Source organism: Lampetra fluviatilis, chromosome 5, assembly GCF_964198595.1.
Source record: "Lampetra fluviatilis chromosome 5, kcLamFluv1.1, whole genome shotgun sequence".
Classification (NCBI taxonomy): Eukaryota; Metazoa; Chordata; class Hyperoartia; order Petromyzontiformes; family Petromyzontidae; genus Lampetra; species Lampetra fluviatilis.
In genome coordinates, this window is record NC_136279.1 from 14555556 (window position 1) to 14615752 (window position 60197).

The 60197-nt window shown below is 45.6% G+C and overlaps 2 protein-coding genes across 2 annotated transcripts; one reads left to right on the top strand and one right to left on the bottom strand.

The window, feature by feature from the left end:
* The first annotated feature begins 397 nt into the window (after positions 1-397).
* Positions 398-27138, top strand: LOC144932257 (macrophage colony-stimulating factor 1 receptor 1-like). The gene is made up of 20 exons (XM_078856199.1): positions 398-506; positions 1273-1391; positions 2582-2717; positions 4138-4274; positions 5174-5336; positions 8533-8695; positions 10712-10827; positions 12799-12916; positions 13307-13485; positions 14244-14374; positions 15724-15853; positions 17866-17973; positions 19225-19335; positions 21109-21253; positions 21936-21994; positions 23120-23247; positions 24057-24179; positions 24746-24857; positions 25899-25998; positions 26959-27138. The coding sequence occupies exons 1-20, from the start codon at positions 398-400 to the stop codon at positions 27044-27046; spliced, it is 2475 nt and encodes an 824-aa protein (XP_078712325.1). The 3' UTR covers positions 27047-27138.
* Positions 27139-38586: 11448 nt separating this feature from the next.
* Positions 38587-42879, bottom strand: LOC144932629 (putative calcium-binding protein C50C3.5). The gene is made up of 4 exons (XM_078856879.1): positions 42727-42879; positions 41425-41475; positions 40484-40631; positions 38587-39081 (listed from the first exon to the last, which is right to left on the bottom strand). The coding sequence occupies exons 1-4, from the start codon at positions 42727-42729 to the stop codon at positions 39053-39055; spliced, it is 231 nt and encodes a 76-aa protein (XP_078713005.1). The 5' UTR covers positions 42730-42879; the 3' UTR covers positions 38587-39052.
* Between the last annotated feature and the right edge of the window lie 17318 nt (positions 42880-60197).

Genomic DNA, 60197 nt, shown 5'->3' on the forward strand with positions numbered 1-60197 from the left:
GGATAATTGTGTTGGGGGAGGTAAAGGAGAAATTAGGGACTGAGGGGAGGGGACATGGGCACAGAAGGTCAAAGGCAGTTAGGGTGATTGGCAGAGGTGGGACAAAGTCATTGTTATGCAAGTCCAAGTCGAGTCGCAAGTCATCAAATTCATGACTCGAGTCTGACTCGAGTCCAAGTCACATGACTCGAGTCCACATCTCATAGGTGGGACAAAGTCATTGTTATGCAAGTCCAAGTCGAGTCGCAAGTCATCAAATTCATGACTCGAGTCTGACTCGAGTCCAAGTCACATGACTCGAGTCCACACCTCTGGTGATTGGGTGGAAGAGGGATATGCGGGGAGGGGCTGAAAGGCAGGATATGTTTAGGACGACAAAGGGGGAAGCATACCACTTATGGTCCATTCCAGTGAAGCAAGAATTCCAGATGAACGCTGCATTTTGGCCATTATGAATCCTGTGCTGGTGATCTGGCTCGTTCTGGCCGTGGCACTGGCTGCTATGGGTGAGTAGCTCTAAAGGCTGTCTGTTTTGTGTTGTTGTTGTTGTTTACTGATGTGTGGGTTTAGTCAAGGTAACTGAATTGTGAAGACTACAGCATTACACAATATATGCTTTTGTAAATATACACATGTATACGCAATGCACAGTAGCGTGCATAGCTATTCAAACTCAGATTTCGCTGTTTGTTGCTGGCTACTTTGTGTATTGGGCATTGGTTCCTGAGCTCAGCAACTGTTAATAAAAACACCCAAGATACCGTTGCATATACTTTACGTAAATGGGTGAAAGATTATCCCATCATGTCCTTGGTATCAATAAAATATAGACTAAACCATAGAAACGTGGAATTCCTACCATTGGCTTGGGAATGTAAACATGAGATGAACATTTATGAAGCACCCCTGTATATTGATTATATCATTGCTTTGCAGTGTACTTTACTGCCTAGCGCTGTATTCTGTTTTCATAATTGCCCAAGAAAGCTTCACCGAGTTTCATGACGTTTAAAGGAGGTTCCGAATATCTTGTTTGCCGCAGGGACTCATTATAATTGCTATAATCAGACTAAAGGGACCAGAGTGCAGTTCTCCAGGAACCGATGCACGTTTTTGCGTAATGCATAAGGGCACAGTCATTGCTTTTGTACGCATTTTTGCGTTTGATTTGCAGCTACATAATTGCTATGTAGATTCCAACTTAAAATATTTAGCTTAAACGGGTTGTTGATCTTGTTGTTAACGAGTGCATCCTTCCCCAACGCACCACAGAGGGCAGAATTACTGCGAATTCTCAACGACTGCTGAAACCAGAAGCAACCGACGTCAAATTACCGTGTCTCATCGTCGGTGGCTCCACTGGTCTGAGATTGGAGAAGCGTGACGAATTGGTGAGACAGTAAGCGTGCCTGCGTGTCTGTCGAGGCTCATGAATGATGCCAGTGGGTATATCGTAACTCCCACCACCAGAATCAGTGCAAAGCATGCAGGATGAATCAACGTTCATTTGTCTAGTTACACGGGGGGTCGGCTATCTACGGCCAGAGGTCGCAAACGGGTTTTGATTCCTTACCCGTACCCGGCCGCACCAGGGTCGCAAATGAGTACCCGTACCCGGCCGGGTACGGGTACTCGTTTGCAGTTTTGGGGCTATGTTTTCATTGGAGGTCACTTAGTTGGGCATCATCTTTAGTAACCACCCCTCCTCTTTGGGCCCAAACCCCTCCTCCTTAGGCTCCACCGCCTCTTATTTACGCCACATACTCTTACTTTTCACGTCCCACTCCTTACTCTAGACAGGGGCTTGAACGTGTTCTGGGTGTATTTCTACAGGCAGTGCTGCTTTTTTTCCCCCACGAGACATGGCAACTCGAAATTAAACGATGTTTTATTTTAGCAGGTAAGGCCCACTGAGCTATACAGCTCTTTGTCAGAAGCGACCTGGTCACAAATGATAGCTCAACGAAGGAGCTTATCACGTGGAAAGATATAACATCCAAATACTCTAAACTTATGTTTCTAAACGTGTAGGGGAAAAAACCAGAGGAATTGGAGAAAAGCCTACGCGACTACGGGGAGAACATGTAAACTCCAAATATGCAGGCGTCAGGGGTTGAGCTAAAGACAAGTTGATTTGAGTGAGGCAGCTTGAGTGTGTAACGGTGGCGGTTGTGGATGTGGGTGAGAGTGCGCAGAAATGGTAGTGGTGGGTAGGGTGGCTTTACGACGGCCAAAACCCCTCTTGGAGCAATATACCAGAGAGACGATAATGTTACATTGTATTATTGCGAGGTCAAAAAAAACCATGAGAGGCAAGACAATCCATGCATCATACGGAGCAGTGGTACAATTTCGTGAACTGCACTACAACCTAGACATCTGGTTACCCTTATATCTTAACTATACCCGTCGCCCAGGTTAACTCAGTCATGAGTTGCTGCTGTGTGTAGACATCATCACTGGGGATGAATACACAGGCAGCCAGCCATGGGTCTGGCGAGAACATGGACCCCTTCATTCACTAGACTTGCTCGCAACTCACTGCATAGAGGATTTTTGTTTCTGTGCGTGTATGCAGCAGAGCTACATTCCAACGGACAGCGATGGTTTTACGCTCCGTAATGTAACGCCAAACGACAGTGGCTGGTATGTCTGCAAGGCAGAATTTGGTGGGAGAACAAACACCTCTAAGCCAATTCGACTGGACATCTACAGAGGTGAGATGCGATCAACAATAAGATGAAGTGTCTCTCAGCCTCTGTGGCCTCCCAATGGCAGTGTTAGAGCTCTGAACCAGAACTGTAAAGATGCTGGGTTCGTGTCTGACCATTGAGAGCATCTCTCTCAGGGCCTCACAACGGCCCAATCGGGGAACTGAGCAAAAACTACGACAATATCATCAGCCATGAGCAGTCCACTGCTGAATGTAGATCTCACTAAGCCATGACTATATTTCATTATCCTGAAAGTAACAATCCACGTGGCACCTGCGCTTATATAGTTTCTCCCTCTCCCTGGTTGGGCACATTTCCTCCCTTGGCTGTCACTCCATCATTATGCCATCAGCCCTTCTAGCGACATGTTTTGCCCAGGCCCACATTTTAACATTAAAAAGCATGTCCTCACCATGCGTATATTTTTTAATCCATGTACTTCCCTTTGTCTGATTTCATAGCCCCCTCCATCCTTTCAGCGTCTCCTTAACTATGTAGGTATCGCTGGTGCACTTCTCTTGGTTCTGCTCGTACCCTCTAAATTCCCCTTCTACATTTCCATACAAAGACTATCTTCTCCTCTGTGCTATGGTGTCCATCATCAGCCTCCCGACGTTATAGCTCCTCTTTCTAGGTAATAGCATTTCCAGTTTAAATGTAAACCATCACTTCAAGGCCAACACCAAGTTCTATATCACCATTGCATCTACACAACTTCATTGTCTACTCTCCCACCTTAACTTGACACGGTCTCATCTTGGATTGGTTTTAACTTCCTCTCTATTAATGTTGCCAAAACTGTAATATTTGTAATCAGCAAAGAGTCTAAACTGGGTAACGACTACAGATTACACCGAAGTTAAAGTTTTTAATATTGGTGATCCTTCATGGGACCTCCTTTGCCAGTACCAAAATATGAGAAAAGGTTTTCCCCTTTTTTCTGGCAACAAAACAGGTGTTAAGATGTTAAAACACCAAACTGAAACCTTTTACAAGGAATCATGTCTGCATTAACCACAATACTTGTGGTCGGAATGAAAAAAATACTCTGATAATATATGCATTGCCTTTGAAACGAATTGGTCCACACCTGAGACAGCTTTCAAATACAATTTACATACTGTCAGAGCATGTTTTTTCGTTTGCATTTTCAGTATATGTGGTTAATGCAGACATGATTCCTTGCAAAGGTTTCAGTTTGGTGTTTTAACATCTTAACACTACTGTTTTATTGCCAGAAAGGGGAAACCCCTATTATATCATAATTTAATACTGTCAAAGAAGGTCAATGCATTGCCAGGGGCATCGTCACGCAAGTTCATCTTAACACCTGTTTTGTTGCCAGAAATAAAAGGGGAAAACCTATTCTCATTGGTGATCCTGTGGTTGGTGATGTTGATGGTGGTGTTTGTTGTATGTCCAGTGCCTCGCCATGCTCCAAAGGTCTTCGTGAAACTCAACTCTCCTTTCCGCTTGGTTGGGGAGCCCTTCTGGGCTGAGTGCATTGGCCGCAATGTAGACATGAAATTTAATGTCGAATGGAACATTTCAAACTCTGCGGTAAGAGTTTTTTTCATATATATTGTTTAAAAAATGTTAAGTTTGGAATTTCGCAAAATATTTAACATTTGTTCTGCGGACATCATGTCATAATTAGGAAGCTCCATCACGATGCTTAGGAAGCTGCTTTAATCACAGACGGCTGAAAACCTGAATTCAAACACAGGCTCTCAGTGATTCATTGCTGTGACCCTAAACTACCCAGCCACTTTTATTTTGGATTTTTTTAAATAGCCAAAGATACGAGTCCCACAATAGTATCAGGATTATAGCACCAAGGCAAAGAGATGAAACTACATGTGGCAACATTTCACGTTGTCGTGTCAGAGAATGGCCTCAAGTGGTTGGCCTGAAGAATTACATAGAACTTAATTAATCTACTATCCATTATACAAGTTTATCACGATATACAATTAAACTAAATTATACATACCTAATGCATTTTTTAAAGTAAATTGTAATGAATTTCAAAAAGTTTCAGAAGGTGGCTTTGTGGCTCAGGGGTAAGTTCAATGAGTCGTCAATGCTAACTGGGTATGAATCTGGGTTTGTGGGTTTAGCTTGCCCAATAAAATCGGCACAAATAGACAAAGCAAAATTGTCTATGACTTAATATTACTAAATTTCAGTCCGGAGAATTTAACGAATATTGGTTTGACTGTTTCCATAGAAGGGCATGTTGGAAGTGTGCCCTCATATGGGAGGTGTATATAAATAAAAAATATTTTTTTATTGGAAGGCATTTCAGTAGTATTTCTGCAATATCTGCTTCCGCAGGCCATTCTAAAATACACATTTTGATGCACTGCTTTGCAAGAGTTCTGAATGAATACATTTCATGACGTTACCCCAAAAACACAATTGTAATTTGAGAAAATGTGTTTTGTGTGTGTGTGCAGCTCTTTGTCCACACCTATTCTTCCGATGTCGATACAACGGACGCCATCAAGACGCTGCGTGTCTCGGCTGCGCAAACTGAGCTGAGACAGGCTGGCAATTTCACCTGCATCGCATCAAGCCACTTGGGCAAGGCCCAGTTTGGAGCAACGCTCACAGTCCTGGGTAATGCCCAGTGCCAGTCATGGCCAATGCACCAAATGGCAATCCCAAGGGAACGGTTGCTCGACGAGCTTGTGATGGTCACATCTGAGCACTGAGCTCAGCACCACCGTTTTTCTAATTGGGGCAACAATGTAAGATTGAAGCAGGTTCCTATGTGCATCCAGAGTAGTGGTATCCAATTGATGATCCAGCACTCACTGATTCCTTCCATTCATAAACTCACTAATCGTCAAACGCCCCCTCCTCATTGTTCTATCGCTACCACGAAGACCAGTGGGGTGGGGGGGTAATGTATCAACATACACAATGTATGTGCACCACGTATGCGCATTATGCCTGTACATGATGTATATACGTTCTGACGTTTTTGGGTGAGAAAAATCGGCTGCTCACAGTTAATCGCCGTCGACGTATGAATAGGCATGCAGTTAAACAGAATATTCTTTGATAATACGCTTTCAAGCAATTATAATACGCTTATGGAAGCGTATTATAATGTACACGTGCATGCATAATGTGCATCCGTTATGTACATACATTGCCTATGTTGCGTAACTGTTAATAACCCAATGCATTAACCCCCCCCCACCCCCCCGGTCTTCGCACCTGATTGGCTTACAAGTGACGACACCCTCGATTTAAGACCGAATCAGGAGAATTTCTCCACAACTCTGGCTGTCGCCTGATGAGGCTGGTTGTAATTATTCTAATTGTAAATGTTCGTGGGTTTACTCTCCAACACACCGGTGTGCTGAACTAGTAACAAATTGGTATGTTTTGTTTACGTGACAAACCTTACTAACTGGCTGTGTCTTGTGGTGGTGGTGGGTTTAACGACACATTTATATTTACGAGATCTAACCGAAAAAAACCCCTCTTATGGATATGGGTCGCGAAAGCCGACGTGTTAAACATACTTTTCCTTTATTGTCCCGTCTTAATGATCTAATGACGTAGTATGCTGCAGGATCAGTGTCGCAGGGATTGCTTTCATGAGGTCCCTCGTTGTCTTCGAGATGGCCCCCGAGGAGGACTCAGAGGACAGAGGTCCCCCTCGTTCGGCCTCGCTCCCGATCCTTTGTCTTGGCCCGTACTCAGACCATTCTGATCCTGGGAGTCTCGGTCAATGTCATGCTGTTTGGCCACATAGTCGCTGACTTAGCTCACGCACTTGCAGTGGAGTAGCTAGGCTTGGCCTCGCCGGCAATTTCTTCTTCTTGGAGTGACTGACTCCTTGAACGTGAGTGCAGTCCTTCAGCAACTGTAGCAGCATTTCCCGTGTTTGCTCGGTTTAACGGCTCAGCTGGCGAGTGGTTGCAGCCATTGGCTGGAGAACTCGTTTTCAGAACGACCACCACGCGGTTCTGCTCCAGCGTGGTGGTTGTTTCTCCTCTCTCCCTCTCACGCGCCTCATCCTCTAACGTCTCTTCTCCCGCTCACGTGCCTGACCCTCACCTTTCACCAAATGTCCCATTTGTAGTTCCAGCATTGGCGTGGTTAACCCACGCCCCCTGCAGGATTTATATTATGTATCCAGACAGTCATCGACTTACGATCATCGACTTACGAACACCCTGGCATACAAACCAGCTTCCATGAAATAAATATGTATTTAACAGATTGACATAAAACGCGAACTCGCACTTCCACAGCGATCCTCTACGAGATTGTAATGAGTCAGCCTCGCGCTGGGAGTGAGTGTCTGTGTGTGTGTGGGGAGCGGTGGTGGAGCGGTTAGCGTGCTGCGCTACGAACCTGGTGACCCAAGTTCGATTTCCGCTGACGGCCAACACCCAGTAACGATTATCTGAACTGGACCTAGGAATCACCCTAGGTCGACTGAGCCTCAAATGAGTACCTGGTGTGGTGCGTCAATTTCACCAATGGGGAGACAAAGGCGGCCGGGCGTGGTGCTGCCCACCCACCCCTTCATGTGCCGTGCCGGCCTTCATTTGTGCTCGCAAACAGCACTTGCCCCTACAGTTTGTTAAGGCTATATGGGGGATCTTTGTCTTGTGTGTGTGAAAGTGTGTGTGCGTATGTGTGTGTGGGGGAGCGGTAGTACAATAGTTAGCACACTCTGCTACGAACTTGGCGACCCGAGTTTGATTCAAGACCAACACCATTTACCATTATCTGAATGGATCCTGGGCCTCCCCTTGGTCGACTCAGCCTCAAATGAGTATTTTATGCGGTGTGTAAACATCGCCACTGGGGAGACAAAGGCGGCCGGGCTTGTTGCTGCCCACCCACCCCTTCGTGTTCCGTGCCGGCCTTCATAGGTGCACGCTAACAGCACTTGCCCCAACAGTCTGTTAAGGCTACGCGGGGGATCTTTGTCGTCAGTGTGTGCCCCGTGTGTGTCTGTCTTCATGTCTTTTATATAATACTGTATACAGTTATTATAGTGTTACATGCAAATCTACAATGTTTCTTCTTATTTATTAGTTTTAAAATGCTTCCCTTTTTTGTTGATCCGTAACATATTTCATAACACTGACCGCATGGGCATTTAAATTCAATAAATTGTTCTTACGACCCGTTTGACTTAAGAACGGGTCTCTTGAAGATAATTGTGTTCGTAAGTCGAGGACGGTGGTTATAGGCTCGCTCCGTCACCACACTGACACGCTTGTCTCATCTGTACTGTGTTCAACCACCACATTGCCAGTCAAAACACCTATTTTACATTGTAATCAATGCACATTTGTTTTGTTACGAAATACCACGTTAATGTGTTACTGTCAGTCATATTATAAGTGTACCAATTCAAACCAAAGCCCCTCCCCAGGCAATTTTATTATTACTCTTTGGTTCTTTCGGTAAAGTCACGGGGGTAGAGAAAATAACATGAAACAAAACACGACGTTTCCGGCGCAACACAAGCGTCCGTCATCAGGCTGGGACAACAACAGCGAAAACAATTGCTGAAGTATTTTCTCTACCTACGTGACTTTACCGAAATAACCAAAGAGTATGGATCCTTGCAGTCACGAAAACTTCAAGTCTAGAATATTTTTTTTATTAGTTAATAAATGACAATTTTGGTGACCCAGGTTCTTCTCACAAATGAACCAATCCTTGTCTCTTGAATTCTCACCTGGTTCAACAAACTTAACTTAACACTTGAAACGTATTAAACTTACTGCACACGTGAGCGGGATGCTGCTGCTGTGGCCTCTGGTGGCGTTTTCAGAGAAAGGCTTTCTGAGACTGTCGCAATTGGGTCAAGACCACAAGACGGAGGTGGCGCCTGGAGAGGACGTCTCTCTGGCGGTGCAGATGGACGCGTACCCCACTCCCACGTCCTGTGCTTGGAGGCACATGAATCGGACACTGAGCGAGGATTGCGGGGACGGGTAACCTAACCACGACTGCCACACCTGTCTGCGTCGCCCCCATGTGACTTGCATTAGAATCATCTACATCAGCGCTACAACCTTTGCATTAATCTTCATCAACATGTTGGCGATGACAATGATGGTGGTAGTGATGATTATAGCACTGGTGATGATGGTGATAACGATGATTGTGAAAATGGTGGTAATGGTGGTGACTGGCAGAGCCAGACTGAACCCCCCTCTCGGGGTTCCTCCAGGAACAGGAGACTACTGCGATTAACCACGTGGAATGTTCGGATTCTCATTGCGGATTAGAGGCTGCCACTCCTCTGTTGGGAGATGGATTGGTACCGCCTGGATTTCTGTATAATACAGGAGGTCCTTTTGACCGGTTCTGGCTCCAGCCCAAGCAGCTTCTGTTTGGCTGGATAGAGGGGGCTAAACGGGTACGACACGAGCTGGAGAAAAGATGGACTAATGCGGTATGGAAGGATGTGGAGCTGAGTGGACTTGCCGAAGACTGGTACTAGCGGTATCAATATCAGTCTCATGGAGGAGGCTCGTAAAGGATGCTACTGGTCAGTTTGAGGCAGTCGCCCTCCAACAACAACGAAGGGCAAAGGAGCGATGCTCAAAATTAGAAGAACGCCAGATGGATAAAATGCAGCAAGTTGGCACAGTAGGGGGCACAGGGGGTTCATCTGCCAGTCATCTCAGTCATTCAACCCATGGCACCTGGGTCTGTCCCGTGACCTGTCAACGAGCCATCTACACTTCACGTGGCCTCAGTGCACCTGGTCTGACCTGGTCTGGCACAGGCGCCCTGCCCTGGTGATGTCACCGCCACTTAGTGGCGAATGGCGGGTGTTTTTGTTGATGGTGGTGATTGTGATCATGGTAGTAATGATGATTGTGAAAGCAATGTTTATCGTGGTAATGGTAATGGTTTGGGTTGTGATGGTGATATTTAAGGCTGTTCCCGGTGAATATGGTAATGTGATTTTAATGGCAGTGTAATTACGGTGTATGGTAGTGAATAGGAAAGGAGCGAATCCGAATCTGGATTCCGATCCATTTGCTTTCGTCCAATGCTTTTTCACAGTCTATGAAGGCTTGGCACAATGTTATTTGAAAATCTTTGGTAATTTCCAGAATCTGATTAATAGTTTCCGGTTGATGGGAGAGAAACATTTCCTAAACCCTGCTTGCCAACGGAGTGTATTTTCAACGACATTTTTGTTATTATCTGCCAATGATCTTCGTGAACAATGTGTACATGTGCAATAAGAGCCTAATAGGCCTGCAGTTCTAGTCAGGTGTATCATTCTTGTTGAATAGAATAATAATTGATGCATGATTTAATTATTGTGATCTTTCATTAATGTTTAAACATTTAATAAATGTCTGCTAATTTAGTCCAGGTCCACAGTTTTGCTATTTAGTTCAGGAGCTGTTCGCTTTACAACTGTGTTTCCAAACAATTTCGAACAATTGAACAGCTGTACTAATATTGCATGAAGGATGTATCAAAATACATATTACATGGGGAGTCAGATAAGATATTTTCTTAAAATTGTATTGGAAAAATAAAGGCATAAATGTGAATGGAGAAAACATTCCCATGATTATAGCACATGATGTTAGCGATGATGATGATGATGGTAGTCATCTTCTTGGTTCTTTCGGTAAAGTCACGTAGAAGGGAAGTAATAAAATAATAAAAAATAAAACATATTAAAATCATTCTCACGACGTTTCGGCCACAACGCAAGCAGCCGTCCTCAGGTGAAGACCAGGTCTGTCGGGGAGACAGCGTCTGAATGTCACCTGAGGACGGCTGCTTGCGTTGTGGCCGAAACGTCGTGAGAATTATTTTATTATGTTTTATTTTTATTATTTTATTACTTCCCTTCTACGTGACTTTACCGAAAGAACCAAGAAGATGAATCCCTGCAGTCACAAAAGCTTTAAATCGATGATGGTAGTGTCGATGAGGATGCTGATGTTCATCATGATTCTTATGATTACACACAGGCGCTTGGTGTCTCTGCTGGTGCGGGACGTCAGAGGGGCCCAGTCTGGAATCTACTCGTTCTATGCCAGTCACCGCTACGAGCACGCCAACATCTCCTTCCCAATACTTGTCACCGGTAATACCAGTGGCCATTACCACCACCATGAACATCAACACCAATATTGTCAGGAGAACAGACATCATCGTGACTACCTACACTATTCTCTTTGCTATCATTATCACCACCATCTTGGTCATCGTAACCATTATTTTCATCGTAATTTTAATCTCATAGCAACACCATTAGAAAAAAAACGAATTTCAATTACCACAGTTGTCACATCATCAGAATATCATTGACATATACTGTACCGTGCAACATCATCATCACTAGCACCACCATCACAATCAATGTCAGCTCAGCAAGTCCAGGTTTAATGCCCATGCTTGACTTTATTTCTTCTGTTAAGTGTCTGCATATCATGTTTTTTTTATTTACACTGGCTTACCCAGAAAAGTCTCACCGAATCTCGTGACAAATTTTCAGGAAGACCCTGCCAATTGTTCCCAGTAGGGGGGGCGCAATGATTGTTATGTCGATTCCAGTTGCGTAATCTGAAAATATTCTTTGAAAAGTTCCTACACCGAAGCCTCCTCAATGTGCATGCCCTCCTATTTGTCTAGCATCTTGAAATGTAGTTGCATTCAGATACATTATCTAATTTTCGTCCATCTGAGTGAGACACTCAGAGATAACTTTAGGGATCAAAACACAGCCGTCACTGCTGTGAGATGCTGGGTTTAAGTTTGGGTTTCAGCTGCCTGTGATTAAGCCAGGTTCTCAAGTGTAATTAGTGTTTGTTCCAACCCTGGTCACCAAAAAGTTAACCAAACCCCTATGATGAAAAAAAAAATTCGGCTTTGCCCTTTCCAGCTGGAATACAGATATTAAGATGCTCAAACACCAAATAGACAATCTTAATTTAGGAGCTTTCGTGACTGCAGGAATTATTCTTTGGTTTTTTTTCGGTTAAGTCACGTCTAAAAATAAAATAATAAATTAAAATAACATATTACGACGTTTCGATTGCAACACAAGCAATCATCATCAGGTATAAAAGAAATAGCAACAAAAATCTAACTAGAAAACTATTTAAGGGACCGTCACAGAAACGACCCCTCTCTTTGTGCCGATTTGTGTCCTCTCTCTGTGTGCCGTTGTGATGTCTGTCTGCTTGTATGTCTGTCTATAGTTTTCTAGTTAGATTTTTGTTGCTATTTCTTTTATACCTGATGATGATTGCTTGTGTTGCAATCGAAACGTCGTAATATGTTATTTTAATTTATTATTTTATTTTTAGACGTGACTTAACCGAAAAGAACCAAATAGACACCCATCACAAGGCAAGTCTGCATTAAGCACACATGCTCGTGGTAAAACATGCCAACATGGTTTGATAATGTACGCGTTGTTCTTGACACTGAAACAACACCATCATATTTTGTTTCTCACTTTGGCCAAAGTTGTGGGAATATTTTGTTTACTTAACTGCGATGAATATGTCTCTATAGCAGAGTATGGAAAAACAACCCCCGCAGTGTGTGCAGAGAAAAATGTCGCTTGACTGGATCTTTCAAATAGTTGTGGGATATCTGTTTGTGTGTGCCATTCTCTAAATACAGAATAATGCATTGTTCTGCATGAGTTGTGGATGGAAAATTCATCTCATGGTAATAGGAAACAATATTTAACTTAGGAATTCAGTTGATGCGGGCTGAGTGCTCAGACCCAATTTCTCAAGGCAGCAATGTTGCTGTTTATGTGGCTGTCTGCGTTGTGTTTGTGTCATGAATTTTAAAAGCAGTGAGCAGCAGTGCAGTGGAATGTATACTGCCTCACGGTCTCAGAGAACCAAGTTCACGTCCTCGCCCTGATACACAAAGCCGGTAGAAACCGGTACTTGAACCTTGCCTGAGCATCCCTTAGGTCAGCTCAGCCTCAAATGAGTACTCTGTATGATGTGTGCCATATAAGCACCAAGCAAAAGGCACCTGGATATGGTGGTTTATTTCACTAAAGGAGAGTGTTTTTTGGTGTCTGTGACAGAGCGTCCTCGTGATGTGAGTCTCAAGGTGGTCGGGGAGAACACTGCCGAGTGTACGGCATGGGGTCATCCACTCCCCAACATCTCCTGGGTCATCTGTGAGGGCCTGCATAATAATGGGTGGGTCCATAAACAACACCATGATTAATAACAATGTCATCATCACCTCCACAACATCAACTGGATCATATATGATAGGGGTCGCCAACCTGTAACAGACCAAGGGCCAAAAAGTACCGATGAGTTCTGCAAAGAGCCAAGTGTTTTCGGTACAACACGGGAGACATTCATTATTGTTTGCTACTGTGATAGTATGGCCCCTTCAATAGAGCCGTATGTGGTGGATTAAAGAGCCGCACGCAGCTCGGGATACACCAGTTGGCCACCGGTAATCTATGATGATTGCCCTAAAATTGTCCTATGTGTATTATGGTTTTCGTGCGAAACAGGGGGGAAGTTGAGTTGTTTATTCAGTGTGTGTGTGTGCGTGAATGCACACGTGGTGTGCAGGTGTTCAGGCAGAACCGGTCCCTCTCCACTGGAAGCAGATGTGAGGCACGAGCGTGCAGGCCTCACCGTGGCTCGTTCGCAAGTGACTCTACCTTCTTTGTCGGGCAACCTTACACTTATGTGCCACGCGCACAACCAGCTGGGCGAGGCCAACGCGTCGCTACCCGTGGCTCTGCATGGTACGGAGTCGTGACACTGGTGATGATTATAGGCGCTCAACAATACAGTTTAAGAGCGTGAGGCGTGCGTCAAGTTACGCGAATATGAATTGCACAAATGGAAAGTAAAAACTCTGGTCACCCAGAACAGACCATGGGACATTTAACAACTCGATGCCTAACTCACAAATGTTAAGGAGGCATCATTATAGCGATGCACTCCGCTGATGCAATCATCTGGCTCAACCATCTGAATGTAAAATTCTAGTTGTTGCTTTACATCAATATCAGCCGTACAAAATTTGATTCATATAATTGGTTCAGATAACCCCTCTACAAGCCAATGGCACTGCTTCATTCACCACAGTGCCTCAGTGGTGTAAGTTGTTTTCTTTTGCTTATTGTCATTTTGGTGACTCTTGCAAATGAGACTGTGGTGGGCTGTTGAGTTCACACTTGGTTAAACAAAATCTAATTCTGAGTAGGAGTGACTCACAATCAGAAGGTTGCGAGTTCTAATCCCGGTTGGGGTTGTTGAAATGAGTATCACTTTGTGGCAATCCCCCTTGTCCTTCTGTTTCATCTGAACCCACACACTCTTACCATATGGACTCCATCCCCTTGTCCTCGATATTTTCCGTTACCACCACTGTCTGGGCCCGTGTGTTCCCCTGGAGTTTCCCTTCTCTATGGTTCTCTAGTCCCATCCTTTTTGAACCCTCCCTGTGCCCCACCCTCTATGCCATGGATTACCCTGTCGATGCCCTTCTCTCGATCAGTGGGGAGATTTCAGGGAGTTGTGGCACCAGCTGCGGCAGGAATGCGCTCAGTGCTGGAGTTGTCGATCGCCTCGGGCCTAGCTGTGGTGCTGCTGGTCGCGTCTGCTCTGATCGCCTTCAAATACAGACAGGTGGACATGTATATATGTGCATACATATATGAGCACGCATGGCTATACATCGTCATAATTAATAGCCACAATAAATTAATCCCTCATGTTCTTGTGAGGCCATGATCCATTTTTTTTCCTGCACATCAGCTAAGCTCATCAATCCATCACTGTGGTGGTTGTCTCCCAAGTGTGTTCGCTGTGTTAGTTGATATTCCACTGCCGCTATTTATATGCCCTGTTCAAGGCCCATGAATTTAAGTCAATGTCTCGAATTTGCTTTTGATTTCCGAACCACGTGATCCTTTGTATATCTCTCTAGATAATTCCCAGAATGTATCTCTCCACACTTTGCACACTTTTCAGTTGTGCAAAGAAGCATGGATATGGTCCTTAATGTTAGAAAATATTTTACAAAGCCAATTAGCCTAATATACAGGTGCATCCACACACACACTTACATATAATCACATAAACACACATACCCCATATGCACTCTTAAGTGTGCACGTAAATATTTTCAAAACCAATATCTCTAATTGCTTTCAGAGATCAGGTTTTGGGATCAAAGTTTAAACTGAAACCAGACTTTGGTGCTGAGTGCAAATATCTATCTTATAACTCAGCCTAAACATATTTCAGTTTTGCTGCTTCAACAAACATCCTCGTTGCTTTGCGAGCTAGTTGAGCATGACCTTTCTCTTGTTCCTCTTTACCCTGAGCCCAATGTGCAGTATTTTGTCCAGTTCTTCTAACATTTGCTGTCGGTCCTTTCCCTTTATGATGATTCCATCGATAGCAAAAGTTAGATGGTGAATGTTTTCCCCATTAAAATGCATCTTTTGTTTCTTCAATTTCGACTTTGGAAGAAACATTGTCTAATGTCACTGTGAATCAATTGACGAAGAGAATGTTACCTTGCATGTCTCCCTGTTTCACAGTTTGTCATAACTGGCTGTTAGCAGTTATTTTCGACTCTCTGATTTAACATTAACAGGTTCACACTAACAAAGCCGCCGTTTACATTGCCATGCTAATCTCTTACGTTGACACACTTTAACATCACTAGCCCCGCCCACTGCGTTTATGACCCTTGGGCTACACCCATTTAAAACCTTTAAAATAGCCTGCCTCAGCAGCTTTCCCCCCTCTAGTTTCACCTGATGACGATTGCTTGTGTTGCGATCAAAACGTCGTGATATTTTTATTATTTTGTATTCACTTTATTTCCATTTTTATTATTGTATTATTTTATTGTTCCATCTACGTGACTTTACCGAAAGACCCAAAGAATATAAATGCAGGAAAAGTGATCTTGTCTTCTACCGCCTGAGAAATGCTGGTTGTGAAAATTGCGCGATATTTTCCAGCGGCCGAGATACGAGATCCGCTGGAAGATTGTGGATGGGAGTACGGAAGGAAATCCTTACACCTTTCTGGACCCAGCCCAGCTGTCGTACGACCCCCGCTGGGAGCTTCCCAGAGATGCGCTCCAGTTTGGTGTGTGCCAGCGTACCACGTGACATACCCACGATGGCTAAGAAGTTCTTTTTCAGGGGGGGTGGGGGGTAAAAGGATATAGAAATATGAAATATTTAAATCCGAAAATGTAAGTGAACAAGTCGAAAAAGAAAATCCACCACAACAGCAGCAGCATCTTACAACTGTAGTGACGCAGATTGGAGACATTAATACTTGGAGGCACTTCTTTATTAACCAAGCACCATCGGGATATATACACACCCTACATGGGTGCACACTATTATAATTAAGACCGTCTATTGTCGGCGGCACTACTTAGTAAGAACAGTTGGTAGCCTGTCTGAATAACAGCACCGCGGGATGGTGAAGACGGAGACGACAACGAGATGGTGACGACAATGATCTTGAACAGCACGACGGGGATTTCACTTCCCGCAACAGCCCCGTTATCCCGCTCAGGGTCCCCTCTTATACTCCCAGCGTGGCCTTGCTCCGCCCCGGCCACGCCCCCCTTCTGGAACCTACTAGTGGGTTCCCAGGGATTCCCGATGGGCCCCTTCTGTGACCTTTCCCCTAGATGTTCCCCTCTCGTATATATCGTGGCCTGCTGACGTGTACTGCCGTACACCGCAGTTACCCTTTTCCGCCAGCAGCCAGCACTATACCACTACACAACTTTGAGGCGGCCGTTAAGAGAATATTGAACGGTGAATAAATATACTCGATGGGCAACATGCGAGCAGCTATGAAACCTGTAGCACCTTAAAGCTTAATACGGCTGTGAGAAAAACATTAAGGTGGTTGAGTAGACTGTTAAAACATTTGTCTTGAACTGACTGGGTTATTGGCTGCAATGGAGCACGTCAAGGTCAGCATATATACAGTCACAAAAATGGTCATCAGCTTTTTGTGGGAAACGTGTGTTGTAATGTTGTTACTTCTGCAATGTTTTTCTTGGACAAATTAATAAGTTAATTGGACAGTTCATTTTTCATTACGGTGAGTGGATGGGTGGGTTGCCAGGGAAAAAAAACTGTTTATATAGGGGGGTAGTTCAGTGACCATACCAGGGCCACCCCTAGGTTGATGATGATGTACTTGAGTACCGAGTTATTGCTATTTACTGTTGGTTGTATTATGCGTTCTTGGTAAATGGAGCGTGATACGAATCAGCGCTCTAGGAGATCATTATAACATGGTTCCAATGGAAATGCGTACCAAGAGCGCTATCTACCTATGGCCGATATGAGAGCTTCACTGGGGTAGTTATGTACTCACCAGTGCATTCGGTGAGAGCCTGTGTAAGATGACCCACCATCTGCCGTAAAACAAACGTTTCGTGGGAAGCTATATATACCAACGGGCTTAATCGACCCATGGTTCTGCAATTAATCTATCTAGTGATTAACTCTCGATGAATAAATACTCGAACTTAGCTGTCGGATCGATTATGAGCAGAGTCAATACAAAAGACACCTCGATTCAGGTTCCACAAGACCATATATGGGCAAAGACACACCCACTACAGGGAACACCACGCCTACTTCCTGCCATATATGCTGTAGCCACACAGGACAAAGGGAGTTATTAGGAAGCCGCGTTATAAGAGACAATCCTATAAAAGTAATGTCTGTATAAATTAGTATTGCACATTATAATATCTTTTATTGATGAGCATTTATAAGTTGAACAATAACGATTAGGAGTAGGAAGCTTTCATGCCATTCCTAATACAAATTATATTCTAATTATAATTTAGCACCTCATGTTAACTTATATACAAATGTTAAATTCAGGCTAAAGGAGAGACCACACCTGTAAAAACAAGGGTAGAAAAAAAAAACAAGTTGTATACTCACATACCTGATGATTAAGATGAAATGAAAGCAAATCTTGTGGAATCGGCTTGTGAACCTGAATGATTGACCATTCACGGAATGACAAAGGAGGAGGGGATAATCTTTACATTCCTATTGATATTAGTGACACGTTACTTCCTAATGCTGTCTGGTGATGTCTGTCATGAGTAGGTGTGACCCTGGGCTCGGGAGCATTTGGCCAGGTCGTAGAGGCCCACATTCACTGCCTGGAAGCGTCGGACGAGCAGCCCGTGAAGGTGGCCGTCAAGATGCTGAAAGGTGCCCTTGACAACTCCGACTAGCACGGTTGGCTACGTGCGGTGCGAAGGAAGTTCAACATGCATGCATACATACGACATTGGCCTTCCTGTCACAGCGGCTGGACGGATGTTTGTCCTCTCAATGTGGAAGATGTTCAGCATTCATTATAATTGGCTCTATACGCTCATGATAATTATTATAATTAGTATTATCGTGTATGTAAGAATCAATTATTTTCAATTTGTATGTATGTCCTGTATGCGATGGGTTCACGTGACCCCTAATGCGACTAGAGGCCACTGCGTTCATCACAATGGGGGGGGGGGGGGGACAGTAAATTATTTAATCCAATCTCAACTACGAATTATTGTAGTTCATGATCTGTTGAAGGGGAGGAGAGAATTATTCAAGCCCCAGTCAGCAACTAACGACGCATACATACATGTATTGCTAATTATAAGCAAAGTAAATGTTAGTGTGAGATTTAGGCTAATGGAGTGAACACAATGGTACAAATTAATACAGAAAATATCAGAAACAATAAAATAAGAATATATTCTTGAATCTTATAGTGATTTGTTAGTCGTGACGATGTATTACATTTCTGGGGAGTGAATTGTTCAATGCGAACAAGATGGGTTGTGCGTTGGTTTGAGCAGTGGGTGGTGTGAGATTGATCATCAATGGTGGGGGGGGACAAAGGAGGCGATTGATCGGAGTGGAAGGGAGTAGCCCTGCTGTGACGATGTTCCCTGGTGGTAGGAGACCAGCAAATCTCCACCAAACCTTGCTTTGACTGACACATTTGCAAGCGCCATGTGCACACCAGACGAGATACTCATATCCACCATTTCGTTTCCCAAACTGCCACTGAGACTCTCATCTATGCCTTCATCGCAACCCGACTCAACAATTGCAACTCTCTCCCCCGTCGCCTAAACAAATCCCCCCCCCCTACAAACTGGATGATCCAAGATGCCACGACCGGACCTCTCACTCACACCTATAAACAAGACAACTTCATCCCAATACCTAAATCTCTCCACTGTCTTCCAATCAAATCCCAGTTCAATTTCACCATTTAAAATATCCTCCATGGACCTTTTCCTGCCTGCCTCTCCCCGTCATCTCACAATGTCTCAAGCAGGTTACACAATCATTAAAGGTTTATTTGCTTATTGAAACATCCTCTTACAATGAACATTCTATTGGCATATATCACAAAAGTACAAGCGTACAAAACAAGTCACATACTACGTGTGCTGGCAGCCACAGCACATTCCTCAGAGACGGAGGCCCTGGTGTGCGAACTGAAGATCATGAGCCACCTGGGATATCACCTCAACGTCGTCAACCTCATCGGCGCGTGTACCATCGGAGGTGAGAACATGTGATTTTAAAATGTGCCTCTCTCCTGCATGCCATTGAGAATAATCGCCAAATGTTTCACAGCTATCTGCATGAAATCATTACAATGTGTGTAAACTATATTCCTCTATTGCAATATAGCTGGGCATCATTTTCCAGTAAATAACATTGTCTAATATATCACATTTCGTATTTTAAGCCATTGACAGAGTGGAGGCTAAGCAAAACATTTGTGACAGATCACCGAGAATCTCCAGCCCTCGGGAGCTCAATCACACTGCAGGAAATTGACAATTTAAAGTCAGAGTGTCTCCCTAAGTGCTACACCACCGATGGGGTGGCACTAATCTCGATTGCCATCTTAATCGAGTGGTGCAATAATAGCAGCGTATTTTATTTTGATACTCAGCAAAACCTCACTGAGGCACAAGACATTTTAAAGATTGATTTGGATGTGGGTGTGGAGGAATGTTGCAGTGGGTAAATGCATTGTACCTTGAAACCAGTGACCTGAGTTAGATTCCCAGCCATCACTAACATTGGTGAGTGATATCTGTGAACCGATCCTGGGCGCCACCTTCATCAACCCCCACTGACCAGCATGGTGAATTATGGATAAAATCACCTCTATGACTGACACAGCAGAGGGGAAGTCTTCATCCAGAACTGGATCAACAAAGGACCTGTAAATTGCATTGCAGTAAAACGTCTTCAAGCAGAACACCAAATAAGCCAGGATTCAGGGACCTATGGACAGGTTACCTTGAAAAAAAGAAATGTGCATCTTCTAAAAAATTCTCAACACGAACAAGAATAACGCTCGTGTGCCAACTAAGCTGGTGCATGTGGTCTCGGATGCAGCGTTTTGCATCAATCAGTTTGCATGCATCCGCATATCACGCGACGTCACAGTGGCTCTTTTGGACAGTAAATAAGTCAAATAATGTAAATGTTCTTTAAAAAAAATACGTACAACTAAAATCAAATGTGTTTAATTCAGTTAGAAAAGTGATGTTAAAAAATAAGAGCGTAAGGTCGCATCACCAGACCATGTGGTCGACTGGCAAATCGTTTGACCTGTGCCTTTGGATACCTTGGCTATCCACATGCTCTGGTTGTGCTCATACTTATTTAAATAAGTTTTACGTTTACCTCCTGGCAGACAATGGCTACATTAACACATTCCAATGTATTAGATCCAGGTACAACCTCCCAAATTATCAGTTCTATAAGTATCTCCAGATTCAAGACGTGATCACCAGAGCCAGAGAAAGAGATCTGCTAGCACCCCCACGTGCAATTATAAAATGGCTCCGGTCAGATAAAGCGAGATACAAACTATCTGAGGCATACCAGTTTCTGCTGTTAGGGACGATTAGTGGACGACTTCAGACCCTTGATTTTCAAAAAGTCCGAAGTAATCGTATTAGTCGTGCGGTGAGGCACTTAACAGGTGGGCCAGAGAAATCTACCATCTCCCAACCAATATGAAAAAAATACTGCAGTCGACTTTCATTGCATGTATGTATGTTGAACTTCTCCCGCACTGTACGTAGCCAACCGTGCTAATTGGAGGTGCTAATCATTGACCATTTAAAGAAAACGGTGCCGGATAAAGTTTTGTCGACTTATGTGATATACTCATTAAGGAACGAATAATAATATTGCCCTTCGTCCAGAAAATCTTCGACGAGTCTTGAGAATTTTCAGGCACATGCTACATTGGCCATTTCCTCTAATGGTAGCAGACTCTTTCCAGAATTGCTGTGACCTTATCTCCTACAGGGCCAGTTTTCATCGTCACAGAATACTGCCCCCATGGGGACCTCCTGAACTTTCTTCGCCGCAAGCGGGCAAGTTTTTCTATCCACAACGGCGAAGACACTGACAAGGACGAGCCCTACAAGAACATCAAGTCTATCACCAATGGGTAAAACAAAATAAAATAAAAACATGTTACATATGAGAACACATTTTTAGAGATATGTTGCAGTTTGGTGTTTTGTGTTTATGAATATCCCCTGTAAATATATCTGGAACACAGGCCAGTTTGTAAGGCAACGGTGCTCTATGTCTTTAGAACCCGATTTCAAATCCCCACCGCCAGGACCAATACATTATTGTTATCGTCACTATCTCTATGATCTGCATGATAAATAAGCATAGTTTAGAGAGGTTGCACCATGTGAGGAGACTGATAGTGGTGAAGAATTGCACAAATTCCATGCATGGTGTCTCGTATAACTTCAACTATTTATTTCGCTTAAATTACGATGTTAGTTGTGTTTAAGATAACATGTAAATGCATAATAGGCGGGCTGCGAGAAGGCCTCCGTCTTCACCATGATTTGCAAAAATTATAAATAACCGACTCTAATATGAAATGCCCGTTACGTAAGAATAATTTTAAATCGAGTTATGCATTGTTCCATGCCCAGCTTGACAGGAGAAACCCCTGCACGACATAATCAATCTCAAGGGACACTCACCTGGTTGAAGAAACAGACTAGTATCTACACATCCCAGGCTTCTCTTTTTGAAGAAACAGTCACTAATATCGAGCATTAATGTGGTTAAATAAAAGTTTCGATTGCTGTTTGGATTTTCTGCAGGAGCACAAAAGAGAGTGAATATTTGTCGGCTCGTGATCTGCCCAGGGCATTGGCTCAAGGTGAGTGCAACGCAAAAAGCTTCCCAGCCAATCACAGCCCAGGTGGCAGATTTAAAAACAACTTTAGAAATTTTGCTAAATTGAGAAACGAGCACAATACTGGTGGTAAGCGAGCTCTGCAAAGGCAGGGAGCATTGATGGCCTGCAGAGAATGATAAGTGATCAACATCATGAACGGTGGAGATTGGCCGTTGTTTGTCAATGCAAATCGAGATAATGTACAGGAGGTTAAGGACTGCAGACTCAGTAGTTATCAGATGTAAATAGGTCAACATCCAGGTCAGAGCATCCTTAAGTGGTTGAACAGGTAACAAGTGGAGCTGTTAATAAAGGGAATGGGTGAGGTGGCTGGATGGGAAAGGTATCAAAGTGTTAACCCAGCACCACTGAGATGCTCCGTTTATATCTGAATTTCTCAAGTTCAGTGAGAAAATGGTCTTGGCCTGGTTACCAATGACTGCACACCAAAAAAACATGACACTACATTTTGTGTATTACAGCTCTGAGACTTCAAATAATTGGTGTAATTAATGTGAAATGGGCATTGTTTTTGCATGCCATGTAAAGATGTGCCTCCAGTGTGAATGGAGAGGTCTTTTGAATTGATTTCAGAAGTAGTTACGTGACAAAATCTCCTTGGTGTGTTCTCTAACAGGGTGATGCACTGCTAACTGTAGAGCCTCAAATGTAACTTTGTCCGTGTCATGTCAATTTTAATATAACTGGGAAAGAAATATTTAAAAATGAAAGTGGATGGGTGACCTTTTAAGCAATGAAAGTTGTGAAAGAAGGCAACATGACGTTTGGTGAATCTAATCTCTATCAGCAACACAGGCCCGAACATTGTAACTGATCAATTGTATAATTGAACAACTGTGGGTTATAATCAGGTGTTAATACAAAAGTAGGTGATCAGTTCCCGAGAGCTGAGTCACCTGGAGGTGTAAAGCTGTGGCAGGTCGTCAAGGAAACTCAGTTTTGAAAGGCGATGTGAAGACTTGCAAGTAATAAGGGTAGGTCGACAGACGAGGAAGAATATAACAGGTTTCAGAAAACTGTACTGAACCATGGAATTATCCTTTGTGAGAGTTACGTGTGAGTTGCGTGCTGCGGGTGTTTCAACAGATAGCCTTATTGGTGGCGATGGCGGTGATGGTGATGACATTGAAGAGGATCGTTCCCTTGAGCTCAGAGATCTCAAGAGCTTTGCTCACCAAGTTTCACTGGGAATGGCCTTCCTCGCCTCAAGACACGTACGTTAATGCGTCGTTGTCTGCCCATCTTACTGTCAGTCCATAATAGAGGTTTTTGGGTTAGATCGTGTAAATATGTAAATGTGTCGTTAAAACCGGCCACCACCCGACACAGCCAACTAGTAAGGGTTGTCACGTAACAGAACATGCCAATTCGTCACTAGTACAGCACGTCGGTGTGTTGGAGAGCCAAGCCACAACAATCCACAAATGTTCCTTCAGTAAATAATACTGTCATTGGTTTTTTGGCTGATAATTATAAATACATAATCAAATTACAACAAATGGCCACAATGGTTAGCACAGTGAGACCTTCCTGAAAACACTATCTCTTCTCCATCATCTTCATCATCAGCAGTAGTCACGATGGTATCTGCAACATCGTCAATGTTCTAATCTTCAACAAATGCCATTATCATTGTACACCTCATCACTATTTTCATTAGCACAATTAGCATCACAAACGTCAAAGCAATATTCATTCTTTATCACTGTAATCATCATTTATCCTTACTATTATCGTCTTCTTCAATAATTGTAATTTTCCTCCTTTGTCTGCATATTCACTTTCATCTTCTCTTCATGTACATGAACCAGTATTTCTCTAATAATGCGTTTTATAAAAAAAAAATATCTTTCTAATAATGTTTTACTTCTCTGGTAATGTTCTCCAGTAATTCGCCCTCATAACGATCCCTCTAACAATGCCTTAAAATGACATATATAATAGATGTCATTTCGAGATAATGACCCTTCTTCATAGCACATAGAGAGTGATCATGTTGCTGTTCGGTTTCATGTATCTCCAGTGTGTGCACAGGGACCTGGCTGCCCGTAATGTCCTGGTGTCGACAGCTCACGTCGTCAAAATCTGCGACTTTGGTCTTGCACGTGACATCACTTGCGACGACAACTACATCACCCGAGGAAATGTGCGCTCACGCAACCAATGATCAAAACCATCTGTGTGGTTCTGCCTCTCCACATTCTGTTTGCGTCTCTCCCGTTGTCTCCTTGTGCCCCCGTGTTCCTTGCCCACTTCATACTGATGCTAGTTATATACTCATCATAAAAAAACCCGATGCATTAAGTTATGATTTTCTGTATCTGATTTTATATTCTGAGTCATGAAATGTCATAAACAGTGCAAACATTTTATCCACAAATTTAGGCGAGCCAAATATTTGTATTAGCACATTTCTAAATCAGATGTTAAAATGTAATACATTACAATGAAAAACCGTCGATTAAAACAACTTTTTTAGGCAGTTTAAAAATCAACATAAGTTCTAACATTTTATGGGCCAACATTTTAGTTGAGCCAAATTAAAAAAATATTGGTTTTAAGATTTGTATAGTTCTAAGCATAGACTCGCCTATATTTTAAGATGCTTCTCTCTTCTAAATTACCATTACAATTGACATCACTCACAATTGGCACTCTATGTACTAGATATGTATGCATGTGTATTTGTTCCCGTGTGTCCCTGTGTCTCAGACCCGCTTACCTGTGAAGTGGATGGCCCCAGAGAGCATCTTCCACAGTCTCTACACCTTCCAGAGTGATGTGTGGTCATATGGCGTTCTGTTGTGGGAGATCTTCTCTCTTGGTGAGCTACAGGGCAGGGGGGAGGCAATAAGCAAGACTAAATGCATTGATAATTTGTTTTTTACCCTTCTATCTGCCAACAAAAATGACACCTTTTTTACAAGGAGTCATGTTTACATAGACCACAATAACTGCAGTCATAATGCAAACAAAAAACATAACTCTGATAATGTGCACTGTCCTTGAAGTTTTTTTTTGTTTGCATTATGACTGCAGGTATTGTGGTCTATGTAAACATGACTCCTCGTAAAAAAAGGTGTCATTTTTGTTGCCAGATAGAAGGGTAAAAAACCAATTATCATATTTTTTACTGGCAAATGAGGTTCCAATGGACTAAATACATTGTTTCAGATGTTAAGACTCATTGAGTTAAACAGTTCTTTTACAAAGACGGCCAGCCAAAGACCCATTAGCAGTGGCGGCAGTTATAGGACTATGCAGGGTGGGAAGTTCAAGGACATTGCACTGTTGGAATATGCAAATTAACATGAGCAAAGACATATTTACACAAGTGAAAGACAGGTGCGTAAAGTTAGCTTTTCATAAATGTTGCGACTGTATGCCCTATTCCCTGTAAAAAAATATTAGTTTTGTAGTGGTTAAGAGGGAGGATCCCACTTCCAATAATCAAAGTTCTTCACAGAATTAATTTATGCAACATTCAGTGTATTGGCAGTAATATCACATCCATTCATCACCTTGAAAAGTAAAATCCATCTCATGTTGCGACAGATACTCAGATCTCACCATCATCTGAACTCACACACTGCATGTTCCCAGCCTACAGCCTTAATCACTGTATTCAGCTCAAAGGTTGAGTTTTTGTATTCATAATATCGCGTTTCTGTGTCACGTACCCCTGATCTTGAGATCTCTGGCACTGGTTTATGATCTTCTGTCAGTCTCTCTCCCTTCGTCCACTAACTTGTGATTACTGCTTACCAAATATATATAATCACCAACTGTACAAAATCACCCAATGCTCTTCCCCAACCTCATTACTGCTACTGCCATTGGTATACGTGTTTTTGTTGTTGTGCAGGTGAAAATCCTTACCCAGACATAGCTGTGGATTGGAAATTCTACAGGATGATTCGTGATGGATACCGCATGGATGCTCCCGAGTTCGCCCCATGCAATGTGTGAGTTAATCCCACATCTTTCACTCTGAAAATCAAGTAAACTGTGGTACTTTCCCGAGTATAACGTTATTGCATTCTACATATGTTGCATAACATCCTGTGTTAAGTCAAACAAATTCTCCAACACGATTTCGACTTAATTCAACATCAATTGTCGTCATTGAAATTGCTCCTAAATCCCCAAAAACCGAAGATCTTGCTACTTTCTTTAAACCAATTTTAAGTTTAATTCCATTCACCTATTATGGATATCAGAAACAACATAATTTGAACAAAAGGAGTGCTTCAAATACTTGGGTTTACTGATTGCTTAAAAACTTGCATTCAAACCCCATTTTGATCACATCTAAAAGTAATAAAATAAAAACTAAGTTTTTTTTTTATACAGAAACAAACATTGCTGATTGTGCCTGCAAATTTTCGAACCCATTGTTCTACCACTTTTTGACAACTGTGCCACTTCTTACAGATCAGCTACTAATGAAACACGAAACAGACAAAAACTGCTTTATCATTTTACTCGTCGATTTGCAGTGGATGTACAATACAGGACCCACCATTGTGACCTATACTTGAAATCCAATCTCATTACTTACTGCAAGAAGAAATCTACATTGGGCCCTGTTCATCGATAAAATCCTAATCCCCAAATCTGCGCTTTACCTAGCTAATTCATTCACCCCATTGTCAAACCCAAGAAACTACAATATTGTTTTTTTGTCCGAGTCAACTTTTGTTTTGAGATGTTTTATTCATTGAATTTTTATTTATTTTAATGCATTTGTCTTCTATTCCTCCTGTAATGCAGTTGTTTTTGCTGTGATTTATATTTGCTTAATTTTTTTTGCAAAAGTGACCTGGGTCAACAAAATTACAAAAGCAATAATGTCAAAACAAAGTACAACAAAGCATGACTGTGACTAAATGAGGGATCTTTAATTTTGTTTTATGTTCTGGCAGCTACCAAGTGATGCTGGACTGCTGGAGTGGTGACCATGAAAATAGACCCATGTTTAATCAGCTCGCACAGCTCATGAGCGAGCTGTAGTCAAGTCCAAGATGCTTCAGGCATGAAGTCACACTGTGTCTATCGCCTCTCTGTGAAGTGTATTCATGAGCACTTAACCATAGCCCTTTCGCTCCCGGCCTTGTAAACGTCTACCCCTTATGCCCCCCCAACCCCCCCACCCCCCCGTTAACACGCACGTGCTTACGCTTTTAAGGCATTGTAGGGCTTATATTCCCAAAATGTAGTGGTTCTTGAATATTGTTTACTTCAGTATGTAATGATTGGATTTTATTTTAGTGTTTGATGTTCAAGACCAGTCCCTGGTCTCCAAGCTGGCGCCAGGACATTTTCTCAGGTCTTGTCCCTTTAATGCTTTTTTTAACCAGGAAAACCTCACTGAGTCTCATGCTTATTTTTCAGTAGGCTCCTGCAACATTCTCGCACTAGTGTGGTGGTTATTGGTTTGTAGATTCCAATTGAGTAATTGTTAATCTTTGGGAAATTTGGATCGTCGTACCTGCACAAAATGAATTTTTGTGTGCAAATTATGTCAGAGGATCTTACAAATCCATTGTGAAGCAGATAGTGTGTTTGTTCATGGTTAATACACCTCAGGGACGTGCGGTCAGGGGAGGCAGGGGAGGCAGAGCCTCACCTGTCATACTCCAAATAGCTGTTACAAAAAGTAACAAAAAAGAATAATCAAATAAAATAAATATTAAGATTTTCCCATTGATCTGCGTTATAAGTATAATTTATGTACGAATCCAATCATTTTTATAGTAAAAATCGCCAAATTTGCGCAGCTCCGCTACAAATACAGGAAGAGACGAGACGTGAGGCAGCGACGAGCTCAGCCTCCCCTCTGATTGCGCAACCCCTCAGTAACTGGATGGAGCGCGGGCAATAAGCGCGTGCCTGTTACTATCTCAGTATGTCACCAATGTAATGTTTGTAGACCCCTTCATTTCATGTCCTCGTCTTCCATACTCCAGGTAACTTATTTCACGTATGTGTATAAAGATATTTAGGCTCGCTGGTCTCGTCATGAAACTGCAATGAAAAAGCACCAGGGGAGGCAGCTATCACATCTGCCTCACTGAGGGGGACGTGTCTAACACGCCCCCTTCAGTGAGGACACGCCCCCCTCAGTGAGGACACGCCCTCTCAGTGAGGACACGCCCCCTTCAGTGAGGCCACGCCCCCCTCAGTGTGTGAATTTGGCTCTGACACTAGCCAGTGCCTCCCCAGCCATTAACCTCACCGCACGTCACTGATATACCTGCACTATTCATAAGGGCGGTCGCTGTGCCACGTCACCGTCCTTGATCTTAGCCTCAGAAGGTGTGGCCTTGACTGTCCTTGAAGGCTCTGACTACGTGGGTATTTCAAACTGGTCACATGTAACCAAGGTTGAGATCATTAGCATATTAGTACTAGGTAGTATATCAATGTATAGTGTTTCAATATGTATATCCCTCAAATGTACGGTGTTTTGGAGATGCATTCACCTTTAAATATTTTTCTATCCAAATTGTTTGGAAACTTTTTTTACTTCAGTATATCAAATCTGACATTGGACGATAACATTCGTTAGACATTGAAGCTGAATAATGAGAGCTGAAGCTTAACTGAAAATAATCAACCTCGAAAGCTGCAATAAACGCGCGTATCTGAAATATGAAACTGATATGAAAACCTGGTCGAAAAAATTGAATCTCAAAAAACATAGGGAAAAAACACAAATCGGTTGCAAAAACAAATGATAGTCATTGTCAACTGAAACTTTAGGTGCATCCACATATGGATAGGTTTCTGCTAAGGCTTGATCCACTTCAGGAAGGGATTTTGTGTGTACTGTCTGATTGCAGCAGTAAATTAAGATTGATGAATTACAGTAACTTAGTATTTCAATTTAAACCTTTCGTGACTGCAGGGATTCATATTCCTTTGTACGTGACTTTACCGTAAGAACCAAGAATATAGTAACTTAATAATTAATCATTGATAATACAATAGTCGAGGTGCACGGCATCCAACGTATTACTGCAGAAATTGCAGCTACCATGCTCAGTGTGTCATGATTCTTATACACGACCTGTTCAGGCCTTCAGTGTCTTGCAAAGCTTTATTTCCCCAAAATAAATTGTGCCTTAAACATGTGTTAAAATTAGCTGGTATGTAATGTTTTAGAAAACGTGTAATATTGGTGAAACTGAAAATACTAAAAAAGAAATGCTATTTTTCAGTTGCTTTTTTTTCTATTTGTCTAGATGTGAGATTACGTGTTTGGGAAAACAGCGCTGGCAAGGCATATCGTGGACTAGGTGTGGTCTGAGTACAATGTTATTCTTGCGTATATATCAATATTTTCAGGAGCTAAATGCCAATGTCGAGGTCTTTCCTGGAAGGTTCTGAAGGAGGGCAATTCATGATTTGGTCTTTTCACAGATCTGTATCATGTGGGGCTTGAAGGCCAGGCTGCTTTCAATGATAACCCCGAGATATGTCGAAATAGGGTCATAGCACACTGAACTACTACAGAAGGACACACCAATAGTGGCATCTGCTGCATGATTGTTTAAGTGGAAAGTGCTTATGGTGACAGAAATATGCTTGCAATAACATTAGATCAGTTAGAGTATTTGCAATGTTATTGAAGGCGATGACATCTTCATATATGATGAACATGTGAGATGATGTGCAGTGACACACCCTGAGACACTGCGAGGATGATCTCCCTGCTTTTCCCCTAACCTTGGGCCTACCCCTCTAACCCCGAGCTCCAATTAGCACGGTTGTCTACGTACAGTGCTAAAGAAGAATGTAGTGAGTCCAACTGAGTCACAGACGTTGTCTTAGGAGTAACACGTTTTATTCAACTCTTAGCACAACATACTCCAGGCTATTAACACAGCACACTCTCGGGTGGTGACCACCCAACTAACCACGCTACGGTGGAACTAGACACGGTTCCACTATCCCGGTCCGGACCACAAGCTGGGTCCCAGACCGCGTGGCTGGAGGCTTCTTCAAGCTTGACGTGGATCTCCTGCCTCTCCAACAGTAAGAACCCCCGAGCCCCTCACAGGGCCCCCCTTATATCGGGCCGGGCTGGGGATGGCTCCACCGCTCGCCCCGCCCACCTCGATCTCTCTTCGCCTTGCCCGAAGGCTCTCGAGAGTTCTTCCTGGACCACGTGACCACCCATTAGCCCCCTCCACCGGTGGCCCTTCTCCATTATAATCTGGTCACATGTCCCCAGGTCAGCCAGAGTATCATGCCCCCAACGTAACCCTAGCTGGCTCACACTCTTTCGCTCTCTCAACGGGAGCCCGCACTGCACGCTGTGCATGGCCATCGCGCTTAACCAGCGCTCACCCAAGCCCCCACTAGGGCTGGTACTACACCCCGTGTCCAGGGTGTATACGCAACAGTATACATCCGTGGCCTCACAAGCCAGGCACCACACAGTGACATTCCCAGTCACTACATATACATAACATTGCTGTTACTTGATACACTGCTGTTATTAATTCGCGTCACTGCCCATCCTCTCTAACCTGGCCGCTCACACATTACATGCACACTCGCCTACCCCAGCCCACCGTGCACCTGCCTGACTTACAAAAACACGGGCCAGGTAAGAAACATTGAATTAAACATTTTACAAATTCCACCAATAACTCCCCTCACCACTAATCTAATGCTAATTAACACTAACACGCTGAACATCAAATGAACCGACACTAACCAGCAAACCCAAACCTAGCCCCACCCAGCTCCCACAAAGCTTACACTAACAAACTCCTACTAATCTACTAACTAGACTAACACCGGCTAACCCAGGACATCAGCCTCCAGCCTCATCTTTCCCTTTCCCGTCCCAGCACTCACTAAAAACTCATTCCCCCCCCCATACTAATTTCTCGCCCCCCTTCCCCTACCCTCCTCATCCCGCAGTGCCGCCCAGTCCCTCGTCTACATGTCTAGTGGGGGCGGGGAGTGGGCGTTGCCTGGAATCTTTCGAGCAAACAGCCCAAACACGTTGGTGGGGGGGCGATGACGGTGGGGGCCATCCATGGCCGTGGCACCAAAGATATTAATGACAGGTCACTTAAACATGTAGTCCTCGTTTAACGCGGTAGATGCGTTCTAGAAAAGTGCCGCGTTAAGTCAAAAACGCATTAACCGAAAACTATTTCCCCATAAATATAACGATAAGGTTTGGCGAGATTCGATATATGCACACACAGTAAGATGGCTGGACAATAATTGAGGCTATGCCGCTGTCATACTCTATCATTCCACGTATATATCATACCGCTCAGCCGCACGGCTCAAGAAAGTAGTTTGTCGTCAACTGCTCAGAAACGACGTTATAACGGGCGCATTTCACGTAATAACGGGCGCATTCCACGTAATAACGGGCGCTTTCTGGGTTGTGCAAAAAGTGTTCCCCAATGGAAAAACTGTAATAGCGAAAATGCGTTGTGTGAACACGTGTTAAGCGAGGACTTACCGTATATGTAAAATATTAACGGTGGTAGTACCAAGCCTTGAGGGAGGCCATTGTTCATAATTCTGCTGCGACTGTTTACTTGCGATGTGTACCCTGAACGTGCGGTTGCTGAGCATCATGTCGATTAGGTTTACAGTTTTATAAAATGGCATCTTATGATTTTCAGCAGCAGGCCATGATGCCAAATGGTGTCATAGGCAACAGAGAGGTCAATCCTTACTGTGCAGTTTTGTTATTGTTGCTGCTGGAAACCAGCTTCTATGAGAGTAGTGAAGGCAATAATCTGCTCTTAGCAGCTACGACCAATTCAATATCCAGCTTGTTCAGGAGGCAGTTGCAGGCCAATAATGGGGAAAAGTCTGCCGAGCACATTCCATCAGCTTGGAAGTGGAGGACAAGTGGGATATTAGTTTTGCGGCTTTCCAGGTTTCAGGAAGGTGATGACTTTGACTTTCTTCCATGCTCTCGAGAGTTTGCTTGTCCTGTGTATAGCATCGAATGGGTTTTTAAGCCATCGTTGTCCAAATAGTCCCAGGTTCTTGAGAAACTCAGGACACCAGACAGCTTGTTTGTGAGCTTGTCCATTGTTGTCTTTGAACAGGACAGCATGTGGTAAACCACATCGTTCACTGTGGTTTTGGCAGTCTGTGCTCTGTTGGTTTTGAGGCATGTAGGTTCTGGAGGTGCTGCCAGGTTTTAAGGCTGGAGTGAGTGAAGTCCAAGTTTGCAGTGACATCTCCCAATGTTTTATAGATTCCAGCAGTGTGGTGCCTTTATCTTGGTCAAAAGTTCTGATGAACTGCTTTCCGTTAAGCTAATTTTTCGACCCACTCCTGGTTATTCGACTGGGGGACATGGACACTGTTCTCCGAGCCGATAGCCTTCTTCTCTGGCCGTCATGCCCGACCCTCCTTTTTATCCAGGCTTGGACCTGGCTCAGTTATCCACCAGATTGTGGACCCCCGACGCGGAGTTCTTCCAATGCAGGTTCGACATCACGTAAGGAACCCTTGACACGTATACTGTATTATGTGTTATTCGGTATATTATTATTAGCGTTTGCACTGTGTGCCGAGCCAACGAACAGTATCATCTTCAGCACGGTGAAGCGCCGATAGTCCACCGTCAAAACATGTCAATGGACAGTCGTTACAATGTGTGAAAACGTCTGTGGTGCTCCACAGCTGCAGGTTGGGTCAATAGCCTGACCCCATTGGACAAGGTTGACCGCGCAGCGACCTTGTCCCGTCCGGAATGTTATTCAGTACAAATAACCCTTCTTTAAAAGTTATTAAAGTCTGATCTTCGTTGGATATGTTGAAATATATACATTATGAATGCCTTGTGGCATTCGTATAGGCAACATTGAAAATGATGGAGTTATGGAAATTATTCTTGTCTTGCCAGCCAGCCAGGCAAGTCAGGCTACAGAGAAGATCCTGATTGCTGGGCAGCAAAATCTGTCATCCTGAAATCAGAACGATGACCATTTGGGCCCCCCAAAATGAGGGTGGTGAGGCAGATGCGGTGAGCTAACCTGCGTTTATTTCTTTGAGCACTAAAAAAAAATATTTAGCACCAATATAGTCGAGTAAATGCTTATAACTAAAAAAATATATGATAATTGAAATGTTCTGCCCCCTCTCCCTCATTGGGGCCCCAAAGGCATATTTGAATATAAGTTTGAGAGAAAACGATTATTGTAACGAAATTCACAAATTAAATGAATTCCAATAATTATAATACGCTTGTTTAGCCAGGAAAGCCTTGCAAAGTATCAAGACTCCGCAAGGTTTGCAGTCGGGGGGGCTATGTTGCTGCTCTGTAAAATCTCAGTTGAGTAATGTTCCGGTAACTTTTCAGTATAGGAATATTTCGCCAATAAGAGTTACATTGTATGTGGGGGGTTTGTTTTTGCTACAGGAGTAAAGCATGAGCGTTTTACACAGCCATACCTTCAATGGGAATCTTCCAACTATTCTTGATTGATGGTTACAACCTTGATCCTATAGCACTGTCAATAACACTGTCTGTGATTGTAAAATGCAACGCATTGAAAGTCCTGTACAAGTTATTTTAAAAAGTGTAAGTGAAATATTGCACTTGAAGCCAGATAAAAAAAAAACTCAATAAAGAATGCTTTCTTTAATTCTCAGCGTGTTTATTAGTTCGTTGTCCTTCCCCCGCACCTCTGATTAGCACAATTGGCTACTTACGGTGCTAAAGAAGTTCCACATACATATACACGTAAGTCTTCATTTTTTCGAACCATTATATAAGACTGATGTAAAATATTTAGCCTAAGTGTTTCAATTATAGTCAATTTGGGATAAAAGCATCATATGGTCTGTGTCTCGGCCTCGCTGTGCGCTACGTTGCACCACTATCCAAGTAGTTAACTTCGCATTCAATAAACCCTTAGAACCAGGGTGAACATCTGACTCCAAACGTATTTAATGAATAGAACGAGGTAAAACTGATGGAAAAGCACAGCACAAAATACAGCATCTGTGAATACTTGGAATATCAATACAATTGTAACGCGATCAACGGGGTACTTACCTGCACTAGCAGACATCCACCAGTAGGGTGTGATGTGTGGACCACCAAGGTTCCCCAGACCCCAAGACGGGGGCTGGGGGAAGATTCCAGGTCCCTCTGAAACTCTCTGGAAGGGAGGCGTGGCCAGGGGCGTGGGGACCCTGGCAGTGTTCCTCAAGCCGAAGACTGAAGACCGGGCTTAGAGTAGGACCCTGGGACCCCCAGACCCGCTGTCCTTCTAAAGGCCGGGACTGAGGTGGGACAGTGGTCGGACCTTGGGTATCCCCAGACCCGACATCCTTGTAAGGACCGGGACTGAGTGGGCCAGTGGCCGGGACCCGAGGGCCTTGGCTGGGTCGGGTCAGGATAGCCTCCCCTAGGGCCCCTAGCCGGAGGACTGAGTGCAGAGTGGTCCCCAGTGTGAGGAGGCACGATAGCCCGGAGGCCATACCTCCCCAGGTAGCGGGTGTAAGGGGCCGTTACCCCTTTGTGTTAGAGACCCTGTACTGAGTAATTTGTTGAATAAAAGTGTTGCCTCAAGTACCGGCTCTCCCTCATCTTTGGGCTCACTACACAATGAACACTGCAGCATCATAACATTGTCTTAGATAACATGAAACTCAACAATAGGTCCTCGATGGACCAGGCACCTACATTAGCACTCAATAACTACACAAGAGAATAAGCTACGGTGTTAAATAAGGTTACATCGTGTAATCACCATACTGCAGCCTAAATGTACAGCGCTGCACGTAACACTGAACTGTGGATGATATTTCTTCATCCTTGCTCTCAAGATCGCATTAAAGTTACATGGGTACAAGTCTAACTCGACTTATTCAATTACAAGTAACATTCACAATAATGCAAGTGGCAGGCTTCGTTGTTAACTAGGCCTCATATTTATCATAACAATTTAACAGCATTATGCAAGGCATTTACAGCATTATAACGGCAATCCTAACATTATAACAGCATTCCCAGTATTATAAGAACATAAACGAACTTACAGACAATGCTTCTTAAAGTTCCACGATGAACAGATGCATCTGTCTTCACTGAGACGCTATTTGTGCCTCCATTTTGTACTCTGAGTAATGGCTGACACCCTGCCTCATGGCTTAGAGAATGTTAAATCGTAACTTCCTGGTCACGTGACCAAACTCAACACCATATCAGGAAATTCCTGTGTAATCAACACCCCCATACCTGCCATGGGGCAGAACAGCCTGCTATTGTGAACGATGTGTTAATTGAGTAAGGCAATGCACGAAATACACCGCACATAAATCACTGGGTAACTGTTAAGGGAATGCAAGCATCCGGCAGACGCATTTTGCTATGTCTGCGGCCAATTTGTCAAGACAAGAGCGAAAAAGTACTTTGTGGAAGCATATGCTAAGATGTGTGAGGCCTAGAAGGCATATTTCGGCATGCCTGTCGGGGATCAAGACGAACCCTGGGAACCTCATTTCACCTCCGAGCAATGCAAAAATACTCTGGAAGGTAAGATGGACAATTGTTGCTCGGAATTTAATGTTATAAAATTTGTATAAAATGTTTAAATTGTAAAGTTTAGAATTTTTTTATGTTTTACAATTTTCAATGTTATTGAAAAAATATATCATATATGAAAAATGTTGCGAGAATCTCTTACACATTAGTCATGGGTCAAATAAATGTATTTTTGTAGGATGGTACAGAGGGGAAAAGAGAGCCATGGTATAATCGTAAATTTCGAAAAACTACTCACTTCAAAATCTTTTGTAGTAAATTTTGCATTACTTTAGGATAAATACATGTTAATTTTGATTCATATGTTGTTTTTTCTGACTTTATGTGACCGAAAAGACACAAATTCGCCCGTTTTCTCATTGTAAATAGGTAAATTTCAAAATATCACTGTCCTGGTCACAAAAGCAAAGTTTGTGGGGAATAATAGCAATTTTCTATACTTTTTAGGCATAAGCAATTACGAAATAACACTTACTACCCAGGAACAGGAATTGTGTTACATAGCATATATTGCTGTCCATCTAACAATGCTCTATCTAATAATACTGACCAAATAATGCCCTCGCTCGGAATTCTCTCATGCATTTTCTCCAAAAGTAATCCTCCTAATGTTTTCCTTCTCTCATAATGTTCTGTTCTCAAATAATATGAATAATGATCTCTCAAACAATGCGCTACAATTAAAATATATAATAGGTGATGCTTCAGGCAATGGCCCTCCTCACAGTATACATAATTCATGATAACATAAATAATTTACGGCCTATGAGGGGCCATCTGTGCTAGTGCACCACTGCAAATTCAGGATCAACAAATAATGGCACTAACAATACATTGTCACCATGGTTTGAGCTTCATAGAAAACTCTAATCTCGCTTCTAAAGTTCCCGGTCCCAAGCTCCCAATGTAACCCCACAATTGAAATATGGTTTATTATGAGCGTGGTAAAGGGCATGGAGAGGTGTGTTTTCGCACATGCATGTGGTATGAGTGTGACTCTGTGTAGGGTACACTTGTATATGTAGGGTACACTGTTGGGATATAGATGGAACATGCCAACAACCCTTCGCCTTCACCGACACTCCCACATTTTCAGCATACGCACAGACACAATGTTTAGACCCAGGATAATAGTTGTCCACAAGCTGTTCCGTGGTGCTCCATGCTGAGTTTTTCCGGAGCATTGCTATTGGGATGACCGTTTTCAGTACATGGGGGAATTGGCTCCTTTGTTGCACTGGAGTCGGATGTAAGGAGGACTAAGATTGTGAGACTAGATCACCTTCTTTCGCACCATACGTAGCCAACCGTGCTAATCAGAGGTGCGGGTGAAGGACAAGCAACTAAACACAAAAAGCAGTTCTAAAGAAATTAGTTTTCAATATAGATTTTAAAATGCATAGCTTCAATGGGTTCCTAATAACGGAAGAGTGTTCCAGACGTCCGCAGAAGTACATCTGAAAGGTCACGATGGTCTTTGTTCGATGGCCAGCCAAAAGCCGCTGCGAGGATGACCGGAGCTCGCGTGATAGTTTATGCTCCTTGATGAAATCAGCAAGGTATTGTATTTCATGTGACAAGAACTTTGTGTCATGACTGCCACCTTAAAATGCATTCGTTCGGTAACTGGAAGTCAATGCAGCTTGGCAAGCACTAGATAGAGATGGTCGGATTTTGCAGTACCCATAACGACACGTGCCAGAGAATGTTGTACACGCTGCAGCTTGGTAATGTTTTTGCCAGACATCCCGTCGAGTAGTGGCTATGTCACGACTCAATAGTGGCCGAATGTGATGTAGAGCTAAGATATGAAAATTGCAGGACTTGACTATATTTTCCATGTGGTGATCAAACGACATTCTGGTCGAGTATGATGCCGAGGCTCTTTAGATGAGTAGAAAACTGAGTCCTGGGGTCCGTAACCACCACACCTGATTCTCCCACAAAAGTAGTAGTATATCTAAGTAGCATAATATTTAAGAAGATAACCATTCATATGAGCAAGCCAGCTTAAGGAAAAGTGTATCTACCATCAACCACATACATACTGTAAATCATATTATGAAAAAAGACTAATGAATTTCCTATCTCAATATATGCCTAGTCCTTTTCTTTTTAAAAGATATTGACTACGGTACATGTACATGTATCGTGTATGGTTATTTAAGAACTCACAAAAGGCCGAAATATAACGGATTCAAATTTCACACTTAACTTTTAATTTAGCAATCTTTGGAGAACGTAATCAATCAGGTTATGCGTTAATTGTGTTAGCCGACTCTCTGTGTTGCATTGCATTACATTTCCAAAAAATTGCTAAGTTTGTTTTCTCAAACTGCCTATTTCTCTCTAGAAAATGTACCAGGCTCTCATAGGTCCATTCGCTCTTTTTCTCCCCCGGCCGCTTCGGGGTGGATTTCCACACAACTCTCTCTAAAATTTTCCAGGCTTGTTGGGTCTTTCTCTCCGGCCGCCGCGGGGTGGATTTCCACACAGCTCTCTCATTGACACGCTAATTTCTCTGCTCCAGCAGACCCACCTCTCTCTCTACCCCCCCCCCTCTCTCTATTTAAGGCCTCGACATAGAGGCATTTGGTCTCTGTGTGTCTATGCTGTGTGTCTATGTTGTGTGTCTCTGTGTTCTCTCTCTGCTTGTGTCTGTCTGTGTGTCTCCGTGTCTGTGTTTTGTCTCTATCTCAAATGTAGTTTGTACCTGATGACGATTGCTTGCGTTGCAATCGAAACGTCGTATTATATTATTTAATTTATTTCCTTTCTACGTGACTTTACCAAAAGAACCAAAGAGTGATTCAGAAATACTCATACCCATTTGTTTTAATGAGATTAGATAAGTTGACATTACTGATCATTTAAAATTATGCATTCGTTTGAAAAGACTGCCAGCTTTTACATGTTAACCATGTGTGAGTGCCATGCTGATTTCTTGAAAGGTTTAGATGAGTACACTCCAATATGAAAATAATTGCACAGTGAAATCCAATCCCCATTAACTTTTATTTTGGGTGCCACACATCAACAGTTAGAGAATACAAAAATACAAATTCTCATCGCCACCCGAACTCCAATGACTTTCCAAACACCAACCAGGCACTGCTTAATTTATTCGATTCTGCTGATGTAAACATGGGCTTCTGGGATGTGAGCACCACACTCACATGTTATTCATTATTTCATCAAAACATGGTTGGTAAAAAAAAAAATCACAAAAGTTATCTTTTAGGGCCGATTTATTTTTAAGATTTAAATTTTATTGTTAAAATGTGTAACACGTGGGCCTACTTTTGCTAACGCAGCATTGTGGTATTTAACATCTGGCACTCTGCAAAAGACAACATGTTATCTGATATTGCGGAGGACAATGCATAAATTCAGGCAGAAACATTGTTGGTAAGTTTTAGGTGAACGCTGGAGTAAACTGGTGATGGCCGGCAGGAGATGTTGGTTTATCACTTGGACTTGAACACCTGCAGGAATTCTGTAAGAAGAAGGGAGATGAGTGTAAGCCAATGAAGCACAACACTGTCGAATTAGGCCTACTTCCATTCTTTCTATCTACACGTGGAATTAGTTTTCAGTTAACTCTTTATATTTACTCAAAAGTTGTTATAAGTTAATTATTTTACAGTTGTGGAAATGTCTCAATAGCCAATATCATGATGCAATCCATCCAACAATTATGTTGTACAGCTGTTTATCTATCCACTCCTGGATGAAAGACTTCCCCATGCCTTGTCAGTCATGGGTGTTTTGACCATGCTGGTCAGTGCACGTTGATGATGGGGGGGGGGCAGGACACTACACATCCCACCATGTATCCTATACACCAGAGGTGTGGACTCGAGTCATGTGACTTGGACTCGAGTCAGACTCGAGTCATGAATTTGATGACTTGCGACTCGACTTGGACTTGCATAACAATGACTTTGTCCCACCTATGAGATGTGGACTCGAGTCATGTGACTTGGACTCGAGTCAGACTCGAGTCATGAATTTGATGACTTGCGACTCGACTTGGACTTGCATAACAATGACTTTGTCCCACCTATGAGATGTGGACTCGAGTCATGTGACTTGGACTCGAGTCAGACTCGAGTCATGAATTTGATGACTTGCGACTCGACTTGGACTTGCATAACAATGACTTTGTCCCACCTATGAGATGTGGACTCGAGTCATGTGACTTGGACTCGAGTCAGACTCGAGTCATGAATTTGATGACTTGCGACTCGACTTGGACTTGCATAACAATGACTTTGTCCCACCTATGAGATGTGGACTCGAGTCATGTGACTTGGACTCGAGTCAGACTCGAGTCATGAATTTGATGACTTGCGACTCGACTTGGACTTGCATAACAATGACTTTGTCCCACCTATGAGATGTGGACTCGAGTCATGTGACTTGGACTCGAGTCAGACTCGAGTCATGAATTTGATGACTTGCGACTCGACTTGGACTTGCATAACAATGACTTTGTCCCACCTCTGCTATACACCACACTGTGCACCCTTCACATCCCACTAAGCTCAGTCACGACATGTTCACCCAGCCAGTTACTGAATGAATATAGTTCTCAGAGTGGCACTTAGCAATTACATGACATCATTACATCAAGGTGTGTAGGTTGAGTGTGCCAAAAAACAAACAGTAAAAAGGAAATATCTCAGCCCTTTATAGCCTGAGAAAGGGTTACTGTCCAAAACATTGGCCATTGACTTGTGTTATAAGGTTAGTGTTGATGACCAACGTAAAATGAAAACATTTACTGACAGAATGTATTGTTGTGATTGGTAGGCACTCGAGGTATGCAGTATATGGAGAAGCTGTCTGTCTCACAACCGGGAAAAAAGAGTGTGTTAGAATCCAGTTGGTTTCACCTTTGAAGTCCACTTTGCCGTCACCGGACGAATCTATCGCCCCGACCAAGTCCTCCACCTCTTTCAGAGTGTGCTTCTTAGGTGACTTCAATTTTGGGTCATTTAGGACGGCTAGAATCTCCTTTGCGCTGAGGGTTCCTGAATTATCCTGGAGTATAGAGCACAAGCAGGCAGCAACACATGCAACATCACCACACGTACATCAACAAGGATAATTATCAGTGTAACCATTTAGACTCATGGGGACAATTGCCTTAGGCCAGAACTCTTGATTTACCTCACCACTGCCCCGAAACTGCAGGTGATTAAAGTGTCGAGACTGTATAATAACATCTATGAAAATAGAAAGTAGGGTGATATATGCGATAATGAAACTATAGGATATTTCGTCCTGCTTAGATATCAATTGCAAAACCAGGCTTTATCTGGATGGACTTAACATGAGTAGCTTACCCAAGTGTACAGGCACTATCCTGACTTACAATTTAATTTGTGCCCTGCTTTGGGGGTATTTTGGCTGTAAGGTGATTGTGTTGTTTTTCCAGAATAAAGGCAGCTCACAATGCACTGGGCCAAATAATGAAGAGTGTCAAATGGGCAGTTAATCGCCTTCATTCGCCACTGCTGCATTACCGTAGGTGTTTCCAAAAGTGCGTCACATGTAGTCCCTGCAGGAAACGCCTGTTGTGCAGTTGATATGTGGGGTAAAGACATTTTTTCTCTCTAAAATATATACTTTTTATTTTTTTAAATATGCCATTATTTTAGTCTCAGAAATGATGGGGCTCTAAATATCAAAAGCTCAATACATGAGAACAAAGAATATCATGTTATTATGAATATACAGTATACATTTCAGCTTAAGCAACTAGATGGTTATTTAATCAAGTGAATTATACTGTGTCCTAATGTAACGCAGTGTGATTCAGGAATAACTGTACCGTATCGATAGCTTTGAACAGCTTCAGAAGCATGTCTTCATTGACTTGTGCCTGTATGCATGACAACAGAAGAACATGTTCATCATTATATACAGTAACTTGGAATGAATCGTGATCAATATTCAAAGTAAAATGTGTGAATGTAGATTAATACAACTGATGAAAAGATACACTAAATAAATGTATCTTCTATATATTCGCTTTCAAGACTTAAGTTAACGTACAGCATTGATTTAAACAAAAAATTCAGACCATTATTTGCCTTCCCGGGGCAATTAGCAAAGTTAGCAATGATCAATACATTATCTTGGTTTACCAGATGTTATTGGAAAGTGTCCTCTCTGTACAGCATGGGCCCTCATTACACATGCACAATATCGCATTTCAAAACAAATCTCACAGAGCACTGTAATGAAAAATTCCGGATAAGTAAAACAGATGACAAAGCCGGTAAACTGCGAATATTATAAGTTGATGTGCTTAAATGGAACTGAATGCGATTTATTGCCCAGAATGCTCAACTAAAGCGTTAGCAGAGCTATGGATCACAATTGCGCACCTCTGTTGCCTTCCTCCCGTTTCGCCCACATCACAAACCCGATCTCATGCCCCCCACTCTCTGCAGATCTCTCTCCACGTCCCTCTCCAGCTTTGCCTTTTCTGTGAATCTCTGTTTCTCCCGCTTTGTAATTCGCTTACATAGTTCGTCTCCGTCTCACTCACTCTGTCTCTTAAAACTATACAGTATTTCGCGTACTCTTTCCCCTCGCGTTCACTCTCAACATTATTTCCTCTTGATTCCCTTTGTTGACCATTTTATACCACATTAAGTGGTAATACTCTCCCGGTTATTTCTCTCTCTGCCTTACCCTCTCTCAAGTTTCCTATCATTTTCTCTGCAGATTTTTTTTATCACTACCATTGTCTAAAGGTTTTTTTACGAGCCTGTATATCTTCCGAACGGAGCAGTTACGCATACAACACGCCTCCCTCTTATCTCTATACAATGTTAATACATCAAAACGCTTTCTACGCAAGCCTGGCGAGGTTTTGACCTTGTCTCATCAGCAGCCAGGCCTGATTTAATCGATGCTGGTGAACTACCAGATGCTTTAGTCAAGGATTACTCCCATTAGGATTCCTGGTCAAAACAAATAACCTGTTATGATCGCTTTTCTCGTCATTTACAGAAATATCTACAATGCGAGTTCGATGCAAAACCCCACCGCACGCAATCATCGTCTCTCATCGCTACCACTGTCTGCGCGCATCATCTGCCTCCTGCGCGTGACAGCGACTCACCATGGTGAGTGATGGATGAGATGCTGCAGGCTTCTTGAGAGTGGACTGTGGGGTGCGCAATGCCGAGACGGCCGCTTATATAGACGCAAAAAGGGCCCTCCTCCCCGTGCCACACCCTGGTGCGCGGGGCTTTGGCAAAGGAGTTGCGCGTGGTTTAAACTCGTGGCCCCGCTGTCTGGGGCGATGCCCGTGAAGGTGATGTGGGTGGATGACGTGTCCCGTGTTTTGTGCCCCAGTAAATGAGGTGGGGGAGTGGTGGCGCGGTGGTGAAGCAATTCTTGCGCTACGAAGCCGCCGAATGTTCGAGTTCTATTCCGGTCAACGGCAAACATCGGAGACGAATGTCTGAGCCAGGTCCGGGACTCCGCTAGGTCGACTCAGCCTTACGTGCGTACCTGGTGCGGTGTGTAAACAGCAGCACAGGGGAGACAAAGAGGTGGTGTTGATCACACACACGCAAAACCCAACGAATAACTTTAAACGACGATTGGGCCACCTGTGCTTAGCGAACACAACTATGCAGGGGCGGCACTACGCCTGGTCGCCTTTGTCTCTACAGTGGCGATGTTTGCACACGTTGGCATAATCAACAGACGCACATTTGCACACATTCGAGGCTGTGTCGCCCGAGGAGGGAGTCCAGTACCGGTTCCAATCATCGTTACAGGTGTTGGCCACGGAGTGGTATACAAATAGCCACACATACATCGCCTGTTCTTGTACACACACACACAAACACACGCGGACACGTGCACTGACACTGACATGTCCGGGTACAAATGCAACTATCCCCCAAACAGACCACGCTGCACACGCAGACACACAAAGACAAAGATCCCCCTCGTAGCCTGAACATACTTTTGGGGCAAGGGCTGTTTTATCCAGAACCTATGAAAGCCTGCACGGCGGCCTTATTCTATCGAGTGGGGATATTCATACACCGCACCAGCTACAATACTCATGTTAGACTGCTTTGACCTGTATATATATGTATGTTGAACTTCTTTCGCACCATACTTAAGTCTAGCGCTTGTTGGAAGTGCGGGGGGGGGAGGACAACAAACTAACCACACGAAGCATTTCTAAAAAAATGAGTTTTCAATCTGGATGTTAAACTACAGTACACAGCTCCGGTGACTTTCTAATATCGGAAGAGCGTTCCAGACGGCCGCGGAAGCGCATCTGAAAGCGCGCGTTGTTCGATGGTTCGCCAAAAGCGCTGCTGCTGTAATGACCGGGGCTCGCGTGGTGGTTTGTGAACCTTGACGAGATCAGAGCCGAGGCTCCAGGACTGGTGTCAGATATCCGTCGCTGATTTTGGCCGTGAGCGGACATCGAAATCGGGTCGCCTGGTTCGTAGCGCAGCGCGGTAACCGCTACACTACCGCTCCCCGCACAGACACGCGTCCCTATAACAACATGCTAAGTGCTGGATACACGAAGCGTCAAAGGCGTATTGTCAGGTCTCAGGACGAACCACCGGTGTAATGGGTTGACCGATTTAGACAATTGGCAGATGTTACTATCTGCGATCCCCGTGGTACCAACTTGCAGTGTTTTTTTTCCACCAAGTGATCTACTTGTTCTTGTATCGCTCCTCCGCTCTCCTTTGTTGATAAATGAATGGCCTCTACCTGCCCAGTAACGTGTTTTAACCGCCCTCCTGCAACGGAGACAGGTCTGAACACAGCTGTGTGACCAGTCGTCGACAGGTCCACTCATCTCCAGATATTTCCGCACAACATCAGCCCATCTCTTCCCTAGCTCGCGATGTGCCAATTTAGCACCCTATCACAGCGGTAAGAGTGGCTTCGAGTTCATATCCTGATGGCAGGTTAACTCAGCCCATCGTTCCCCCGGTGTCGATCAAATGTGCGTGTTTGCCTCTTAAACTCACTGCATGTGCCTTGCCCTCCCACCTCACACCCCTGGTGGCCAAAGCTACGAGTTGGGGCCACCTTTGACAACCACCATGAGATTTACATCATGAGGCCTCCTTTGCCAGTAACAAAATATAATAATAGGTTTTTAACAGAGGTGTGGACTCGAGTCATGTGACTTGGACTCGAGTCAGACTCGAGTCATGAATTTGATGACTTGCGACTCGACTTGGACTTGCATAACAATGACTTTGTCCCACCTATGAGATGTGGACTCGAGTCATGTGACTTGGACTCGAGTCAGACTCGAGTCATGAATTTGATGACTTGCGACTCGACTTGGACTTGCATAACAATGACTTTGTCCCACCTCTGGTTTTTAACCTTTTTTCTGGCAACCAAACTGACACCTTTTTACAAAGAATCATATTTGCATTAACCACAATACCTGCGGTCAAAATGCAAAAAAAAATTCCAATCAATTTCAAGGACAATGCATACATTATCAGAGTTTTTTTTTGCATTTTGACCGCAGGTATTGTGGTTAATGCAAACATGATTCCTTGTAAAAAGGTGTCAGTTTTGTTGCCAGAAAAAGGGTAAAAACCCTTATTATTATACCATGAGATTTGTTTTCAACCGGCGCGGTTCATCCACTAGGGGCGTTGGGTCGCCGCCACACCAAGCAGCTGCAGATCAGAAATGATTTTTCTAATACAAATACTTTCCTTAAAATAGTTTCGTTGTGTTTATTTTTTTTAACGTGATGATTCTTTTAACGTGAATTGCCTAATGAAGATAACATTTTAAGTTGTTCATGTTAGAAACCAGAGGTGGGACAAAGTCATTGTTATGCAAGTCACAAGTAAGTCTCAAGTCTTTGCTCTCGAGTCCCGAGTCAAGTCGAGTCAAAGATGAGGCAAGTCCAAGTCGAGTCTGAAGTCATCAAAATCATGACTCGAGTCTGACTCGAGTCCAAGTCGCATGACTCGAGTCCACACCTCTGTTAGAAACCGCTGTAACACCACAGTCGGATGTGTGCATCAGGGAGGTCTCGGGGCAGCTCTGTAGGTGTCCGAGTGAGAGATGTCCCCCTTCATTCGTCGCGATGAGCTTCTAGAATTTTAGCCACGCCGTTTGAGACCCATTCAGGGCGGTGAAAAAGACGCCCATGTCTGTGAAAAAGACGCCCATGTCTGTGATGACGATGTCACGACGCTAGGTTGCACTGTGCAAATACAGCAGCTCACGACCTACACGCTTTGTTACATTGCACTCAGTGACGGCTCGTGACATCTCCACTAGGTGGGGCTGTTGTGAGTGACCTCTGAAAAGATGGTGTTCTAATTTAAAAAAACCCTTCCCGTGAAAGTGATAGCACTGTCTTATCTGCCAATGGTAGGTATTTATAAACAATACGAAACAAAACAACAAAACAACAAAGCACTCAAACGCTGTCCCCATGACCCTCACGTCTACACTACACAACCCCTTTGACACTGCCAAAAGCCTAAAGCAACCTAGCGTCGTGACATCGTCTCATCACAGACACGGGCGCCCTTTTCACCGCCCTGAATGGGTCTCAAACGGCGTGGCTAAAATGCTAGAAGCTCATCGCGACGAATTAAGGGGGGGGGACATCTCTCACTCGGACGCCTTCATAGCCACCCCGAGACCACAACGAGGCACAAATCAGACTGTGGTGTTACAACGGTTTCTAATATGAACAACTGAAACTGTTATCTTCATTAGGAAATTCAGGTTGAAAGAATCATTAAATATTCAACACAAAAAAACAATGAATAGAAAAGTAGTCTTTTATTCCCAAAAATAATGTATCATCTCCAGCTGCTTGGTGGGGACGCACCCCAACGCCCCTAGTGGACGAACCACGTCTGATTGCACTTAATTGTGGCTTCAACCCAAAATCAAATGTGTAGGCGAATGTCAGTACAGTATAGGCATAGCTTTCCATTCGACAATGTAGTCATGGTAAAGTGATGTTACAGTTACCACAGATAACAGTGAGACAAACAGTGACCACACAGCGAAACAAGCTCTAATGAAAAGTGAATTAAATAGTAGGCCTGTGTACATTGTATTAATGTTGCCAGTGAATACTGATCAAAGCATTTTGTCTAGGTGGGTGTACGACGGTATGTGGCTGTTATTGTACAGTATGCGGTGTCTCGGTTGCCTTGGATAATTTCTTTGTTGTGTCGTGTCAGCTGACCTTGAATTGTTCTTTCGGCTTTTGGCAGAGTCAAAGGGATTGTGTAGTGTGGATTTGAGGGTCATGCGGATAGCATTTTAGTGCTTTGTTGTTTTGTTTCGTATTGTTTATGCCTACGGTTGGTAGATAAGACAGTTATATCACTTTCAAGGGGAAGGCCAATAACATGATGAGGTTTTTCTTATTTAGAACACCATATTTTCAGAGGTCACTCACAACAGCCCTACCTAGTGGAGATGTCGCGAGCCGCCACTGGTTTTCAACAGTGTAAACAAATCTAAAATGAATGTAATGATATGCGACCTTGGGAGGTAAATATTATATTGGAGTCCCACTTGATGCTGCACCCTCTGAGCTGATAATGTGTATGCCACTGTGTCGCATCCATGTGTGTAGATTTGAATGTTATGCTAAAATTCCATGAGTTTTCTCTGTGAACTCTGATGTCCTCCAACACGCTAAACAATAATCGTAATGGAAACCTCCTGCAAATATCTTGAAATTCAGAAGGCTATATATTCATGTATTTGTATTATTGTTATTATTATTATTACCATGACGTACCCCTGGGGGGAAAAAAACAGACTGACGTTCTAAGACAGCCAATGTTATCCTACACATGAACAATTTTACACACGCATTTGTATGCAGTCACACACACCCACCCCTGCAGGTGACAGGTGTGGTCGTGGGTAGAGGCTGTGATGAATGTTTGTACAATCATGGCGTGTCTAGCGTTTCAGCCAATAGCCTGTGGGGTTCGGGTGTGGTTCCAATGTGCATATTCGCACGACTATATTATTAAATAACATACACACGTGTGTGTGTGCGTGTGTGTGAGAGCGCTTAGCGCGCTGCGCTACGAACCTGGTGACCCGAGCTCGATTCTCGCTCACGGCCAACACCAGTGAGATTATTTAAACAGGTCCTGGACCTCCCCTAGGTCGACTCAGCCTCAAATGAGTACCTGGTGCGGTGTGTAAAAACATCGCCACTGGGGAGACAAAGGCGGTCGGGCGTGTTGCTGGCCACTCATCCCTCGTGTACCGTTCCGGCACTTTCCCCAACAGTTTGTAAAGGCTATAGGGGGATCTTTGTCTTTATCTCGAGAACAGTAGTGTAGTGGTTTGAATACGAAGCTACAATCCCACCAACCTAAGTTTGATTTCCAGCCAGGGATACCATCAGGAATAGTGGTATATACACTTGTCCTGGGCTTCCTGTAGATCCACTCAGCCTCTAAATGACTACCTGGTACGGTATGATAAGGTCTGTCATTTATTTTACAGATCGTCAGTGAAAGTGATGTTTACTTAAACGTAGGCGTTCATAAACTAGAGTACAATTATGTTAGTGGGTAGTTTGCTAATAAATCTGGTATGTCACATTAGAGGGGTGAGTGATGTGGCCAGCACTATTCCCAGCCGCATTTGTCTCCCCAGTGTTGATGTTGATCACATCACTGAGATGACCATGGCAATCATGACAAAAAAGAAAAACAACAACAATCACATAGGTCTGTCAAATTCCAAACTTCCTCCCATCATATTTAACAACGTTATTCTGAGTCGTAGTAAAACCATTGCTAATGAAAGTATAGATGGGGTTGTTTTGCCAACCATACGGTCAGCACAACAATCTCAGCTGATCTGTCATGCAATAGCTGGGTTCGTAATTTGGCTGAGGAATTGGAAAATCTGGTTTGCATTTATGTGCCAAAGCCTACATCTTAGAATATACAGTATATTAGTAGTTGCTAAGTCATCCTCCAAGTGTCGCAATCCATCGACCCTATCCATACTGCCGAGGTAGATTAATGTGTCTATCCCCTCCATGGCCTGCCCTTTGTTCTGGAATTTGGTCGTTGTCGGACCCCACTGACAGGGTCTGCACCTATGTCTTGGCTGGTGACGCATGGAGCATGAGGACCTCCGCCTCCACGTGGGGGTGATGAGTAGTCCGATGTCGGCGTAGTCGCAGTTAGTAAATCATAAGCGACCAACAAGACAGTCCATGGTGTTAGCCAGTCGATAGCCAGGCAAATTAATGATGGTGCTAACAAGCTTCCCTGTCAGGCTCCAGACCTGGTGCGAAACTGTTTGGGCAGCTCTTGTTTGACCATCACCTTGGTGAATATATTGCCGCACAGGTCGGCTATCAAGTGCGCTAGTGGTTCCTGTGCACCGCTTGCTCCGAGTGCCTTCCAGATTGCTGCCCTGTCCACCGAGTCAAACGCCACATTGAAATGTTTAATGCTCGGTGTGGTTCAGAAAGCATACTGTGTGCAAGAACAGCAGCAGCCGTGGAGCGAACCACTGAAGCCCGATTTGGTGGGGGGCGCGCCGGTTCTGGGGCAAAAGTGGGGAGCCAGTAGCATGTTGGCAAATCATTTCCCCGGGGCCCATAGAAGGGTGATTGGACGGTAGCTGCTATATAGTCGGCTGGTAAACCTTACAAAATGTAAGGCTAATTTTTTTATGAAACATTATTTAGTGATGCTGCATTGGCAGTGGTGTACGAGCCCTTCTTTATAGCGCATTGGTGTACTGTCATAAAAGTCCATTGCCCAGTACGTCGCATTTTTTTACTTTAAAGCAGTGTTTTGACAAATCAGTTTAGTTTGTTTTGTTACTTGTACCTCTGCTTCAAGTGTATTTTACGTGAGTTTCGTGAGTACGTGCGTTGAAATAGTATATACACTTATGATGGTGTATAAGGTTAATGTAAAATGGAATGAGTGATGCTTTACAAAACAAGGTTATTTATGGAAATATACGCTCTAAGGAGAAGGGGAAATTCCGGTTGGGTAATACTCATTCCATGTAACATAAGTTTGGTGATAAAGGAGTCCTCCATTCCGAGTTATAAGTTGGGTTTCTTGCTGGCATCTTTATCAGCAATATTTCCAAATTATTTACCTTAGTTCTTTTTAATGGATAGTCACAAAGTGTCATGAATACTGTACATTTTGATTGGGAAGTGGAATGAAAGGGAGGATTCCACGTGTAAAATACAGTGTTACTAAATAACTCTGCAGTTTGCAGTGTGCACACCCAGCTATTTGTATAAAGGCACATTAATGAATTACATATGATGGACATCACATACATGCTTTAAGAGTTTAAAGCAATTTTTTGCACCATGTATGCATTACTTTAATAGTATGCTTAAAGATCCACTTTGGTATGTTAAAAGCGATGCCTGGTTGTTTACCCAAATTATGCGTTTCACGTTTCCCTCGCTCTATGCGGTAAATGCGTTCCAAGAAAATGGTGCAACAAAGCGAAACTGCACAAGACAGATGCCTGCCGAGTAGAGCATACAGTATGCACAATGTTGCCCCACGTACGACCGTATAGCCACAAACGAGTGAATTCAAACCACATACTGGATATCGAATTTTGGGTAAAAATAGGTTCAGCGCATATACGCGAAACCCGCACAAACCTACCCCGCATAAAGCGAGGGAAACCCTGTACGATATTAGATTTCTGCAGAGGATTGGCTATCTTAGCTAATGCTACCTTCCGTTTTGATTTGGCTATGTATAGTTTTCTGACATCGCGTCCCAAAAGTAGATAACCGCCGAATGACGTTTGAAGATCGCTTGTGTTGCAGTCGAAACGTCGTGAGAATTTCCCTTCTACGTGACTTTACCGAAAGAACCAAGAATATAGTACTGCACTCAACAAGTTCTATAGTCTGCTCTGGCGGTGTCACCTTGAATACGTGCGAATGGGACAGAAAATCATCGTCCGAGACATCCGAGACCAACACGAGTCGTCCACTCGTCCGCGTGTCGGAGTCTTTGTGCCACACCTTGGAGTCTTTGTGCCACACCTTGGCAACACAGGTATGCATTGTTGAGAGGGGTGGGGGAGAAAAGTATGCAGTGTGCAGTGTGGCTGCCTAACCTGTTCCTCTAACAATCTTAATTTTAGAATAATAATTGTTCCTCTAACAGTTGAGAAGAATAAGTGAGCAACCTGCTCTGATGATTTTGTGTCAACAATAGCAGCTCACGTTACCCCCAGGAGATTGAAGCCAGGGCTTTTAAGAGTGGAATAAAGGACACATTGAGCCACACTCGCTACCAGGCTATATAAAGCCACTCTTTATTCGAGGCTTATGTGTTGTATTCTTTGCATTTGGACGGTCGGGTTTCACTTAACTATTGCAATGATCCGGTACTCGCTGGTAAACTCCAGTCACCGACTCAACCAGCGGTAAGTCATCTCCTTGTAACTCTTCCATCGCTACTACCATGGTCACTGTTCCCATTAACTCCATCATTGATTCCATCACACATGTAAGGAACTATGTCTACCATACTTTTATTTGAATCTCATCTACACTCTAATAACCAACACTGCAGGTCAAAACACGTCTCTTACTGCTGCTGCTGCTGGAATTTCCTTCCATCGTCTCTTTTCCAAATTAACATTTGCCTTGCTAAATTCAAGAAGCTTATAAAGCTTAGCGTGACGTTTGTTGCTGGTTGCTTAGCATTATGGGTTTGTGCCTGTGCTCGGTTACTATGATAACAAAAATATATATTACACGCCTAATATACAGTACTTGTTTTTTTAAGCGTCGCTCCTCATCCTCTCGTTGTTATTGCACTGTCACAAGCCCTCTGCTCGGCAAATCCAACTCCCCACACTTTTGTACACGGCAGCTGTACACATACAAGGATCAAGTGTTGGTGGATCGCGTAAAATCTTTATGAACCTATTAAACTTACTGCAGGGTTGTGACGTGTCGCAATGAGTTGCATTTTCGTGTAAAGTTTTTTTTTCTGGGTATTGGTTTCCTCCCGCATGCTCAACAATGGTCGTATTGGCCAAAATACCAATGCGAGAACAAGCTTCAGTTTTTTGGGGGGCATAAATGATAATTTATGAACAAAGACATAGCCTGGAAATATACACACTTAAACATCGTCACACATAGACACAAATACCCTCCCCGTATAGCCTTTAACAGCCTGTCGGGGCAAGTGTTGTTAGCGTGCACCGCACACGAGGGGGTGTAATTGATCAAGCACCACGTTATATACGTGTGGTCGACCTAGGACGGGTTCAGCTATTCGTCACCGCCATTCGATGTTGGCTGTGGGAAGAAATTTAACTCGAATTGCCACATTTTTAGGACAGTGGGCTAACCAAGACTGCCTACCCCCGCGCGCATTTGCGGCAAAGTGTCCCAGGCGTGGTTGCTGGCAGAGGCTGTGATGAATGTTCCTGCCAAGCTTTTACGAGCCGAGACTTGCGGTCCAAATAAGCCGTTGAGGTAGGGCGTGGTTCCTGTGTGCATATTTGCACAACTATATTATGAAATAACAACCACGTGCTTGGGTGTTTTTAAGTAGGGTAAATGGGGAGCGGTGGCGCAGCGGTTGGCGACGCTGCGCTACGAACCAGAATTCGATTCTCGCTCACGGCCAACACCGGTGACAATTATCTGAACCGGTCCCGGCCCCCCCCCTCTAGATCGACTCAGCCTCAAATGGGTACCTTGTGCGATATGTAAACATCGCCACTGGGAAGACAAAAGTGCCCGGGCGGAGGGTACTGGCCACCCACCGACCTTCATAAGTGCTCGTCGCTAGCAGCATTTGCCCCAAAAGTTTTGTTGATGCTTTACGGGGGATCTTTGTCGTATAAGTAGGCAGCCTTGAGGCGTTCAGGTGTGGTTCTTCTGTGCATATTTGCGCATCTATTATTAAATCACGGACACGTGCGTGAGTGTGAGTGGTGTGTCAACAATGAGAATTGATCCCACCAACCTCGCTTCGGTTCACACCTGCCTGATGTTGAAATCTCCGTTAATGTTTCTAAACTTTGACCCCGTTTTTGTTCAGATCTCCCCTTTTTCACACTGCGAAGGCAAGTGACTTCTATAAGCGAGACATCCAGAAACTTCTTCCTCCGCAACCGAGAGATGGTCTAATTCCTGCAGGATGTATTGCCTTTTCATGAGACGTGCTTACATTAATGTCCTCCACTATGTTCATATTCTATCTTTATCACGAGTTATGGCCAATTTTGTCTGCCTAAGGGCGACCACTTGTGAATTGCCAATCAACTCCTTTGTGCCGCTTTCATGCTCTCACTCTTCGCTAAGACATCTTTAACCACGCTTGTGTTGTGTTCTCCAAATCCTCATTCTTTTAATATTTTTAGTACATTTTCTTTATTCGCATTTCCGACGCATGGATACATTTCAACCATAAACATTTTGCTTGAAATATGCACCGTACGATTTCATGATAATTTAACAGAATTCAGTGTATTAAGTATTCCTTGGATCTCCCTCTTGTTTCCTTTTCCTTGAGAAGTGTTTTGTTGCTTCTCAATTGTAAAGTTATATCTATTTTCCATTAAAAAGTTTGTATTTATTTAAGTTAACACAAGTGCCTAGCATCGATTAAAAAGATCGAAACATGGATCACCCGGTTTATGTGCTCCAATGAGATGCATTTTCGACATCTCATTGGCTGATTCAAACCACTGACACATGTGACAACAATTTAAGATAAAAGGGTGAAAATAATTCTCTCCTATGCCAATAACAAGTGCCGTTTCAAGGTCACTTGAATACGGACAGCCGACACTGCGCTATCAAAAACATTTTATTTTTAACGTGATTCTTAAAGAATTACATTCACTGGGAGAATCTGTAGTCGGGGAGAGCAGCTTATTTGTGTACTGTGACAGATTGAACACTGAAAGAGATGGCAGAATCTCAGTTCGACATTTACTTAACATCAAAGCAACACACACTAAAGCACATCTCTCAACAACGTCCTGGGAAATACTGTACAAATGTGGGTTACTTTTCGCACCGGCGTGGTTACTTGTACGCCAAGACTCCAAGTTTGCGTCTCTCCATGTAGACAACACCCTGAACCTTTTTCCTTGATCTCATGCTCCAACAACAACAACCGCCATGACCTCACCACGGCGTTGTGCCAGGCTAGGTGCACCACGTTAAGGCCACGTGAGAAGTGTCGAACGCCCGCCAGCAGGTGACACCACGGGTTACCTGACGCCCCACCTGTGTGCCCCCCCCACCACCTACTGCACGTGTTCGAAACCCACGTGATCAAGAACAATGAACGCTTCGGGTCGTCGCGATGCCGTCACCAGTCATGGGTTTTGATCTTTCCCCACCTCGTTATGGACCAGGCGATCGTTGTCACCACCGCGGAACAAGTCGACGAAAAATATCAATTCGTTCTCTAAACGTCCCTTCTCGGTGTGAATATCAATTTAGGCCATTAGCACTGCGATAAATAACCATGTCCGTTTGCAATTTAATGATAACTTTACATGCGCGTGTCTTCGCATCTACATTAATCTTCTTACAGAATAACGTTTACGATAGCACAGAATCACTTATGCTTTCTGCCCTGTTCAAATGTTGAGATCTCAACCGCGCTGATGTCTCTTCTTCTGGCAATGCTGTCTCTTACGATCTGAATCGCTGTTAAAAGTGAGGTCATTATATATATGTAGAGGAGTAGAGGAGAGTGGTGGCGTCGCGTGCGCTGTCCGGTGCTGTGACATCACGGGACGTGGGGTCGCACGCGCCGGGCAGTGCACGTGACGTCTCGCCTCAGAGGGTATTTAAGGGAGACCCCGTGACGTAAGCGGGGTCACTGGAGGAACGGGGATAGTGGAAGGGGTGAAGAGGGAACCCTTATAGTGATACCTGTTAATAAACCCTGGCGGAAGCCCCTAACTCACCTCCGTCTCCGAGTACCTCCGTCTACAACAGCAACAACTACTTAACAACTGGTGTCAGAAGTTTACACCGTCGCCAACATGTCAAAAGCGGGCGCACGGCGTAAGAACCCACCGGCACATGACTTGGAGGGTGCCGAAGGCGGAGAGGAGGCTCCAGCAGTGACCCCGGAGCCCGGGACCCCGGTGACGGTCCCCATGGAAACGAGCGGGCCGGAGCGGGAGGATTCGGCTGCGGGGAGTGCCAGCTCACCGCCGCCGCCAGAGACGGAAAGCGTCCCCGCAGCTCTGCTGCACCAGCTCCTGCAGGCGGTGGGGCAGCTGACCGTCAGGTTGGCCGAGGTGGAGGCACGGACGCAGCCAACCGCCCCGCACTCGAGACGGGAGCAACTGTCAACTGCCAACGTTGAAAGCGCCGCCGTTTTCCCAGCGACCGCTCCACCGGAAATGACCGTCATGTTGGCTGCGACGCAATCCGCGGCGGCCATGTTGGCTCGGGAGACGTATGCGGCCGCTACTACGGCTGCGACGCGGCGGGCGGCGGACTTGGCTGCCATGGCGACCGCGACGCCGCGTCTCTCCACCGACGCGGCCGGGGTTTCTCGGCACGCCGCTCCTGCGGGACCAGCCGCCGGCGACGACGCGGCCCTACATCAAGCTGCGCCCGCCGGGGGGGCCCCGGGTAAGTACGCGCGTGCCGTCCTCGCCGGGCCGCCGGGGTGGGCAGCGGCGGCTGCCGCTGCCCCGTACATCGCTGTGCCGCCGGAATGGGCCGCGGGTGCTGCCATGGCGACCGCGACGCCGCGTCTCTACACTGACGCGGCCGGGGTGTCTCGGCACGCCGCTCCTGCGGGACCAGCCGCCGGCGACGACGCGGCTCTACATCAAGCTGCGCCCGCCGGGGGGGCCCCGGGTAAGTACGCGCGTGCCGTCCTCGCCGGGCCGCCGGGGTGGGCAGCGGCAGCTGCCGCTGCCCCGTACATCGCCGTGCCGCCGGAATGGGCCGCGGGTGCTGCCGCGGCTCCACCTGTCGCTGCGCTCACGGGGCCGGCCAACGGCGATGCCGCGGCTCTGCACCTCGCCGTGCCTGCGTCCCTTGTCATGGATGACGCCGCGGCTCCGTGTTATACCGCCGCGTCTTCGGCGTGGCCCATGGAGGCTGCAACGCCGTGGTGCCTCGCCGCGTCGCGAGAGGTTGCGGCGGCTGCGGCCGCTGTCCCGCACCTCGCTGCGCCGGCGGGGTGGGCCGCGGGGGCCGCCGCAGCTCCGTGTTATACCGCCGCGTCTTCGGCGTGGCCCGGGGAGGCCGAAACTCCGTGGTGCCTCGCTGCGTCGCGAGAGGTTGCCGCGGCTACGGCCGCTGTCCCGCACCTCGCTGCGCCGGCGGGGTGGGCCGCGGGGGCCGCTGCAGGCCCGATTTATACCGCCGCGTCTTCGGCAACGCCGTGGTCCCTCGCCGCGTCGCGGGACGACGCCGTGGCTTCGTACGCCGCCGCTGACAGGTGGGTCGCGAAAGCGCAGGTGCCTTCACACCTCGCTGCATCTACGGCGTGGCCCATGGGGGCCGCAACTCAGCCGCACTTCGCTGCGTCTACGGCGTGGCCCATGGGGGCCGCAACTCAGCCGCACTTTGCTGCGTCTACGGCGTGGCCCATGGGGGCCGCAACTCAGCCACAATTCGCTGCGCCTACGGCGTGGCCCATGGGAGCCGCAGCACCACCGCACCTTTCCGCGTCTTCGGCGTGGCCCGCGGGAGCCGCAATGCTGCCACCGCCGCACCACGTCGCGTCCGCCGGGTGGCCCGCAGGTGCCGCTTGGCTTCCACACCTCGCGGCGCCGCGCGGCCAATGGCAGCGCCGGTTACCCGACGTTGCGCCGTTTGTCGCGCAAGGGGGCGACTGGTCGGCCTTCCAGGACCGGTTCGACGCGGCATACATGTCGGTCGGCTGGTCCATGGAGGAGGCCTTGCCGGCGCTTCCGACCTGCTTGGACGAAAGGGCTCTGCAGGCCTTCAAGTCCATCCATCCGGCCAATCGGGCTACACTCCCGGCGGCCTATATCCAAATGGCCAACGTTTTTGAGCCGCCGTCCACCGCGCAGCTAAAGTTTTCATTGCGGCGGCGGGAGGAGGGGGAACTGCCGCTGGCCTTCCGCTGCTCGCTCCTGGCCCTGGCACAGGCTGCATACCCTGACCTGTACGGCAGGGCACTTGATTCTATGGCCTTGGGGAAGCTGCTTGACCTGGCAAGGGAGCTAGGAATTGCTCTGTCGATCAACAATGATCGGCAGATCACATCCTTGGCGGTCGCCGAAAACATTCAGGCGCACCTCTCCCTCCGCCAACGGCCTCAGATGGCGGCGTGTGCGGGGGTCCCGGCGCCGGACGGGGGGGTCACCTCTCAGGGGGTGGACACCCTCGCGGCCCTGGCGGTGCCCGATCGTCGAGGAAGGGGGGCGGGTGGTCGCCGTCCGGAGCAGCGGGGGCGGCCGGGACCTTCCCGTCCACAGGAGGCGGACACGGTGGCCTGCTTCCGCTGTGGTCAGCGGGGCCACATTGAGCGGGGCTGCCGGAATGCCCCGGGGGCCTTTGGAAAAGGGACTCCACCTTCTCCTAGACCCTCCTTGGCATCGGGTCCGGGGCCCCAGGCGAGTCGCGACGCATCATCTGCGCGGCCGCTCCCTTCACCTCATGCATCTAGCGGGGCTAGGACCCATCGGCATGGGGTTGTCCTCGAAGGGTCGGGTGCACCATCGTCATCACCCCCTCAATGGCCCAGACAGACCCGCCACTGGGATGCACTTGCGCATAGGATGGTGGCGGCAGCTGCCGGCTCCTCAGCGGTGGCAGGATATGTGCAAGGGGTGCACGTTCGCCTCCTGGTGGATACGGGGGCATCGGCCACCATTATTTCGGAGGCCATTTTTGGGCTGCTACCCCGCAGCGTGGGTCCGTTAAGGCCGGTTCGCGGGGCTTGTGTCGCCGCGAACGGCGGCAGTTTGGGCATCTTGGGCCACGTTGTAGCGTCGGTTCGGGTTGACGAGATTGAGTTGGCCGGGCCGATTTTGGTCTCCAGGACCTTGGCAGTGCCATGCCTCTTGGGGACCGACTTTTTGTCTAGGATGCCCATCCGAATTCTCGTTGACCAGGGCTGTGTGGAAATGCCGTCAGGGAGGCGGCTGAAATTCCTACAATCGCCTACCGTCCTGTCTCCCTTGGTCGCCGGTGTACGGGCCTTGAATAAAGTGCCGGTGACCGTACCACCGGCGTCACAAATCCTGATACCCCTTAGGTTGCGCAAACCGCTCGAAATGGGCTCCACGGAGACGGGTATCCTCCTGTCCCCGTCAAGCTACTTTTCAAGGACGAAGGGGTTGGTGGGCGCCTTGACAGCCGTGTCGGGGGGCCAGGACCTTTTTTTGCAGGTCCTCAATTCGGGACCCTTGCCGGTCGTAGTCCCGGCCGGCGCCGTTTTGGCACACGCGACCCCGGCTCCTCCACCCGAGAGCGCTGCCCCGGATGGAGGGGTCGTGGCGGGCGTGATGCGCACGGGGGACCCCGACGCATCATGGATTGCCACGTTGTGCGACGAGAATGCCTCGTTGTCCTCCGGGGAACGTCGGCAACTCCGCGACCTCATCGAGCGGTTCACCGATGTATTCAGCCAAAGTAAGTTTGATCTGGGTCGCACTACTCTTTTGGACCACCACATAGACACGGGCGACGCGGCCCCTATTCGACTTAATTCCCACCGCTTTAGCCCAGCGGAAAAAGATCATGTCCGCTCGGCTGTCGAGGAAATGTTGGCGGCGGACATCATCTCCCCATCTACTAGCCCTTGGGGTGCCCCCATTGTGCTAGTCAAGAAACGGGACGGGAGTCTCCGGTTCTGCGTCGATTTTCGTAGATTGAACAAGATCTCGGTGGCTGATGCATATCCATTGCCTCGCATGGATGATTCCCTGGACGCCCTCTCGGGCGCGCGGTTCTTTTCGACTTTAGATTTGCTCTCCGGCTTCTGGCAATTGCCACTGGATGAGGCCTCTAGACCCAAAACAGCGTTCCGCACACCCCAGGGGTTGTTCGAGTTCAATCGGCTTCCTATGGGTCTCCATTCGGCCCCGGCCACCTTCCAGCGTCTCATGGAGATGGTCTTGGCGGGGCTGCAGTGGGAGTCTTGTCTAATCTACTTGGATGACGTTATTGTTTTTGGCCGTACGTTTGGCGAGCACTTGCAACGCCTTGAGGCGGTGTTCGTCAAAGTGCGTGCTGCTGGCTTGAAATTCAAACCCCAGAAATGCCACTTGCTACAACCATCGGTGAGGTATTTGGGACACATTGTTAGCACGTCAGGTGTCGCCACGGACCCGGATAAAACGGCTTGTGTCCGGACGTGGCCGACTCCCACATCTGTCGCGGAGGTGCGTAGCTTCGTTGGCTTCGCATCGTACTATCGCCGGTTTGTCCGCGATTTTGCGACCATTGCGAAGCCACTGCACGCCCTTTCCGCCAAAGGCCAAAGGTTTCACTGGGGCGCGGAGGAGGAGGCGGCTTTTGCGGCGCTTCGCACGGCCTTGGCGGATGCGCCGCCCTTGGGGTACCCGGATTTTACGAAACCCTTCCTGCTCGATACCGATGCCAGCGACACGGGAATTGGGGCTGTCCTGGCCCAGGTGGTCGACGGGGTTGAGAGGGTGGTAGCCTATGGCAGTCGCGTTCTGTCCTCGACGGAACAGCGATATTGTGTGACCCGGAGGGAACTTTTGGCCATAGTTTATTTTGTTCAGTTGTATAGACCATATTTGTACGGTAGGCTGTTTACGGTCCGAACCGACCACGCGGCCCTGCAATATTCGCTGAAGATTAGTCAGCCCTCGAGTCAGCTGTCTCGCTGGCTCGAAGTGCTCCAGGATTACCCCTTTGATGTAATCCACAGGAAGGGGACACAGCATGGAAATGCGGACGGTTTATCCCGATTGCCGGCAGGCGGTGGGTGTGCTTGCGCCCTGGGCTCTAGCCGTTGCAAGGCCCCAGGGGACGCCGCGGCCCAGTTGGTCGCGTCGGCCGAGGCGGACACCCCTCCAGGTGCGGCGTCGCCCGCGGATTTCGGCCTTGGACTTCCCCGGGAGGTATGGTCCGGCTTGCAGATGGAGGATTCCTCTCTGCTGAAGCTACGGCGCCGTGTCGGACATAAGGCCCGGAGCTCAGCTTCGTCGGCTGCCCCGGAGATCGCCGTGCATGACGGACTACTCATGCGTTGGGATGCCCAATTGGAACGCTATTGTGTGGTTGTGCCCACTAGCCTGCGTGGTAAATTAACCCGAGCCATTCACGAGAAGCTTATGCACCTTGGCTACCACAAGACCTTATTGACCCTTAAGCGGGACTATTACTGGCCGGGTGTTGAAGGTGACGTGGCACTGATTTTAAAGGGTTGCCACGACTGCGCGCGGAGGAAGGCCCCAGTTGTCCGGGACCGGGCCCCGCTGCAGTCCATCCGGGTTTCTCGCGTTAATGAGCTCGTGGCGCTCGACATTTTGGGGCCATTCCCTGCATCCCAACGGGGCCACAAATACCTCTTGGTGGGCGTTGAGTACCTCACACGTTGGCCC

Coding starts and splice junctions, on each gene's coding strand:
- LOC144932257 (XM_078856199.1), top strand. CDS start 398: ATGGTCCATTCCAGTGAAGCAAGAATTCCAGATGAACGCTGCATTTTG. Junction 23,248..24,056: donor CCTTCCTCGCCTCAAGACAC/GTACGTTAATGC, acceptor ATGTATCTCCAG/TGTGTGCACAGGGACCTGGC. Junction 24,180..24,745: donor ACTACATCACCCGAGGAAAT/GTGCGCTCACGC, acceptor CCTGTGTCTCAG/ACCCGCTTACCTGTGAAGTG.
- LOC144932629 (XM_078856879.1), bottom strand. Junction 40,632..41,424: donor TGTTCAAAGCTATCGATACG/GTACAGTTATTC, acceptor TCTATACTCCAG/GATAATTCAGGAACCCTCAG. Junction 39,082..40,483: donor CGGCAAAGTGGACTTCAAAG/GTGAAACCAACT, acceptor TTCTTCTTACAG/AATTCCTGCAGGTGTTCAAG.